Genomic DNA, 72,089 nt, shown 5'->3' on the forward strand with positions numbered 1-72,089 from the left:
GAAAAAGGATTAACATTCCTAAGGCAAGAAGAAAAAAGACCTACAGTCTCGACGACGAAGAGTAATAGTTGACCTGGGGAACCTGGAAGTATGCTACTCCAGTCGAGACCAGCCTTTTGGTCAACTGTGTCCCCCTCAACCCCCCCCCCCTTTTTCCCCTTTTCTTACCCCCTTTAATCTCCTCTATTTTTTTATTTCCTCCTCTTTCTCTCTCTTTTGCTTTCATTATTTCTCACTGTTAACCTGCTCACTTTGTTGCTCCACTTTCCATGTAATCATTCTTATTCTCATTTTATAATACAAGATGTTATCCCTACCACTTTCTATCACACTTCACTCTTGGGAGCACTTATTCTAAATAAAAACAAATTGAAAAAAAAATTGAATGCCTGAGGATGAATGTGTGTACATGTGTGTGAATGTTGAGTGAAAATGTAATTCTCCTTTCTTTGTTAGCCTTATAATTGTACATCCAATATAATTGCATAGAATCTGTATGTCTCTATGTCCAATGTCATTCTTTGTCTAAATGTTTTTCTGTAATCTGATATACCCTCTCACATTGAAAATTGCAATAATAAGAACCTATACTTTAAAGTTATTGAAAAGTCATTCATGACACCTGCACCACCTGAAGAAAAGGGGGAGAGGTAGAAAAGATAAAGGAGACCGTATAGCAGGGCTGAACCAGGTTTAGCCAAGACTCCATTCTGGCTGCTGCTGAGATTCAGGAGCAGGATGTGTTAATATGTCTATGGAATATGGCTCTGAATTTAGCTGCCCATATCAATGGACTACGATTTTGATTCTCCAATTGAATCTCACATTTCCTGTTGTAATAGTTGATTCAAATGTTTAAAAAGTCTCTAATAATTTCTTGATATCAGGGTTGCAATAAATGGCAACACTTGAAATATTTAGAATTATGAGATTACCAGGTCCGGAACTTTGTAAAAGATCGGTTACCATATCCCATGTGCAGTATGTACAAACTGCTTCTTTCCTTATCTTGCATTGCAACTTCTTATCTGGAAGAAGTAACATTGAAAGAAGGAGAATTAAAGGAGAGATTGAGGTAAAGTGGGAAAAGGAGGTGTAGCTGGAACACTGAATTGCCTCTGCTACAGAATCTCCATTCCCAGCTGCTGTTATTACAAATCTTGGCTATATTTCAGATGAAAATTAAATAGAACTGAAAGATTTTATATTGCTCAAATGCTATCTGCCCAAAACAAAGAGTTATAATCCTTTCAATTTTAAAAAAATAAAGGTTTTGCTGCTGGCATAAGAATATGGAACATACGCTCCAATTAACAGTTTATATCCTACCTTTATGTTTCTGCACATGACATGGTTTACAGTCAAATTACTAGCAAATGCATTTAATGGTGTCTTATGACTGAGAAATTGCATACCAGGCTGATAGATAGATAGATAGATAGATAGATAGATAGATAGATAGACAGAGATAGATAGATAGATAGATAGATAGATAGATAGATAGATAGATAGATAGTAGGCTTGGGCAATCCATGTTTCTAAATGGTTCTAAAGTACTTACAAAACTAAAGTTCTGGTGGTGAAAATTTCAAAACTCTAACAAAACTCTCAAAATTTCATTATAAATGGCAGTTCCTAATTGGTTCTGTCATAAAAATCGCCAATAATGAAATAATAATTACATTTTGAAAGTTTTGTTAGAGTTCTGAAATTTTCACCACCAGAACTTTAGTTTTGTAAGTACTTTAGAACCATTTAGAACCATGGATTGCCCAAGCCTAATAGATAGATAGATAGATAGATAGAGAGATACTCTACCTCTTGGATCCCCTGTCTAGACACATTACATTGCTGTCTCACCAGTGTTTTTAAATTTTTAATCTATTCAAATCGGCTTGCCCAATGTGATCAATTTATATGTTTTAAATGTTGTGATTTTATATTGTCGGTGTGTTTAAAATGGGTTGTATTTTTTTCCTGTGTTTTGTTGTATATTGTTTTACTGTATTGCTGGGCTTGGCCTCATGTAAGCTACCCCAAGTCCCCTTGGGGAGATGGTGGTGGGGTAGAAATAAAGATTATTATTATTATTATTATTATTATTATTATTATTATCTTCCATAGCTGCCATTGTCATATGTCTCCATATGTCTCCCTATTTAACCTTATGCATGGCTTTGAATATGTGAGGTAAGAAGGAACACACACAAAAATTACTCATTTCAAAGTGAATAACTCTAACAGTTGATAAGCGATAAAATATAGAGTCTAATTTAGTTGCAGTTAAAAAACATTCTGGACAGTGTTCATAACTGACGTGTGTATGCCGGTTTAGCTACACTATATTGTGATATCTTGCAAGCACAACCTTTTCTTATTGTGCCCCTGAATTTGTGTATTTTGTTGTTGTTAGTCCCAAACCAAGACCATAAAGTCAAGTTGAAATTTCACATTGGCCAATATTTCAATGTTGTTCATTCGTTCAGTCGCTTCTGACTCTTCGTGACCTCATGAACCAGCCCACGCCAGAGCTCCCTGTCAACCATCACCACCCTCAGCTCCTTCAAGGTCAATCCGGTCACTTCAAGGATGCCATCCATCCATCTTGCCCTTGGTTGGCCCCTCTTCCTTTTTCCTTTTATTTTCCCCAGCATCATTGTCTTCTATAAGCTTTCCTGTCTCCTCATGATGTGGCCAAAATACTTCAACTTTGCCTCTAATATCCTTCCCTCCAATGAGCAGTCGGACGTTATTTCCTGAAGTATGGACTGGTTGGATCTTCTCACAGTCCAAGGCACTCTCAGAACTTTCCTCCAACACCACAGTTCAAAAGCATCTATCTTCCTTCGCTCAGCCTTGCCTTTCAATAGCAGCTCCAATAACCTCAACCAAAGATGGTGGTTTCATTTCATATGTTCACCATGGCAGTAATGTGGAAAGAAAAATATATTGAGACTAAGGTCGCATAAACTATTCTTGGAATGTATCAAACTAGAGGGAGAGGGAATAAGGTTGCAAGGTTGATTGGTCATACCAGGTCAGAGAATAAAGTCACATGAAAAGCAGGATGTGAAAAAAAAATCCTGAATCTTTGGGTTTCACACAAGCAGCTGGTGGGACATTGTGGGAAACAGGAAGTTACACTAAACAGACATTTGGTCTGATGAAGCAGGGTACCTCTTATCATCTCATTTTCTTTGCTTTGTAATTTTAAAACCAGTATCCTATGTGAAAGATGGGCAATAATTTTTACTCTGTGAATACAGATATTAAGATTTATGGGAAAAAATCAACCTCTAATCATTTTTTGAGAATATAACATATATCTTTTCTAATGGCATCATAGAATAATAGAATCATAAGAGTTGGAAGAGACCTCATGGGCCATCCAGTCTAACCCCCTGCCAAGAAGCAGGAATATTGCATTCAAATCACCCCTGACAGATGGCCATCCAGCCTCTGTTTAAAAGCTTCCAAAGAAGGAGCCTCCACCACACTCCGGGGCAGAGAGTTCCACTGCTGAATGGCTCTCACACTCAGGAAGTTCTTCCTCATGTTCAGATGGAATCTCCTCTCTTGTAGTTTGAAGCCATTGTTCTGCGTCCTAGTCTCCAAGGAAGCAGAAAACAAGCTTGCTCCCTCCTCCCTGTGGCTTCCTCTCACATATTTATACATGGCTATCATATCTCCTCTCAGCCTTCTCTTCTTCAGGCTAAACATGCACAGCTCCTTAAGCCGCTCCTCATAAATCGGCTTGAATAAATTTTAATACAGTCATTCACTAATACTAATTTCATTTTACCTTAATAAGATGGATATTAATATATACATGAGTATGCTTGATAAAGGGTGTATCTACATTGTAGAATTAATACAGTTTGACACCACTTACACTGCCATAGCTCAATGCTGTGGAATTGTGTGAGTCCAGCATTCTCTGCCAAAGAGTTCTGGTGCCTCTCCAAACTATGAATCCTAGGATTCCAAAGCATTGAGCCTTGGTAGTTATAGTTAAGGATGTGTCAAACCTTTAAAAATTATTCATTTAATTCATTCAAGCACTTTTCATTCAAGCACCAGGATTGTGGCACAGCTGGCTGAGTGTCAGCTGCATTAAGATCACTCTGACCAAAAGGTCATGAGTTCGAAGCCAACCCGGGTTGGAGTGGGTTTCCAACCAATTGTGTGTAGCCTGTTGTCGATCTTTGCAACCCGAATGACAGTTGCATCTGTCAAGTAGGAAAATTAGGTACCGCCTTAAAAAGTGTGGGGAGGCTAAATTAACTAATTTATGAGACCATAAAGAAGACTCCAGCAGAGCATTCCAGTGGGGAAGCATGCGGGGAATGCGGAAGTACTTCATCAGCATCGCAGATGGACGATGAAAGCGACAGCTCCCCTGGCGGCCAGAAAACGTTAAATAGCCTCTGTGTATGTCTGTATATGTTTGTATGTCAAAAATTGGCATTGAATGTTTGCCATATATGTGTACACTGTAATCCAACCTGAGTCCCCTACGGGGTGAGAAGGGCGGAATATAAAAGCTGTAAATAAATAATAATTTTTCTTCCATTAAAGGATCACAGGGAGTTTCCTGTATGGATTAAAACAAAATATGGTTTTAAAAATCAGCCATGAAACAACCAGTATTGTTAGAACCTTAATTCTGGTTTTATACTGAGTGTTAGAGGGACCCAAGAACGACATTTATGATGAACCTATTGATTTAGAGATTGAAATAACCAGAATCTATTTTTACAATAAAAGGAAATCATATGAGCTCTATAACTAGATGAGAACTATAGCCATTAGGATGTAAGATGGTTTTTTTTGGTTTGGTTGTTTTTACCTCCAATTTTCATGAATTGTAGTTGAACTGCAGTTGCCAAATATCAGGAAACACGAAGTGGTAGCTGCTATGCAGCTTTGAAAATGTCAACTAGAAATCAACACATATTTTTACAAATATTTTTAGTAGTCCACTTGGGATTGCAAACCAATTAGATTCAAGTACCAAAACCGGTGTGTTTTCATGTGTGTACATAAACACATAGAGCTCTAACCTATATAGAAGTAGCAACTGCTGATTTCATTATCTAAATCTATGTGTATCATTTAAATTACTATTACATAAAGAAACCACCATACCTTACTGGTCAGGATTGATGTAGATTAATAATGAGTTATGTGTGAAGCGATCAGACAGAACTTCAATGATTGCAAAATCCTCATTAAAATTACCAATTTCACCGTTTACTAAACTTGTTGCAAGCCATGTTTCACAGAGCATGAAATTATATGTTTTTTGAAGTCAATAGCTAAATAGAACACACAAATGAATTTTCTTCAATTGGGAGTATGACCTAGATCGAATTGCGATACTTCAAATGAAGGACACCTCTTCTGCTACAGTCCATGATTCTCCCTCCTATAATGATGATGATGATGATGATACTTTATTTATACCCCACTACCATCTACCATTTGGGGCAGCTCACAAAGCCCTCAAAGGTGCAATCACGCAAAATACAAGACCATAATACAAAAGCAATAACAACCAATATAAACATTAGAACACACATTCCCACCCCTGGGTTAAGATCAGTAAAATGCAACAACAGCTGGTGGAATAAAACAACTGCAATCAATATCAGTCTCATAAAGTGCACAGTGAAATAGTCTCTAAGTCTTCAAATATGTTCATTAAGGAATCCTAAACATGGTCAAAGGCTTGTCAAAATAGCCATGTCTTTAATTGCATACAGGGGGCTTGGAGAGTGGGGGCTAGCCCAATCTCCTTTGGGAAAGCATTCCAAAGTTGGGGGGCTACCACTGCAGGCCTGCAGCCAGGATTTTGATTCGGGGGGGGGGGGGGCTGAGTTTGATTCAGGGGGGGGGGGCTGAGTCTGAGTGAAAGAGGGTCTACCCTAGCAAACATTCAATCGCAAATCGTTACCCCAATACCCCCATGCATATGAGATATATTGAGCATGGTGATCAGATCATGATATGAATAAACATAACAGTTTAAATAATGTACCAGTAAGGCCTTTTCGCAGACCATCATGAGAATTTGGGGGGGGGGGGGCTGAAGCCCTCAAGCCCCCCCCCCCCGGCTACATGCCTGTACCACCGAGAAGGCCATTTCTCTCATCCCCACCAATCACACTTGAGACGGAGGTGAGACCAAGAGGAAGGCCTCCCCAGTAGATCTTAGTGCCCTTACCAGTTCATAGAAGGAGATGCAGTCTCAAAGCTAGGTTGGACCTGAAGCATATAGGACTTTATAGATAATAACCTGCACTTTGAATTGTGTCCAGAAATTTATCAGCAGCCAGTGGAGATGCTTTAATAGTTTTCTCCCTATAACCAGCTCCAGTTAGTTAATCTGACTGCCGACTTTTGCACTAACTGCAGCTTCCGAGCCATCTTCAAAAGTAGCCCCACGTAGAGTGCATTGCAGTAGTCCATTCTAGATGTAACTAAGACATGGACCACTATGGCCAAGTCAGGATTTCCTACATCTCCCATGGACTCTAATAATCTACTCTAAGTTTTCCAGTGTTGGAGCGGGTTTTGGTTTATTTCAGGAATTATAGGACTATCGCCAGTTTTGGCAGAACTAGTGAAATCCAGCTTAAGTACCCAATTTGATCATTACCTGTGTTCAAAAATGTATACATTAGTAAAAATGTGCATGCATATTTTACACTTGCCGTCTCCTGCCATGCGTTGCTGTGGCTCAGTCTGCTGATCTGGAAAATAAAATAATGAGAAAGTTTTGGTTTCTAATATATGTAATGTCTTTCTGCTTGTAGGTAAACAGTATTTCTTGTTGTTTCTTTGTCAGTGTTGATGTGGAGAGTGTCCGGTTTGCCTACTCTGGAACATGCAACATATAATTGTCCTTCTTTAGGGGTCCATTTCAAATCTATGATACTATCTCTATCTCTCTGTGTTATTCATATCTATCTATCTATCTCTATGGCTGGATGACTCTTTGTCAGGAGGGCTTTGATTACGTTTTCTTTCCCTGGTGAAGGGAGTTGGATTAGGTGGCCTTAAATATTTTCTGTTGGTCATGGGGGTTCTATGTGGGAAGTTTGCCCCAATTTTGTCATTTGTAGGGTTCAGAATGCTCTTTGATTGTAGGTGAACTATAAATAAACTATAAACTACAACTCCCAAATGTCAACGTCTATTTTCCCCAAACTCAATTTCTGTTCATATTTGGGCTTATGGAATATTCGTGCCAAGTTTGGTCCAGATCTATCATTGTTTGAGTCCACAGTGCTCTCTGGATGTGGGTGAACTACAACTCCCTAACTCAAGGCCAATGTCCACCAAGCCTTTCTAGTATTTTCTGTTGGTCATGGGAATCCTGTATGCCACGTTTGGTTCAATTCCATCATTGGTGGAGTTCAGAATGCTCTTTGATTATAGGCGAAATATAATTCCCAGCAAGTACAACTCCCAAATGACAAAATCATTTTTTTGAGTGGAAGACATATATTGGGTTGTTAGGTGTATTGTGTCCAAATTTGGTGTCAATTCGTCCAGTGGTTTTTGTGTTATGTTAATCCCACAAACGGACATTACATTTTTATTTATATAGATTAAAAGTCTATGAATTTCCATGAAGAGGGAAAGGACAAACTCATACAAACTGAATTGAGACTGAGGTTGAGATCCATTGCATGAATTGTTGAGTCAACATGCAGATACACTGAACTGACTTGGTGGATCTACTCTTCTTTGTGTGAAATGGGAACACTTGTGAAACTCTGCTTCTGCAACCATGAAGTTCAACCTGCTGAAAAAGCTCCACACAAACATACTTTTTCACATTAATTTCATCCTAAGGCTATAGGGGCTTAAAAGCATTCTTACTTAGATGTTAAATCTCATTAAACTCAATCAGCTTTGCTCTTAAGTAAACATTTTCAGGAGCAAGATATAAATCTGTCATAACCATCATCAACTTCAAAGTCATCCTTAAAATTAAATGGGAAAGATAAATCATGTTAATCTTAACATTTGATCAAGGCAAAGTCCAAATATATTGAAATGCATTGAATTGCAGTACACCTTTTCTATGTATCTCCATCACTTGATATGTGTGTGTATGTGCCTTCAAGTTGACTTGAAGTTGGCTTCTGTATTCTCATGAAATTCATTGTTGTTGTTTATTCGTTCAGTCGACTTCGACTCTTTGTGACCTCATGGACCAGTCCATGCCAGAGCTTCCTGTTGGCCGTCACCACTCCCAGCTCCTTCAGAGTCAAGCTAGTCACTTCAAGGATACTATCCAGAATTTTTTGCTTCAGTTTTAAAACCCACATTTTGGTACTGTCTGGAAGCACTCAAAGTGTGGATGAATGACTGCAAACTTTTCTGACATTAGGGTAAAGGTAAAGGTAATCCCCTGACATTAAGTCCAGTCATGTCTGACTCTGGGGTGTGGTGCTCATCTCCATTTCTAAGCCGAAGAGCCAGCGTTGTCCGTAAACACCTCCAAGGTCATGTGGCCGGCATGACTGCATGGAGCGCCGTTACCTTCCCGCTGGAGCGGTACCTATTGATCTACTCACATTTGCATGTTTTTGAACTACTAAGTTGGCAGAAGCTAGGGCTGACAGCGGAAGCTCATGCCGCTCCCCGGGATCGAACCTGCGACCTTTTGATCAACAAGCTCAGCAGCTCAGTGCTTTAACCCACTGCGCCATTGGGGGGGGGGGGGGGCTCTGACTTTACATCAGCTTAAATGGCCTCTGTAGGAACATCCTTTGTTAACTACAAGTCAGGAAGCTTGAATGTGTATTTAGAATGCATAGTGAGAAGTAGTAAATGAACTTTTTCAAGTATATTATTTAAATACTTACCTCTTGCTGTTTTTCACTAAAGTTAGTCTCAGTGGGACATGCAAGAAATTCAGGGCATTTCTCTGCAAGGAGTTTTTCAAAGTCTCTATTCTTTCCTAAAATGGGATAACACCCTAGAGAAATAATCCCTCTGTGCATTATTTTTTTTTTTAGGCTGCTGTTGCATGCCTTCAAATTGTTTCCAATTTATGACATCTCTAATCCGACCAATACACCATTTCCCAAATATTATTATCATGCTCTAATCTTATTTAGTCTTGGCTCTCCTGGTATGGTTGGCTTGCTGGCTTTACTGGCCTTTTAATATTTTAATAACTATTTTAATTATCATTATGTGTGTTTATACAATTGATGCTTAATGTTTTTATACAAGATGTAAGGTAATTGGTAGGTTATGATCATCTGATTTTTGTTCAATTTCATTGAAGCTGTTGTTTCCTTTTGTTATTTGATTGGTTTGTTTTGCATTTTTTATTTATGAATGTGTTTGGGGACAGTTCCAACTTATCTCCTGTGCTATGCTAATATATAATATAATATAATATAATATAATATAATATAATATAATATAATATAATATAATATAATATAATTTGTCTTCTCTAAGCTTTCCTTTCTGCTCATGATGTGACCAAGTACTTCATCTTTGCCTCTACTATCCTTCCCTCCAATGAGCAGTCGGGCTTTATTTCTTGAAGTATGGACTGGTTGGATCTTCTCATTGTCCAAGGCACTCTCAGAACTTTCCTCCAACACCACAGTTCAAAAGCATCTATCTTCCTTTGCTCAACCTTCCTTATAATGCATAATAATAATAATAATAATAATAATAATAATAATGATATTATAATTAAATATTTTACATTACTTGAAATATTACTAAGGTCCATTTTGTTGTAGACACTAGTAGTTCGCATGCATACCGCAACGAGCATGTGTGTCGTATACCGGCATGCCTTGGGAACAACTGTTCCCAGTTTCCGCTCTGTGGCTAACCTGTACAGTTCTGTTCTGTGCTTTAAAAATGTTTAAGACTATAAACTCACCCTCCGCATGTGAAGTTCACTCAGTGATACGGTTTTTGTCAGCAAGGAACCTGCCTGCTGCAGAAATTCATCGACAGATTTGTGAAGTGAAAGCAAAGTTTGTAAGTGGGTACAATAATTCAAAGATGGCTGTGACAACATCCATGATGAGGACCGCTCCGGTCGCTCTTCTTTGATTACAGACGATTTGGTGGCTTCAGTTGAAGTGAGGATTTATGAACAGGGTATTTTAAAATTGGTTCAGAGGTATGATAAGTGTTTGAACAAACTTGGCAACTATGTCAAAAATAGAGTGAAGTATGTACTTTCTGAAAATAAATTTACTTTTTAGAAATAAACTTTCGTTGTGTACTTATGTTCCAATGGACCTTACTTAAAAAATACCCCTCGTATTTTGTAAGCCGCTCTGAGTCCCCTTCGGGGTGAGAAGGATGGCATATAAATGTCGCAAATAAATAAATAAAAATTTTGTTGGAATCCACCCTGAGTCCTCCTGAGGAGAGACTGCAGAATATAAATAAAGATTACTACTACTACTACTACTACTACTACTACTACTACTATCATCCTGTCACTAGGTTCTCTCAGCAAGATTTGGTAAGAGAGGCTTGCCATTGCCTTCCTCTGAGAGAGTGACTTGCTCAGAGTTAACCAATGCATGACCTCTCAGCAATTCAAGCCTAGGTTTCATCCTTTTGCCTTTAAGCTTGCCCATTTCTGGAATGCAGTCCCCAATCTGCGTTTCTTCAAATAGGATTCCATCCTTAAATTGGAGAAGAGTCTACCCGTTTTACTCTGTGTCTATAATTATACAGGTATTGCTGCGGTCCTGTCTCCCATTCATATCAAAGACATGTTTCATGAACCTAAGCTTGAAGTACTACCACATTTGGTTATAACTCGATTTCAAAGAAAGGAGAACTACAGAACCAATGAGCTCTTACAGTAGGCTTTTACTCTAAAGGAAGCACTTCAAAGGAAACCCACTTGGCATGCAGTTCAAGCATGTGTATTATAAATATTTGTTTTTGTTCTTTTTTTTTACATAAAAGTAGAGACATATGCTCTGGACATCAAAAGTCCCTTCTTATCTTGAGTGCCCATTTTCCCTTTTGCCTTTCCAATTGCCTCCTAAAACTAATTTTTTGGGGGGTTCACATTAAATTTGATATGATATAATATTAGACTTCTGTTTATCTTATAAATTGCAATTATAATTTTGGCAGCAGAAACCAGGATGGAGAGAAAAAAACAACTTCTTCCTTTCCTCTTGTTTAGTCCTGGCTCCTTCCTTCCTCTGCCAACAATCACAATTCCCTCTTCAAAGGAGGAACATGTAGGGAGGCCAACCGCCTGACTTTCGGTGTGCCGTTTATGCTGTGTAGGCTGAATCCTCTTCAGTTATTTGACTCTAGGTTCTTTGTCCTAAGGCAGCTGACATCTCAGTGAAATGTCCCTAAATGGCTTTTCCTTCATTGCATTGCTGTTGGTTTAAAGAAAGACAAAATGCAGACTGAATTCACAGTCATATTTGTATCAATTATAACAAAAGTCTTCTCACTGTTTATTGGCTGCCTGACACATTAGAGAATGGAGACACTGACTCCAAACCACAGGAGGAATATTGCTATCTATATGAATAAAAATGTGATGTTTAGGTTCTTGTGGGTTTTTTTCGGGCTATAGAGCCATGTTCTAGAGGCATTTCTCCTGACGTTTCGCCTGCATCTATGGCAAGCATCCTCAAAGGTAGTGAGTATGCTTGCCATAGATGCAGACGAAACGTCAGGAGAAATGCCTCTAGAACATGGCTCTATAGCCCGAAAAAACCCACAAGAACCTAGTAATTCCAGCCATGAAAGCCTTCGACCAATACAATGTAATGTTTGTTTGTGGGATTAACAGAACTCAAAAACCACTGGGGGGATTGACACCAAATTTGGACACAAGACACCTAACAGCCCAATGTATGTCCTTCACTCATAAAAACACTGGAAAACACAGCAGAAGGGACTTTAAAAGCCCTCAAAAGGTAAATGACAAAAAGCTAAATGACAATACAGAAAAAAGGGAAGGGGAGAAAAGAAAGAAAGAAAAGAAAAGAAAAGAAAGAGGGAGGGAGGGAAAGAAAGAAGGAAGGAAAGGGAGAAGGAAGCATGGAAGCAAAGAAAGAAGGAAAGAAGGAAGGAAGGAAGGAAGGAGGTAGAGAAGGCAGAAAGGAGAGAAAGAGGGAGGGAAAGAAAAAGGGGGAAGGAAGGAAAGTAAGAGAAGGAAGAAAGGCGAGAAGGAAAGAAAAAAGGGAAAGAAGGAAGGAAAGAGGGAGCGAAAGAAAGGGGGAAGATGTAGAGAAAGAGGAAGAAAAGAGAGAAGGAAGAAAAGAGAGACAGCAGAAGAGAAAGAAAAAGGGGGAAGGAAGGAAGAAAAGAGATAGAGAAGGAAGGAAGAAGAGAAGGAAAGATGGGAAGGAAGGAAGGAAGGAAAGAGGGAGTGAAGAAAGGAGGGAAAGAAGGAGAGAAAGAGGGAGTGGCTGGTACAGCTAGTCTATATAAATAAAAATGTAATGTTTGTTTGTGGGATTAACAGAACTCAAAAACCACTGGGGGAATTGACACCAAATTTGGACAGCATACACTTAACAACCCACTTAACAGCAACTACAACTCCCAAATGATTTTGTCATTTGGGAGTTGTAGTTGCTGGGATTGATAGTTCACCTACAATCAAAGAGCATTCTGAACTTCACCAATGATGGAATTGAACCAAACGTGGCACACAGGACTCCCATGACCAACAGAAAGTACTAGAAGGGTTTGGTGGGCATTGACCTTGAGTTTGGGAGTTGTAGTTCACCTACATCCAGAGGGCACTTTGGACTCAAACAACGATGGATCTGGACCAAACTTGGCACGAATCCTCAATTTACCTAAATGTGAATACTGGTGGAGTTGGGGAAAATAGACCCTGACATTTGGGAGTTGTAGGTTTTGGGATATATAGTTCACCTGCAATCAAAGAGCATGCTGAACCCCACCAACAACAGAATTGGGGCAAACTTCCCACACAGAACCACCATACTTAAGGCCATCCAGTCCAACTCCCTTCACCAGGGCAAGAAAACGTAATCAAAGCCTTCCTGACGAAGAGCCATCCAGCCATAGATATATATAGATATATATGATTCACACACAGAGAGATATAGTATAATCGATTTGAAAGGGACCCCTAAAGAACTGGAATAGGATAGGACTGGATAGGATTATTTATTTATTTATGGCATTTATATGCTGTCCTCCTCACCCCAAAGGGGACTCAGAGCGGCTTACAATATATATTTTCATGCACTATATTATATTATTAGCATAGTACAATATCAGTATGTATTACTATATTGCACTGTACCATTTTATTGTAATATTATTAGTAATAATAATATTAGTAATTAGTAATTATGACAATGCGGAATGAACTTACGGATTTTGAGCTTGGCGAACGTTGATCACTAGATTGGTTTTTATTAGTTGTACTGTATAACTGGATTGTTTTAATTGTTTTATAATTGTTGCCACTATGTATTTTATTTTACTATGTGTATTGCTGGCATTCAGTTGTGCCTTTTGTAAGCCACCCTGAGTCCCCCTTCGGGGGTTGAGAAGGGCGGGGTAGAAATGCTCGAAATAAATAAATAAAGAAGGACAATTATATGTTGCATGTTCCAGACAATCCAGACAATGTCCACATCAACACTGACAAAGAAACAACAAGAAATACTGTTTACCCACAAGCATAAAGGAATTACATATATTAGAAACCATTACTTTATTTTCCAGATCACCAGACTGGGCCACAGCAATGTGTGGCAGGGGATGGCTAGTTAGATATAGATAGAGTTGCCTCCTTGTTCCACCGAATTCTATCTTTCTATATGTTGCCTGTAAACTTCTGGTGACTCCATGTATTTCAGAGGATTTTATTAGACAAGGAATCTTCAAAGGCGGTTTTATTAATTCCTTCCTCTGAAATATGACTTTAGGCACCTACTGTTTCTTGGCTGTCCCCCAGCCAAATACTAACCATACCCTGCTTAGCTTTCAAGATCAGATGGTTTCTAAAACAGGCCTCCTTGGAGGTGCCCATATATCCTACTTTATACAGAATAGCCCTGCATTATAAGGGCAATGAGAGGACAGTTCTGTCTTTGAACACATTCCTTGTTGCAAAACACGAGAGCCACTGTGGTGTATTTACAGTGCTGAATAATATGGTGCCCTTGGGTCAGTTACTCCCTCTTAACTTGTTGTGAGGATACAGTGGGGAAAAAGACAGCTTTGTATACCATCATGAGTGCATTGGAGGAAAGGCAAGGTACAAGGGTTGAATGAAAACTAATGCCTCCATCTTAATAACTCCTCAACAGATGGCAGTACTGGTATGCAGCAGGTACCGGCTTGTTCAATAGACTCTCCTCTACAGTTCCATTTTGGCAGGAAGCCTTAGCATTGAATGTTTTGTGAACAATAAATCTTGAACTGCAAAGACTCAGGTCAGTCTGACCAAGGTTTCTTGACACTTGGGAAACCTGACAAACAATTTTTATGTATCACATTCAGATTTTTTAAAAATATTCTTTACATTCCTAATCAGGGACAATACATGTATGTGCATGTGCATGTGTGGACTATGAATCCCAGAATGTCTTATGATACCAGTCCATTTGGGAGCTCCTAGTTGGAAATTAACTTTGTCAAGGTCTGGATGAAAAAATAGAGGCAACTGCTTAGTGTTTGCAAACATGTCAACAGACAGCAGCTAAATATGCCAATTATATTTACTGTTAGGGAAATTAAATGACTTTGAACCACTAGAACATAGCTACAGATGATGCTGGAAGGTAGAAGCCATTTTAATGAAGGTGACTCATATACAAACCAGCTTAGGGGTATCTGTGTGGGAGGAACAACAGGCATATTTGTGTTGGAGGAAAATACACAAGTAAGCTGAAGGTAAGAGCTTTGACCTTTAGAAAGCACCTTTCTGGGACTGCTTCTCCAAGGATATTTAATATGTGACAGTGGCATTTCTGTTGTTAGGAAATTTCCATTGTTCAACATCATGTTTCTAAATGAGACCAAATATATTACAAGCTTCCATGGATCTTTGCTTCCTCTGTCACACCTAGGAAGAAATGCAAAACCAGATAAATATTGCCCTTGAACCTTTTCATTATGTAGAAAAGGTGAAACAAAAGAATATGCCAGAAGGCAAACCCAGGAGTATGTATTCCACGAACATACACACCGGATTTATATTACAGTCTGATTTAAAAGGAACATTGCAGGTGCTCAAATGGCATGTGTAACATACCATACAGTTACCATACAGATGCCATCTTCTATATAAATAAAATATATTGTTTGTTTGTGGGATTAACATAATGCAAAAACCATTGGACGAATTGACACCAAATTTGGACACAATACACCTCTCAGGCCAACGAGTGACCATCACTCATAAAAACACTGAAAAACACAGCAGAAGAGATGTAAAAAGGCAAAAAACTACATTACAACGCATGCTCAAAACCACATATATACACAAACACATATATGCACATATACACAAATATATACACACATATATGCATATATACACACACAAAACGCATATACACAGAAAGGGGGAAGGAAGGAAGGAAGGAAGGAGGGAGAGAAAGAGGGAAAGAAGAAAGAAAGGAGAGAAGGAAAGTAAGAGAGAGGGAAGGAAGGAGAGAAGAAAGGAAAGAGAGAGGGAAGGAAAGAGACAAGGAAGGATGGAACCAAAGAGCAAAGGAAGGGAGGAAAGAAACAGGTAGAGAATGAAGAAAGAAGGGAAATAAAAAGAGGGAAGGAAGGAGAGAAAGAGGGAAGGAAGGTTGGGCATAGCAACATGTGACGGGTACAGCTAGTCTATATAAATAAAAATGTAATGTTCGTTTGTGAAATTAACATAACTCAAAAACCACTGGATGAATTGATACCAAATTTGGGCACAATACACCTGTCAGTCCAACGAGTGACTATCACTCATAAAAACACTGAAAAACTTAGCAGAAGAGACTTAAAAAGCCCAAAAATAAAAAAATACATTACAACGCATGTGCAAAGCCACACATATATACGCAAACACACATATATACACACACAAAGAACATACAGACTGGGCCACAACAACGTTTGGCAAGGGACGGCTAGTATTTAATAAAATTGTTTATCTTAGCTATGTATAATAAAGTAGTAGATCAGGGATCCATCGGCCAAGGAAGCACCATACCTCTATTGGAATACAGCCGTGGAAAATTCAGGAAAACAGATTTTAATTCAAGTTATATTGCCTGATATTAAGAATTATTTGACAGTGACGGAGGTTGCATAAAAAGGTGGCAGGGTCTCCTTCATAGAAAACACTAGGAAGTGTCTTTCACGGATGCTGTAGCTGTATATTGTATTTCATTTTATGCCGTGAAATAATTGGATAGATGACCTCCAAAATCTCTTCCAAAGTCATGATGCTATGGCAATAGACTGTTAAGAGTTAGCAACCTTTACATACCCATAATCACTAATTGTTACTTGCCACATTACTGTATAGGAGTTTAGGAACTGCATGTATTTATAATGATTTCCTGTTTATTGACATTTTCCCCGTATCCCTTTCCCTGCAACAATCTACCCTACAGCTATTTTTCTAACCCCTCTTTCCTTCTTTACACCATGTATTTTCACATTTTCTATAAAGAAGATGACGCTTGTTTTCTTTCTCTTGGATGTGGTTCAGTGTGGGACAGGTTGTTTTCAGTTTTTGTCTTGCCAATTACTATTCTGATATCCACTGCTTTTTTTCACCTTTCCTCACAGAAGCTGACTAGGTATCTTCTATGCTATCGCATGAAGCAAATTCCATAGACTAGATTGCATAGAGTGGTCTGCCCAAGGAAAATGCTTTCCAGATACCAGTAATTTTTTAAAAAAATATATAACTCCCAGCACAGGCAGTGATTGGAATGATAACCCTGCTATACACCTGCGAGACGTGACCTGTCTACAGATGTCACATGCAACTCCTAGAACGATTTCATCAGCGTTGCCTCTGAAAAATCCTGCAAATCTCTTGGGAAGACAAGCGGACAAATGTCAACATGCTGGAAGAAGCAAACACCACCAACATTGAGGCAATGGTCCTCTGCCATCAACTCCACTGGACCGGCTATGTTGTCTGGATGCCCTACCACAGTCTCCCAAAGCAATTGCTCTACTCTGAATTAAAGAACAGAAAACAGAATGTTAGTGGGCAGGAAAAGAGATTTAAAGATGGACTGAAAACCAACCTTAAAAAACTGGCATAGATACTGATAACTGGGAAGCCCTGGCCCTTGAGTGCTCCAGCTGGAGGTTAGCTTTGACCAGCAGTGCTGCATAATTTGAAGAAGCATGAATGGAGGGAGAAAGAAAGAAAGATGCCAAGAGGAAGGCGCATCAAGCCAACCCCAACCTGGACCGCTTTCCACCTGGAAACCAATGCCCTCACTGCGGGAGAACATGAAGATCAAGAATATGGCTCCACACTCACAGCCAGTACACCAATCTTGGAAGACAATCCTACTCAGACAATGAGGGATTGCCTAAGTTGGTAAGTACTTAGCCATGTATATTTTCCTCACTTCACTCCACTACCCAGCACTTCCAACCTGGGAACGAGTAGGTGCCATGCCATGGGAGCTGCCATCCTGTGTCCCCAGGATGCCTGAACCTGAAGAATAGCACGATAGCAGTGGGGACAGTCCCATTTGGGAATCAGCATAACTGTCCCCATTGGACCTAAGTTGGGGAGAGCTTATTCTTAGCCAGAATGTAGGTTTTTTTCCCTTACTTTCAGTAACATGCAGCTTAAGATCACCTTAACCCATTTTACAGTGGACCAACCTAAGTGCTCAGCATAGATGGGACCTTAGATATTCCTTACCAAATCCATGCCATGTGGTGTAAGTGGAAAGCCCAAAGGCAGATACACATATAATTTTGTGATGGTCTCAATTTGTCTGTACATCCCTTGAAAAGATGTTTTACTTTGTTTTCTGTCTTCTTATTTTTCAAGTTGAGCCCTATAGCTCACCAGTGGCAGATTTCTGAACTATACACAAATGCAAACAGCCACTCACTCACACACAGATTGAGAGGTTCCTATTGACATTACTAGAGAAAGCCCGAGTAGTTTTCTAATGCTGATATAAAATCCAAGAATTCTGCTGAGCTGTAATTCCTAGCCACTGATTTACACCAATCTGCAAAAATAGTGACAATATGGATAATCTATGTATAAAATGTTTGGCATGCCTCGGAGGGACCGTTCCTGAACTGAGCATCATTAGTATTTTTCCACAGCGGTCTTCTTCCTTCATGTTGTTCTTAAGGGAGTTGGGCTACTTTGTTTAAAATAGGTGATTTAGTGATCCTTGACAATCATTCCCCCCGGTCTTGCTTTTCAGAGGTGTAAACTTCAGAGAACTATACCACACAGTCCTCATGAGAATGTAAGTATTTGGGTCATATTCCTGGCAACATTGCATGCATGCCTGCTCTCATGCTGTCTATAATCTCATACACACATATAATGGAATGTTTGGAAGGAAATTAGGATGTTTGGGATTTTTCTTCAAAATGGCAATGTTGACGTAATTGATTACTTTGGCCACATCATGAGAAGAAAGGAAAGCTTAGAGAAGACAATTATGCTGGGGGAAATGGAAGGAAAAAGGAAGAGGGGCCGACCAAGGGCAAGATGGATGGATGGCATCCTTGAAGTGACTGGATTGACCTTGAAGGAGCTGGGGGTGGTGACGGCCGACAGGGAGCTCTGGCATGGGCTGGTCCATGAAGTCACGACAAGTCGGAAATGACTGAACAAATGAACAACAACAACATGACAACTGAGCTAGAAGAATTTATCCCCCAGAACCCATTAAACTGTGCACAAATAGCACAGTTTTCACGTGGCAACATGGAGCCCCCGGTGGCATAGTGGGTTAAACCCCTGTGCTGGCAGGACTGAAGACCAACAGGTCACAGGTTCGAATCCGGGGAGAGGCTGATGAGCTCCCTCTACCAGCTCCAGCTCCTCATGCAGGGCCATGAGAGAAGCCTCCCACAACGATGATAAAACATCAAATCATCCGGGCATCTCCTGGGCAATGTCCTTGCAGACAGACAATTTTCTCACATCAGAAGTGACTTGCAGATTCTCAAGTTTCTCCTGACACGACAAAAAACAAACAAACTTTGCAACATTGGCCCACATCCAAATCTGATTGGCCATGTGACAACTCCATGATGATATCATCTGACTCCCAGCATGTTCTCTGATTGGTTCCAATACTTTTGTTTCCAGGATCAATTGCATCCTTTAAAAAAACAAAACAATAGTTGATTTGAAAGTGACTAGGCAGTTACAAAAAAGGAGAGACATTTGACGCACCACATACCACACAAGTGACCCTTTTCCACTAAAATTGTTTTTATTTATTTATTTATCTGCCATATTTATATACCACCTTTCTCAACCCGAGGACGACTCAGGGCGGTTTACAAATGGCACAATTCATTGCCCCCAATAACATAAAAAGAATTAAAAACATTTAGCATATATAACATCAAATAGTAAAAGCCAATAAAAACATAAATCCTCAGTGTCTCATTACTAAAATCATTACCCAATTACATTGTTCAGTTGTTTCATAGATCATAGTTTGTGCTGCTGAACTTGCTGATCAAAAAGTCACAGGTACGAATCCGGGGAGTGGCATGAGCTCCCATTGTTAACCCCAGCTTCTGCCAACCTAGTAGTTCAAAAACATGCGAATGTAAAAAGATCAATAGGTACCGCTCCGGTGGGGAGGTAATGCTGCTCCATGCAGTCATGCCAGCCACATGGCCTTGGAGGTGTCTATGGACAATGCCAGCTCTTCAGCTTAGAAATGGAGATGAGCACCAACCCCCAGAGTCGGACATGACTGGACTACTAGGCTTGGGTAACCACAGAAAAATTTGGTTCTAAGCTCGTTTTGTTTTTAGGGGGCCCTTGCGTTTCGTTTTTTTAAATAATTCCGAAATTTTCCTTTAAAATCTTTTGAAATTTATGAAATTTTGTAAAATTACGAATCGATTCGTTAATGGTGGATGAGATTGTGCAATATGCTAAAAAAAACCCTCCAAATGGGACAGGAGGAACTTCTGAAGCTTCCCTCTCCCTCTGTTGTTGACTGTTGGTGTGATAAAACAAACAACAACTATAAAACTTGCACCAGACATGTGAAAATAATTACGAAATAATTTTGAAATAATTACGAAATAAATAATTACTCCTCACACAATTCCTGCATGGCTCAATATTGGATCATAAGCTAATTTAAATACGAATTAATAATGAATTACGAAATTAACGAACGAAACCGCCCAAGCCTAGTAAATACATTGCCTACCAATATGATGACAGAGGGCTGTGGTGAAAAGAAAAAAACACCCAATCTATGCTCAGGTTATACTCAGAGGAGTTAGAAAGACTCAAATTAGCCAAAACCATTTTGTGACTTGGCTTGTTTAGTAACTATTTGTTTGTTCCCACTTTGCATATTTTGTACCCTCTGTTTCTTGCTGGTAAGCAGGGTTTTGTCGAGACTCACTTACTCAAGTCTGCCTAGAATGCTTATTCCGGCTCTAATTTGACAGTAAAGATGTTGCTTACTTGCTCTCACCTCCCACTCCCTCCCTTTCCCCCCATTCCCTTGGTCTTTATATTCATGAATTCCACATTCTCTCAGTAAGGGACGCTTTCTTCTAGTTAATATTTATTGTGCCCTTTGTGCTGAGAGCAGAAAAAATGCCCGAAATGATTAAAAGTTACATTGGCGAAAAGAGCTAAATAGAACACAGCACAATCATATGATGACCAGTTGAATCAATTTATTGTGGGGGGATTTCCCCCCTCTTTTCTTATAAAAAAAGGAAAAATAGAACAGCCCACAGCAAGAGCATAAGAGCCAGCTGCACAGTAATATTGGCAAGCAAGACTGTGAATTTCAAATGTGAACCTGAAACACTGAATGTGCTGTATTTTTTTAAAAGGAAAAAAAATCCCCTTTTGTATGAGATATGTAATGTCCCTTTGTGCCAGGGTGGTTTGCATGATAATGGCTCTCTTTTGTTGCTTGTTGTCACATGATGGTGCGACTAAACTGAGCAATGGAAGAAACCGTATAAAAGATAATCTTCCATTTTTCTAAAGTCTCTCCCCCACACTTTCCATATTTTTGTTGATTTGTTTTTTTTAAAAAATCTTTTAGAATGTAAATACTTTCAGGAATTTAAAAGTGGTGTTTGCTATAATTGGCACTTTCCCTTATATGCACCTTCTCAGTTGTTTTCCTTCATTCCATTGTTTTCCTACTGAGGAAGGAATACCTCCAGACCAAACTTCATGACTGTTTCTGCCCTTACATAAATATTAGGCCTGGGTAACAACGGAAAAATTTGTTTCTAAAATCGATTCGTTTTTTGGGGGTTTTTGCGTTTCGTTATTTAAAATAATTACAAAATTTTCCTTTTAAAAAGTTTGATATTTACGAAATTTCGTAAATGTGAAAAAAAATACAAAACATTAATGAATCGATTTCCGAAACAATAACGAATCGATTCGTTAATGGCGGACGCGACCGCAAAATATGCTAAAAAACCTCCAAAAACTTCTGAAGCTTCCCTCTCCCTCTGTTGTTGACTGTTGGTGTGATATTATAATTTTTTTTCACGAATTAAACAAAAAACAACCATAAAACTTGCCCCAGACATGCGGAAATAATAACGAAACGACCTCAAAACAATAACGAAACGAATACAATAACGAAATACGAAGCATTTACAAAACTATTTAAAAATTCGTTTTTTAAAATAATTGCTCCAGAATGGTTTGTTATCGTTTTGTAATTTAAAAAATTAACGAATTATTAACGAATTACGAATTAACGAAACGAAACCGCCCAGCCCTAATAAATATATTTGTAATCAGTGGAAATAATCCAGCTTCTGTTAATCTATATAAATAAAAATGTAATGTTCGTTTGTGGTATTCACAGAACTCAAAAACCAGTGGGCGAACTGGCACCAAATTTGGACAGCATACACCTCACAAACCAGTGTATGTCCTTCACTCAAAAAAATTTGATTTTGTCATTTGGGAGTTGTTGTTAATAAATAAATAATAGTTAAATGAACTCCTTAAAATGGTGACTATTTCAAACAAATGCCACAGAGAGTCTTGAGAAAATGTTTTCTGAATGTTTTCCAGCTATGGTTGGTTGAAACTGTGGATACAGAATTGGTGGATAGAGAGGGTCAACTGTATTCTTTTCTAATTGCTTGCCAGTTTGATGTTTTAATGTGCCATAAGGTATTTCTTCCTCATTTTGGACAACTTTTTTTCATTGGTCCCATCAAATCCTTCCTTTCTTTCCCCTCATTTTTGTGACTTTTGAAGATGTCAGAATGAGATATCAATAAAATAAGCAAGAGTAGCAACAAAAAGACAGGTTCAAAGCAAAAGTGATTTTTTTTCTTTTAATTAATACTGGCTAACAGTCTTTTAGCCCAGCCCTGCTCATTTCTGAGTATGACCCCAGGAAGCACTCACTGGAAAGAAAATTCCACAAGTTGAGCAATAGGAGAAGAAGCTTGGTTTTTGTGAGCAAGCAATTACACCTTAAAGGACCTGCCATTTCTTTAAACAAGATCACTGACGTTTCTGTAAAATACCTGTCTAATAAGCTGCCAGAAGAAGCCGCAAAACAACCCAGCAATATATCTAGATCTATCTATCTCCAGGTCAGTCTCATCCTGGCACAGCCCTGACAATATCCATCAAGTGTTGCTTTCATTCTCTCACTATAGCTAAGTGAAAGCATAGAGGTGGAAATCTGTTCTTCCATTTCACTTCTCCACTTTCTCTTCTTCCTTCAAAGCGAACACTTGAGTCAATACCAAGTACGAGGCAGCTGGACTTGAACACAAACTGACTATTATTAATGGTGAAGAGGGCATTTAGAGCGACAAAGGGAGACATCTTGACATCCTCACTTCTGTTGTAAAGACATAGCATGTAGCTGGCTGTTCAGATTTTTTTTATTTCACGGTGGACAATAGCAGGGAAGACCTCGCTGTTCTCTTCAGTCATCTTGCTAGCTTATATAAAGGCACCAAAAGCATGACCTATATAGCCCATTGCCATTTCAGTGCCTCGTATTAAATTAGGGAAATGGATGCTGAGTACTACTAAAAGTAGAACCAAGACAGAAAAGGAGCATATGCTCACAAATGTTACATGAAATAGCATTTAACATGGCTTCATTATATACAAATTAAATAATATTACAAACAAGATATAAAAATAGGAATTGTCTGGGAAGAAAATGCATGGGACAAAATTTTAAGAATGGAAAAGAAAATTATAACAACAATCTATATAAATAAAAATGTAATGTTAGTTCGTGCTACCATCAGAACTCAAAAACCACTGGGGGAATTGACACCAAATTTGGACACAAGACACCTAACAGTCCAATTTATGTCATTCACTCAAAAATATTGATTTTGTCTTTTGGGAATTGTTGTTGCTGGGATTAATAGTTTATTTATTTATTTATTTATTTATTTACTTTGCTTGTATACCGCAGTTTCTCAGCCCGCAGGCGACTCAACGCGGTTCACAACATAGCAAAAGACAGTTTACCTACAATCAAAGAGCATTCTGAACTCCACCAATGATGGAATTGGGCCAAACTTAGCACACAGGGCTCCCATGACTAACAGAAAAACTGGAAGGGTTTGGTGGACATTGACCTTGAGTTTGGGAATTATAGTTCACCCACATCCAGAGAGCACTGTGGACTCAAACAATGATGGATCTGGACCAAACTTGGCACGAATATTCCATATGCCCAAATATGAACACAGATGGAGTTTAAGGGAAATAGACCTTGACATTTGGGAGTTGTAGCCGCTGGGATTTATAGTTCACCTACAATCAAAGAGCATTCTGAACTCCACCAATGATGGAATTCAACCAAACATGGCATACAGGACTTCCATGACCAACAGAACACACTGGAAGGGTTTGGTGGGCATTGACCTTGAGTTTGGGAGTTGTAGTTCACCTACATCCAGAGAGCACTGTGGACTCAAACAATTATGGATCTGGACCAAACTTGACACGAATATTCCGTATGCCTAAATATGAACACAGATGGAGTTTGGAGGAAATAGACCTTGACATTTGGGATTTGTAGTTACTGGGATTTATAGTTCACTACAATTAAAGAGCATTCTGAAACCCACAAATGACAGAAATGGGGCAAACTTCCCACACAGAACCCCCATGACCAACAGAAAATACTTAAGGCCATCCAGTCCAACTCTTTTCACCAGGGCAAGAAAATGTAATCAGAGCCCTCCTGACAAAGAGCCATCCAGTCATAAATATAGATAGATATGATTCTCTCTCACACACACAGATATAGTATCATAGATTTGAAAGAGTCTCTTAAAGAAGGACTATGATATGTTGAATATTCCAGAGTAGGCAAACCAGACACTCTCCACATCAACACTGACAAAGAAACAACAAGAAATACTGTTTACTCATAAGCATAAAAGAATTACATATATTAGAAACCAACACTTTCTAATTACTTTATTTTCCAGATCACCAGACTGGGCCACAGCAACGCGTGGCAGGGGACAGCTAGTTTATAATAAATTATTAGTCTAGTAAACACGTCAAATCATGTATGATTAAATGTGCTGAAAATTGAAGAAGACGAATTCAATTTAGAGAATGGGAACAAATGTGGAACAAAAAGTTGAAATACACTTATGCGATGGATTTGAAGGAAAATTGGATTAAAATGTTCCACAGATGGTATACTACTCCAAAAAAATTAAGCCATATGCAGGGGTGGCTCGTCCATTACGCGAAGTAAGCGGTCGCAGAACACTTTTTTTTGCCAGGGGCACAGAGGTGCCTCTGTAAATGTTCCTCTACTGCCACTTGAGGAGCGCCCATTCAGCTCACAACAGCCCTAGCAGTCCGGGGGGAGCCTTGGCTTTCTTGCCTTGCTGCCGGGTGATCCTCTTCCCAAAGGGGCTGGGCCCTTGAGCCTCACCTAGCCCCTCTCATTCCTGCTCCACCCAGCCACCGGGTGCACAAGCAGAGCCAGAGCTCAATTGTTCTCCGTGTTCGATCCCCTCCCCATGACAGGCTCCCTTTCCCGACCCCCCGGTGCTCCACCCGCCTCCTCTCCTCTCCCTAATCCGTGGGTGGGCCAAGGGCAGAGCCACTGCGCCTGGCCCGCTTCGGGTCTGGAGGCGTGTTTGAAGACCCCAGCATGCGCACCAAAAGTCACCTCTTCTCCTGACTTTCTCTTCAGCCATTGGGACCAAGAGAGAGAAGAAACTGGAATACTACTTGTTAGGCTTCACAAACCTGGAATTAAAACTTGAAGAGAATGAAGATAAATTATTAACTTAATTACAACAGCAGCTAGAATTAGCTTTGCAAGACACTGGAAAAAAGAACAAATTCCCATTATTGATGAATGGGTAGATAAGCTTAAAGAAATAAGAGACATGGATAAATTTACTTTTTTGTTAAAAAAAATACTGGGAAACCTATAAAAAGGACAGATTGGACCCTTTTTTATGACTATGAAAAAAATAGAAATATAATATAGACTAAGAAGATATAAAAGAGATGAAGGTTTCTGAAGAAGATCCTGGGACTTGAGTGGAGGTCATTTTAGTTTTAGGTTTTGTTTTTGTTTTGTGTGTGTGTGTATTTTTTATATTTTTTGTACCTTTTTTGCATTTTTTATCATTTTTATCAAAAAAATCTTTCTTTCTCTTTTTTTTCCCTTTTTCCTTTTTTCTTGTTTGTTGATTGTTTTTTTAGTTTTAGTTTTTAGTTTTAGGTTTAGGTCATTTTAGTTTTAGGTTTTTTTTGTTTTGTGTGTGTGTATATTTTTTGTATTTTTTGCACCTTTTTTGCATTTTTTATCATTTTTATCAAAAAAATCTTTCTTTTTTTCCCTTTTCCCTTTTTCCTTGTTTGTTGATTGTTTTTTCGGCTTTACTGTTTTTGTTTTTTTCTTTTCTCTCTCTCTCTCTCTTTTTTTTCTCCTCTTGGTGGTGGATATGTTTCCTACTTTCCTATCTTCTTTTCAATTTTTCTCTTTTCAATTGTGGTGGACCTGTCCAGAAACTACTAAGTACTGGTGGGCCATACAGGAAGAAACCCAAAAAATCCTAAAAAGAAAGGTGCCACAAAACCCAAAATATTTCTTACTGGGGCTCACAGACAAAGAATTAAATCTAAATAACAATGAAGAGGTGCTCTTCACATACATAACCACCACCGCACGAATAACTTTTGCAAAACATTGGAAAGAAGAGTTCATCCCTACTTGTGAGCAATGGTTAGACAAACTGTTGGACATAAGGGACATGGACAAACTGACTTTCCTCCTGAGGAACAGTTCGGGAAGACAAATGAGTCAGACGGATTGGTCCTGTTTGGAGGAATATGAAAAGGGAAAAACAGTGGGAATATAAGAAAATAACAAAAAATAAACTTATTTAACGAGGAGAGAGGAAGAGAGTATTAGATATGAAGAAGTTAGGGTCAAAAACTTAATTTAGCTTTCCCGGTGGTAAAGGGAGAACAGGGGATACAGATTAATGGCCTGGCTGGAAATAGAATGGAGGTCACTTTTAACATGTTGTGTTTTGTTTGGGTATGTGTTGAATGTTAGTGTGTAGGGGTGATAATGGACAGATGTACCAGGATGTCACCAAGTCGTCAGACAGATATATTTGCATACCTGTTTAGGAAACTCTGGAAATACAGTTGGACCTAATATCCCTCACTCCCCACCCCCTATCCCCCCCATAACCCCTTCCATCTCCTTCTGTCTCGATAGTATATTAAATGTTTTGTCTGTTTTATATTTGAAAATTCAATAAAGATAATTTTTTAAAAAATGTTCTCCCTCTTTCCATATGTTTGTGTTTAAAATATTCAATAAAATTCATTTAAAAAAAAGAAATAGCATTTCGTGTAAAATAAGTAAGAACACACCAACAGACTGACACTTTTCTCCTTGTTACTATATAATTTTTAGAAGGAAGGAACTATGTTTTTGTAAACTGAGTTTTCTGTTCTCTGTCCTATGCATTAAAATCAACTTAAACAGAATTCCAACGAATTTTCAAAAGGGGAGATTATTGAAAGAGAGGGGAAAACCCAGTACTGAAATAATGTTCCTAAACAACCAATGTTGTAATCTCATTGAATTAAAATAAACATGTGACAAAGTCTTGATTTCAACTTGTTCAAGAACAAAACGTTTATTCTTGTTTGCTGGTGTGTCTTTCCCCATTCCTCCTGCCCTGCTATTTACTTTTTATGGCACTAAGAGCAAGACTATACTTTAATGTTCCTGTGCATTTGATTGCAAGTGACCAGTGCTTTAAAATGTATAGGGGGTGCCTTGTTGTTCGTGCATAAAATCCAAATCCCAGTGCAATGTTTACTTAGCTCCCTGCTAGACTTTGGCAACAGGCATCTTTGGGAGAACCTTACAGAACTTTTCCTAATGATGCCAGTGAGAACGTTGCCAAGCTTATAAAAATGTGTGTACTGCTACATACAGACAGATGTAGGATTGTGTCAAAATTAACCAAATAAAAATAAACACCTCTCCTCCTGCACCCCCAGCTAAAATTAATGGGCAAACAGTTGACTAACTGTGGAATATACCAAATGATGAGGAAGGAGACCTTCTCCCAGGCTGATTTCTTGTGCAGAACTTTGACTATAGATAATTCTATTAAAGTTTAGAAAATTATGTTGCACTTTAGAATAGGATATATGGAATAACTCAGCACAGAGGAAACAGAGGGGAAGCATCTGTGGAATTTGGTAAGACATTATGGTATAGTGATTAAAAGGGCTGAACGGAGATTTAGGCGATCCATTTATTTGTCCCACTGAGCTGTGAAGTTCACTGGATGATCTTGGGCTGGTGATGGTTTCTCAGCCTCACCTATCTCCCAAAGTCATTGAGAGTGAAGTGGAAGGAGAGCCACCTTGTGATCACTGCAGGAAAAGTAGGATATAAATTGAACTAAACATTTTTAATGGGTTGTTGTAGGTTTTTCCGGGCTATACGGCCATGTTCTGGAGGCAATTTTTCTCCTGAAGTTTCGCCTGCATCTATGGCAAGCATCCTCAGAGGTAGTGAGGTCTGTTGGAAGTAGGAAAAATGGGTTTATATATCTGTGGAATGACCAGGGTGAGACAAAGGACTTTTGTCTGCTGGGGCTAGGTGTGAATGTTTCAGCTGTTCACCTTGATTAGCATTCAATGGCTTGGAAGTGCCTGGGGGGAATCTTTTGCATAAAATCCAAATCCCAGTGCAATGTTTACTTAGCTCCCTGCTAGACCTTGCAACAGATTCCCCCGCCAGCTGTACCCATACCTTGGGAAGTCTGACTTGGCCACGGTAGTCCACGCTCTGGTTACATCCCATATAGACTACTGCAACGCTCTCTACGTGGGGTTGCCTTTGAAGACTGCTCGGAAGCTTCAAATGGTCCAGCGTTCGGCAGCCAGGTTGCTAACAGGAGTGGCACTCAGGGAGCATACTACTCCTCTGTCGCAGCAGCTCCACTGGCTGCCAGTTTGCTACCGGGCACAATTCAAAGTGCTGGCATTAGCCTATAAAGCCCTAAACGGTTCTGGCCCTACTTACCTCTCCGAACGCATCTCCTCCTATGAACCGAATAGGACACTAAGATCATCTGGGGAGGTCCTGCTCTCTGTCTCGCCGGCATCACAGATGTGTTTGGCAGGGACGAGAGACAGGGCCTTCTCAGTGGTGGCCCCTCGGCTGTGGAATGCCCTGCCTGCAGATATCAGATCGGCCCCCTCCCTGCTGGCGTTTCAGAGGAAAGTGAAGACCTGGCTGTTCAAACAAGCATTTGATTAAACAGTGTAATTGAACATAGGAATATGGAATAATGGATGACGAGACTGGATTCTGATTTTACTGTTGAGGCGCTAATGATTGTTATTCTGATGTTTAATGATTTATGTTACAATTGTTTTTAATTGCCCTATACTTGTCTCGTAATGATTTGTATCGATGTTGTTCACCGCTTTGAGTCGCCTGAGGGCTGAGAAAAGCGGTATATAAATAAAGTAAATAAATAAATAAATAAATAAATAATAGTGTGTTACTACAGAATCATATAGGAGAACCCAGTCAATTCCTAAAGGGGATACCTCCTGCAAACTTTATAGCAGGGGTCCCCAAATGAAGGCCCATGGGCCAGATGTGTCCTTCCAAGATAATTTACCAGGCCCCAGCCCTAAACTTTAGACTTAGAGTTGCCTTAAGTCTGAAATGTCTTGAAATCACAAACAACAAAAATCCTAATGAACTTGACTATCCCATCAGCCAAAATCAGGCCCACACTTCCCATTGAAATACTGGTGAGTTTATGTTGATAAAATTGTTCTCCATTTTAACTATTGTATTTCAGGAGCCCCCAGAGGTGCAGTGGGTTAAAGCGCTGAGCTGCTGAACTTGTTGACCGAAAGGTTGCAGGTTCAAATCCAGGGAGCAGTGTGAGCACCCGCTGTCAGCCCCAGCTTCTGCGAACCTAGCAGTTCAAAAACATACAAATGTGAGTAGATCAATAGGTACCTCTCAAGCGGGAATATAATGGTACTCCTTGCAGTCATGCTGATCACGTGACCTAGGAGGTGTCTACAGACAACGCCGGCTCTTCAGCTTAGAAATAGAGATGAGCACCACACCTCAGAGTCGGACACGACTGGACTTAATGGGGAAAACCTTTACCTTTAACCATTGCTCTTTCATGAGTTTTTTTTTGCACTACATATAAGATATGTGCAGTATGCGTAAGAATTATATCATGTTTTTTTTTCAAACTACAGTCGTTCCCCCCCCCCCCCCCAACAGTCTCAGGGACCGTGATCTGGCCCTCTATTTAAAAAGTTTGAGGACCCCTACTTCATAGTAACTGCCAGCAAAAGTAGTTTATTTTAATAAGGTTCTGTATTGTCCATAGTTTCCAGTTTCCATGGTAATTTTGGGACTGTATTTCCTAAGGATATGTGGATTATACTTCATACTCCACTGTCCTTAATTTCTGTATGTGTGTCAATTAAACATTTACTGTCCATGTAACTGCTTCTAAAAGTGATCATTCCTTTTATTATCTTCTCTACAACGTTGTTAGTTTTTATCACACTTGTTTTCATACCTAATGAGTTCCGGGTGCTTTACTTGATCATGCAAATGAATTCTGGAGCTCCTAATTTCTACATTAATTACAGTATTTAGACAGAACTAAAAATAAAGCCGACCTAAGGAAACACTTTAGGGAAAGGTGAAATATAGTTTGTAAGTCCAGTTATGATTTTCAGATCTGGGAATTTCTGCCTTTTGTTCACAACAAAAATCAAGATTCCACCTTAGGCAAAACATCTGCAGAACTTTGACAGCAGCTAAAAGATATTTTCATACATACCTGAATCATTTCCCATGAGCATTTTTTTTGGCATTCCAGAACTGTCTGGGCTGGATTGTGGGCAGTAGTCTGAGGTAAGCTAGGACAAAATGACAAATCAGGAGATAGGATTAAGAAAGAAGCCTGGAGCCAGGGCCAAAGGACAAATCAAGACAGCAGGATCTCTGCAAAAAGCAGAAAGTACAAAAAAATCAATTGCACAGTAGTGCATCAAAGCTCTGGAGGAACCTGACATTCAAACAAGACACAGCTGAAATAAGAATCCTTTTATACACTTTCCTGCCAAGAAGGATTCAGTGTCAAGCATGATGGTCATGGCCCACCTAGGACCTGACTGGTAAAAATGCCAGTAATTCAGAACATGAAATCCCAGAAGCCAACAAAAATATATCTGTACACGGGGTAAACTTTTCCCAAGATTGTTAACAATGCATATGTGGAATCTCTCTAACCCAATCCCACTTTGTCACATACCATTTTGTCACATACCTAATGTGCGGCTAACAGAAAATGGCTTTCAATTTTCTTTTATTTTCAGCTGGCTGTTTTGAGAGGGAGCAAAAGATCCCATTCAAAAGGATCCCATGTCAGTCCCAGCAAATCATAGAATCCAAGACCAAATACCGCACCCGGAACAGAAAGACAGATGGGAAGATGTGACTGCATTCTGTGTAGTCCTCCTTCCCAGCTCCTGTTGCAGAAAGTCCTTGGCTATTAAAGATGCCTCCTAGACACTGGCCTCCTGAACAAGCCAGTTCTACCTTTCCTTTTCTTCACTTCCTCACCCCAGGAAGAAGAGGGACATGACCCCTTGTGGATCTGTTCCAAATCTCTGAGTGGACCAAGTAAGGGACCCACAATGGCCTGTATTTTTCTCCTGCTCTCCTATCATTGAAGTACCAGCAGTGTGAGAATCATGGTGTCATGATTCGTACCTTTGTAGGGCGAAGCCGAAGCCTAGAAGTCAGTAAGCCGGCCTCCATGTTGGTTAATACAGTGTGGCAGACATCTTAGGAGAGGCAGATCAGCAGAGGGGAGGAGCTCAGCTATCCCAGGATTGGCTAGGACAGATGGGAGGAGCTGGAGCTGTGAGTGTAAAAAAGTCAGGCAGCTTCTGACAGAGAGAGAGATTGGATTTTTGATCTGAAGGGTAGTGGGTGGATTTCGAGTGAGCTGAAGTTTTCCTGAGGGAGAGTGTTTGAAGGCAGGTGTGTCTATAGAGAGTGGCTGGGAGGGCCGATAGCCACCTGTGAACTGGTGTGGGGGTTAACACACAAGTTGTTACGGGGCAGGGTATTCTAGGGAAGCTAGATACTCTGGGGGGACAGACAGGATTGGTCTGTCAGAGGGAATTTGCTCACGTTGAAGAAAAGATACCCCGTTGGGGAGTCCAGGAAGCTGGCTAGGACCCAGAAACCGTTTGAGAAGATTGTGCTGTGATAATCAAATACGCTCGTGTAACTCAAAGAAGAATTTAGTTGTTTGTTCCAGTATATAAATAAACTTTGTTGTAGTTCAACTTTCAATAGAGCCTCCACGTTGATTCATTCCATTAGATCTGTTCCAGTAAATTCTAACATCTTTTTACCTCAGACATTTTAAAGGGAGTTAAAGGAAGGGCTGGGGAACAACAAGCTTTACCTCAGGCCTAACATTAAGATAATTTTCTCAAATCCATTTGAGTGGTGGCAGTAATTCTACTAATGCACATTCACGTTTCCTCAACACACATTGAGCCTTGTGATAGGATTGTGTTGGTGTCCAGTTGGAGCCTTAGTAAATAAAATCCTTTACTCTGATCCTTCAAATTGGTGGCCAGCTATGGGCAATATAACAGCTGAAGGAACGTGTGGGTGTGTATGCTAGGGAATATATTAGTTAAGTATTATTCCCCTGGGTCCTGGCTTCATTACACATGGCTTCTTCAATGCTGGCCGGTAAGGAATATCTCTTGCCACTCTCAAGGAGAGAAGGAAGAAGGATCTAGCTACACTCCAAGTGAATCCCCCTGCCAGCCCATTGTGGATGCCTTGGAAATGTTGGTAAACACTTATTGACCTAGGCCACAACAGTGGGTTCTGTAGAGAATGTCTTTCAAGACTACATTTGATCAGGATTAGGAGATCTAGAGGAGCCAGGGTATTTGTTCTGCCTTTCAACTATTTGCTACTTCTTCCATCAGCAAATGTATAAGAACTTTTGCATGACTTGAAATTTGAATTGCCAAAATGTTCCTTCACTTTAAGTCACCAGAATCTCCATAAAGATAATCTTTAAATTTCTTGCTGAAAAAAAGATCCCATGTCTCAACAAAAAGATCCAATTTGTCATCAAATTATCTTCTGATAAATTACAGCTATATTAAAACTGAAATGCACTGTGTCACTGCTTCTTCTGAGTTATTTAATGTAATGATGGTCTACAGGGACTAGAAGAAATTAGGGCCACTCTTGTGGCTTTTTTAGAAAAATAAACAAATAATCTCAGCAGACATTTATTTTCGATGCAGCCTAAACACACAAGGACTGGGATTCTGTTAGGGTCATACGTACAAGCAAGCTTCCCTTATTTCCTTTTGGGTGGGAGGGACCTATAGGGATTGGTATTCACTGTCCAAAGCCAGAGACTAAATGATGACATCAGTCCACTAGAAATCTCAGCGCTGTGCCAATAATTTCACATCTCACTATCAGAAATAATCAGGTGCTTCTGCAATCCAGTCTACTTTCTATGAAACATAGACTGTTTTAGTGTGGGTGTTAAAAGGCTGTTCAATAAGTCAAGATAGATGGCTCAGACTAACATGTGGACCTGCTACACCATGTTAAACCTCGTAGGATTGAAGACAAGGAGTTGGAGGACACGATACTTCCACCCTTCTTCCATTTTTCCATCATTCTTCTCATGCAGACTATGTCTTGCTGAGCAGGAGATCTTGTTTGATCCATGAGGTCTTACCATAAGGTCTGGTACTTTATTTTACAATTATTCATCCTGATTGTGGAAGCTCTACAGTACCTATTCTCAGTGGGCAATGTGGTCATTTTTTTGTTTGGCTACAAGGACAGAAATCAGAAGACGCTTACTTCTTGGGAGGAGAGCAATGTCCAATCTCGATAAAATAGTAAAGAGTAGAGACATCACACTTGCAAAAAAGATCCGCATAGTCAAAGCCATGGTATTCCCTGTAGTCACCTACGGATATGAGAGCTGGACCTTAGGGAAGGCTGAGCGAAGGAAGATAGATGCTTTTGAGCTGTGGTGTTGGAGGAAAGTGCTGAGAGTGCCTTGGACTGCGAGAAGATCCAACCAGTCCATCCTCCAGGAAATAAAGCCTGACTGCTCATTGGAGGGAAGGATACTAGAGACAAAGTTGAAGTACTTTGGCCACATCATGAGGAGACAGCAAAGCCTAGAGAAGACAATTATGCTGGGGAAAGTGGAAGGGAAAAGGAAGAGGGGCTGACCAAGGGCAAGATGGATGGATGGCATCCTTGAATTGACTGGACTCACCTTGAAGGAGCTGGGGGTGGTGACAGCCGACAGGGAACTCTGGCGTGGGCTGGTCCATGAGGTCACGAAGAGTCGGAGACGACTGAACGAATGAACAACAACAAACAGGGACAGAGCCAGATGCTTCTGCACTCCCACTTCCTTGGCTCTCCTCCAAGAACAAACGTCTCTGTGTTGGGGACTTCCACAGCCCTTCTATAGGTGCAGTGGGTAGTAAATGCACTACAGCATAATTTTGCATGTAGAGCTACTATGTTTTGCTGAGTTATGAAGACTGCACCCCCCTGTGTGTTTATACTCTGTTCAATACAAATGGGCTTCCTTCTTTGGAGACCAGCAAGCTTCTTTCATTATTCATTTGGTTTTAACATGTACGAAAATAAAATTAGGACATTTGGATTTAGTCCAGTATACTATATTCTATCTTCATTGACATTCATTTATCTTAAATATCTTTCCCATATATTGAGATATTTTTCCATATGTTGAATTGTTTTATATATCCTCTGGAGCTGTTACCCATTGACAGCCTCTATTAGCACCCGAACTATGTCCTTGAAAAATTCCAAAATAGGATCCATAACACTTTCAGTGTTAATGAATCCCCTCGTACATTTCTGTCATTTGCTGCAAAAACAAAAGTGCTGTTATGTGATTTTATGCCAGTGTTGTGCAAAGGCTGCACTGGTTCCCTCTGCTTTGACAATAGATCTGATTGTCCATTATCCTCTCTCAGATCAGCAATTCTCTGAGATGCACTCTCAACCAAAGTAGTTTGCCTTTTGTTACATTTTCTTAATAGCACTATTTGATGAGCAATGCTATCAACACAAAAAACAGCTATAGGGGATCCAAGTTAGGGGTCTAATTACAAAAATTTTCTAAAGAATTACACTCAAATTTTGATTAGGTTATAAGATGGGTTGAAGTTAGTCCTGAACTAGTTCTGTGGTTAATAGGGATTCCTCATTTGAGATGTATTTTCTACTGAAGCCACTTCTGATATGTTGAGTCATAGAATCATATAATCATAGGCCATACAGCTCAAAAAAAAAGGCAGAAAAAGCACAATGAAAGCATTCCCAACAGATGGTCATCCCGCTTTTGTTTATAAGCCTCCAAAGAAGTGGCCTCTACCACACTCTGACACAGAGAGTTCCACTGTTATTGTCAGGAAGTTCTTCCAAACCTTCAGGTGAAAATTATTTTCCTGTAATCTAAATCCACTGCTCCATGTCTTAATCTCCAGGGCAGCAGAAAACAAGCCTGCTTCCTCTTCCTTATGATATCCTTTCAAATATCTAAACATGGTTACCATGTCTCCTCTCATCCTTCTCTTCTGCAGGCCAAACATAAGTTGCTGATCATACGGCATGGTCTCAAGAACTTTGATCATTTTAGTCACTCTCCTCTGGACACATTCTAGTTTGTCAATATCCCTCTTGAACCGTGGTGCCCAGAATTGGACACAGTACTCCAGGTGAGATCTGACCAAAGCTGAATAGAGGGGCACCATGGCTTCCCTTGATCTAGACAAGTACTTCTTTTGGTGCAACACAAAATTCCATTGCTTTTTGGGCTGCTGCATCACACTGTTGACTCTCAACTTCCCTCCCTCTGTGCAGCTGTGTTTGGGAAGTGCTTTGCCTCCTCCACCAAAGAGGAGACCAAAAGAAAGTAGTTCTGACCAAAACTACTTTCCGGGGCGGAACTACATAAGTAGCAGTCTGCACCTCAAGCTCATTCTTCATTGAAATTTGTTTTGTTTAGTTTTGACCCAGCTTTCTAATCTGTTAAGATAATTTTGAATTATGACCCTGTCCTCTGGAGTATTAGGTATACCTACCAATTTGGTGTCATCTGCAAACTTGAAAAGCATGGAAATCTTGGTTTTGAATTTGTCTAGATTTTAATTGTATGTGCATTCCTGTCAGGGCTTCTGTGTCAGATATGAATATATTTTCCAAATTAAAAAAATAACATTCCAATTTCTTATAAGGAGAATGAGCTCTTAGCAAAGTCCTGAGTGTAAACATTAGTTCAACTTCAATCACAAGTTGGCTCCTGAAAAGAAGGGAGCAATAAACTGACATAATTTAAATAAAAATACTAATTATGATGTACAATTATAAACTGTTTTTTCATTCTCTCCCACTATTCCCCAGTGTAAGTATACAGATTCTGTGACAAGCTGAGGAAAACAAAGGGATAGAAGTATATATTTTAAAAGAAATTAAACAAACAATGCACAGGGGTGAAGAAAAAATGAGACGAATTAATAAAGGATGGGAGAAAGAGAAAGAGAAAAGTAGAAGTGTAAGAGAAGAAAAAAGGATCATATGTTACATCTCTCAAATGACATTAAAAACAGCAGCCTATTAACTAGGATACATATATATATATATATATATATATATATATATATATATATCCCAGTATGTGTATATATATATATATATATATATATATATATATATATATCTCCCAGTATATATATATATATATATATATATATATATATATATATATATATCCCAGTATATATATATATAAAACAACTAGAACACACAACCATAGAAACTGATGGAATATTGAAGCCGCCAGTCTGAATTTTAAAGCCTGTGATGATATGGCTATGTTTGTGGACTCTTTCCATCCTTATCTCCAAGGATGGAAAGAGTATTTGAAAATATTTTGAAAGTGGAAAAAAGGTCTCCCTAGTGACCTGGTAAGGAGAATTCAAGTTGGGCATGAATTGTCATAGTTAGGTACTTGTCCCAAGAGTGACATAGAGAGAAAACAACATTTCTTGTGCAGAAAAGAACAAGGTTCTTACACAGAATAAAACATGTTTCCTGTACAACAGTAATCACTGTAGTTGTTTTCAGGGACCTTATTTTCTGATTAGTAATGGAGAAATTAACATTCATATGCAGAAAAAAAGTTGTGCATTTTTTCTGCACAGAACCATCCCAAAATATAAATAGTCTTGAAAAAATGTTCAGCTTTTGACAACTTTCTTGCAATAAGAAGAAAAATAATCATATTGTTTTTCTTGTTTTTCCTTGTTTTTTATTTATTTATTGCGCATATATATATATATATATATATATATATATGCAAAGTCTCTTGGTTGAAGCAGAAAGTTGCTCTGACACTGAGGCATATTCAAACAGCCTGTTTAATACTCTTTGGATAACATGAAGGCATTCCTATGGTCCCGAGCCTCCTTCTCTCGCCTGCTAGCGATCCTGACACTCCTTCGAACCTTAAATTCCAACCGATCCACTCGATCTAAACCTCCAGTTTCATCAAGGACAATTCCCTCATTAGTGCTTTTCCCCTCATTATCAGGCTGAGAACTATCTGCTGAGAACCATCCTCCCTTCCTGAATCATGCACCTGGCTCTCAGTAGATCACTTTCCCCAGGGTCATCCCTTGCTGTGCTGGTACGGTTGTACCAGGAGCTCCAACTTCCTTTTCTTTCTTTGAGTATTTGCATGTATTCCAAAGTTCCATGCATTTTGCAATAAGGTGGCTTCCCTTGGTTTGTAGCCACCTGCCTATCATTGTTGGGTTTTTTAGTTCTGCCCCTTTCCCCAGGGTTCAGGAAGGAAAGGGAGCCATTTTATCTCAGTCTTACAGTAGCTGCAGGACGTGAATCAGCTCCACCTATAGAGAAGCTTTGTTTCTTACAAAATTCCGGGGGGAAACAGTTCCAAAGGACTCCAGCTGGAGAATCTACAAAGCCTTGACTGGTAGGTCTACTCGGGACCCAAGAAGCAGTTTGGAGCCGGGAATAGAGCCCACACCAGCAAAGTTTAGAAAGTAGATTGCCCAAGGAGGGGTTAAAAAGGGTTTTCCTTGTTAAAGAAAAGAAACAGTTCATGAAGCCAGTTGCCTGTCCCTTGTGGACAAGATTAAGAAAGCCACCAGTTGACTCAAAGCTTTGAAGTATTTGTTTGACCTGTTGAAGATCTGAGAAGCATTTGTTTAATTTGTTGAAGACCTAAGCAATAATAAAGGACTTTGTTAAACTTTTCAAGCTTTTAAAGACTCTGTATAGGAAAATCCTTAGGGCCTCTCACTCGAGGCACCCCAGCTTCCCGCTGGGCACAAAGAGCACGTCCTGTTCAAAAGACAATTGCTATAGGCCCAGCGCATGACAGCACATTTGCTGTAGGAAACAACTGAACTTCTGCCCCCTGTTCCTGGTCTTCTTCGTCTAACACAGGGTCATCATTACTTTGCACCTGACTTTGAATCTGAATTCCATCATCCCCATCAGAATCATTGACACTATCATTCTAAGATTCCAGCTTTTTTTTTTTTTTTGGTCGTGTCAGGAGTGACTCCTGGTGTGAGAGAATTGGCCGTCTGCAAGGACGTTGCCCAGGGGACGCCCGGATGTTTTTGATGTTTTATCATCCTTGTGGGAGGCTTCTCTCATGTCCCTGCATGAGGAACTGGAGCTGATAGAGGGAGCTCATCCGCCTCTCCCTGGATTCGAACCTGCGACCTGTTGGTCTTCAGTCCTGCCGGCACAGGGCTTTAACCCACTGCGCCACCGGGGGCTCCCAGATTCCAGCTGAGTCATAACAGATGCCATTCCCTTGTACCCCACTCCATTATTTTCATTTGCTCCTTGAATCTTTTTATTTTGTCTTTTGCGCATTCCATGGCATTCAGAGAACCCCTCTCCACCACCGCATTTCAGATGTATTAGTCTTCTTTTTGTATCATTTCTTACCTTTCTTGATATCTAAGGGGAAGTGTTAGATTTAAATCAACGGACTAAAGATTCAGCCAGAAAGGCTTAATGTTTAATGCTCTGCTGCGAAATGCCTTAACAACCCCAATTGAGAACCCCAGTCCTATTACAGTAAATAAAAGTTTCATTTTTACATAACTGGTATGCCTCTTTATCACATTATCTGTTAGTATACATGGTGGTGTTTCATTATCAAGGGTAAGAACCTGATTAGATCCTCCGCATGTTGGGCTAGATATAGGTGCAGAGGGAATAAGCACACCAATCATTTCTCTCTTAGCTCTAGTTATTTTCAAAGCGACTTTAATGCTATCATCATTTAATGTTCCACATTAAATTCTGTGCATGTACTTAGCTTTCAGATTTGGATTATAAAGTCTGGAATGAATGAAATTAAATGTTTCTTTTAGACAGCCAACTGACAAGGCAAAGGAAATCCCTTGCTAAAGAATATTACAGTTCTGGGTCATGAACATTGAAGTTGGAGTTACTGCCATCCAGAGGCAGAAAGCCATAAACTGTCATCTTCTATTATGTTATGAATCCAAAAGTTAAACCCAAATAAGTGTATTGGTTAGTAATGCCCATTGCACTAAACATCTCAGGACATGTAACCAAGGTTTTTTCAAGTCTTATTTCATTGTAATGTTGACATTTTAAGTCAGCAACTGCGTGGTGATGAAAAGGAATTCACAAAAATTCTCTAGTTAGAAGCAAACCCCAAAAGCTCAGTCAGTCTTATATACAGGGTGAGGCAGCATAACTTCCTTTTTTAAAATGCGTGCCATTCAGTTGGTTGAAGACGTAGTGGAGTACTAGTGGTCTTGTTCGAGAGGTGGGAGTACAAAGTTTTGTCCTGACACAGTTCAGTCGCCATCATGTGTTGGAACAGTGAGGAGCATGCTTTTGCCACTGAGGCCTACTTTTCAAGTGGATTTGGAGTGGCCGGCTCACTCTCCAGATTTGGCCACTTGTGTTTTTTTTTCTATGGGATTTTTGAAATCCCGTGTTTATGTGAACCGTCCAAGAACCCTACAAGATTTGAAGACCAACTTCCAATATAATGTCGGCTATGCTGGCATCCTTGAAGTGACTGGACTGACCTTGAAGGAGCTGGGGGTGGTGACAGCTGACAGGGAGCTCTGGCGTGGGCTGGTCCATGAGGTCACGAAGAGTCGGAGACGACTGAACGAATGAACAACAACATGCTGGCAAGAGTCATGGCAAATGCCAGAAATCGGTTTACTCAGTGTATGGAGAATGGAGAATGGGGGACGTCACCTACCTAATTTGATCTTCAAAACTACGTAAATCAAAACTTTAGGTATGCGCCTACATTATTAAAAAATAAAAAAATCTGATTTATACAATGGGGTTTATTAAGTTTTGAAAAAAGGAAGTTATGCTGCCTTACCCTGTACTAATTACTGCCCAACAACATTTGTTATCTAAGGACAGAGGGCTCCAAACTAAGGTTTGCAGGCCAAATCTGGCCTCCCAATGCAACAATGAATGGTTTGGGACCAGCCTACCTGCGTGACCACATCTCCATCTACGAACCCACGTGTTCATTACGCTCATCTGGAGAGACCCTGCTCATGGTCCCGCCTGCATCGCAAGCACGTTTGGTGGGGACATGAGACAGGGCCTTTTCCGTGGTGGCCCCCTGTCTCTGGAACACTCTCCCCAAAGATCTTAGACAGACCCCTACATTGGCAGTCTTCAGAAAGAATTTGAAGACCTGGCTGTTCCGAGGTGCCTTCCCCGATTAGGAAATCTCCAATACCAAGTCCCAGAAGCACTTTATTAGAATTTAAGACTGCCTCACACTGCACACTGCACTTGCCCTATAATATCACCTGTCACATCAGCACTTTTTAATCCTGTACCCTCTACTCTGGCCTGTCCCAGTTTTATCTTGTTGCGTTTCAATATTCTTTATTGAATTTCTTAAATATGTGACATCGAAAGAGGGGGAACAATACATGAATAGAAAAGTTTGGAAATTGGGGGCCTTAGAGTCCCTAGGGTCTTTAGATGGGTAAAACAATAGGAAGGGGGGGTGGGGGAGAGAATAGGTAGGAGAGGTGTGGGGTAGAGGTATTGGGTAGGGGATGAGAGGGAAGAAAAATACTGGACACTTCCGTTTGGTCCACAGATGGATTACGTATTATTAAATATTTACATGGTCCTTCATTCATTCATCATTTTTTGATATCTGTAATCTGTTATTTATTCGGCTTAGTTATTATTGGTCAATTATTTCTGGATATTCTTTAGGTATTCTTTGCAAAAGTCCCAGTTGATCCGTCTCTCCTTGTTCTGGTTTTCCATTAAGCTCGATAGTCTTTCCAGATCCATAAATTCTATAATCTTTTTAGTCCATTCCTCCGCGGATGGGATTTCTTTTGTTTTCCACTTTTGAGCTATTAATGTCCTTGCCGCTGATGCGAGGTAGAAAAAGATTTTTTCCTCATTTTTCTTCCAAACTAAGTCTGTCATATTTAGTAAGTAGTATTCTGGCTTCATTTCCAATTTTGTTTTGGTTATTTTTTGTACATGTTTATGGACAGTGGACCAAAATTGTTGTATTCCCTTACATTTCCAAAACATATGATAGTAAGTTCCTGTTTCCTTCCTGCACTTCCAGCATAGATTGTTGTGATTTTTATTAATTCTAGATAGTAAGGCTGGCGTTAGATGCCATCTGTAGAACATCTTATGGCAGTTTTCTAGGATGGATATGGCTTTTGTAAGTTTCGTTTTCTTTTTCCAAATTTGCTCCCATTCTCTGAGCCATATGGTCCTACCTATGTCTCTTGCCCATTTGTTCATACTTTCTTTTATCAATTCCTTTTCATTGTTCCATTCTAGTAAGCTTTTATATAGTGTTGCGATAACTTTCTTTTCTTTCTTCATTATCTTGTCCCAGATGGTCTCAGTCTCGGAAAATCCTTTCTTACTATCTTCTTTAAAACAGTCTCTTGCTTGTAGATACTGGAACCAGCCCAGTTCTTCTTCTGTGTCCCTAAGTTCATCCATAGATTTAAGACGCCATTGGGTATTTTCTTTTGTTAGCAGGTGGTTATAATTGAGCCATTTTTTTCTGGGCAGTTCTTTCTTATGGAAGGCCTCTGAAGGCGATACCCATCTGGGCGTTTTGGTGTAAAAATAACCTTTATACTTTTTCCACACTTTTAAGAGGGCAGATCTTATATAATGATTGTTAAATGATCTTTCTATTTGGTCTTTCTCATACCAAAGGTATGCATGCCATCCTCTTCTTACATTCCATCCTTCTATAATTAGAATCCTTTTAGGTTCAAGGTTGGCCCACGCTACCGCCCAAGATAGTGCACATGCCTCAAAATAGAGTTGAAGGTCTGGCATTGCCAGGCCTCCTCTATCTTTCGCATCCGTTAGGGCTTTGAATTTGACCCTGGGTTTCTTCCCATCCCAAACAAACCTCAAGATGTCCTTATTCCATTTTTTAAAACATGTGTCGTTCTTTATAATTGGTATTGTTTGGAATAAAAATATCATCTTGGGTAATATGCTCATCTTAATCGCAGAGATTCTCCCTAGCCAAGATAGGTTGAGATGTTTCCAGTCTTTAAGTTTCTTCTGGATTTGTTCCCATGTCCGTTCGTAGTTATCTTTAAACAAATTTGCGTTTGAACCCGAAATGGTAATGCCCAGATATTTTACTTTTTTGACTATTTCCAATCCTGTTTCCTCGGTGATCCTAGTTTTCTTCTCTGCGTTGACATTTTTGGTAAGTATTTTAGATTTATTTCTATTTATCTTTAGGCCAGCTAGCCTCCCAAACTTTTCAATCTTTGTTAGCCATTTTATGGCTAGTTCCGCCGGGTTTTCTACAATGCAAACGACATCATCTGCGAAGGCCTGAACTTTGTATTCTTCCGAGGCGATCTTTGTTCCTTTTAAAGTGTCATCCGTCCTTAGATCTTCTAGGAGGATCTCCAAAATCATTATAAACAATAGTGGAGACAGAGGACATCCCTGTCTGACTCCCTTCTGTATATTAATTTTCTCAGTAAGTTGGTCGTTTACCATTATTTTCGCAGATTGTCTGGAGTAGATAGATTGTATTACATTTATTATTTGATATCCTGCATCTATTTCTTTAAGTGTAGATATTAAGAAGTCCCAGCTCGCGTTGTCGAAGGCCTTCTCAGCGTCCACAAAGAGAAGGCCGACTTCTTTTTGTCTATTTTGTTCGTAGTATTCGATTACATTTAAGATGCATCTTATGTTGTCCTTCATTTGCCTTTTCGGTAGAAACCCTCTTTGGTCCTCCTTTATCCTTGTTTTAAGCACTTCTTTGAGTCTGGTGGCGATGACTGCTGCGAAGATCTTATAATCGCAGTTCAACAACGAAATAGGACGGTAATTTTGTACTTTCTCTGGGTCGGTGTTTTCTTTGTGGAGCAGCGTTATGTATGCTTCTTTCCATGATTCCGGCATATCTCTTCCTTCTCTTATGTTGTTCATAATTTCATTTAGATAGGTTACCAGTTCTTCTTTGTGGATTTTGTAATATTGTGCCGGGAAACCATCAGGCCCTGGTGCTTTATTAGCTGGTGTATCATTTATGGCTTTGTTTATTTCCTCCTCTTTAATCGGGGCATTTAGCAGTTCTCTCTCATCGTCGTTAATTCGTGAAATTTTTTGATCTGATATGTACGCTGTTATATCTTCTTTCTTGGTCTGATCTTTTTTGTAGAGTTTTTTTGTAAAATTCACTAAATTGCCCGGCAATATCTCTTTCCGTGGTATAGTTTTTTCCTTCTTGTATTATCTGTGTTATTATTCTTCGCTGCTTCTTCTTGGCCAGTTTTCTTGCGAGGAATTTCCCTGGTTTGTTTGCTTCTGCGAAGTAGTGTGCTTTTAAATATTTCAGGTTGCGGGCCATTAACTCTATCTGTGCTGCGTTCACTTCTTTTCTTAATAAGTCTACTTCCAGGAGGATTCTTTTATTTTTTGGCTGCATCTTTAGTTGGTTCTCTTTTTCTTGGAGTTTAGCTTCCAGTTTTGTCCTTTCTTCTCTTCTTTTCTTGTTTTTGATAGCTCCTTGTTGGATGTAGTGGCCTCGCATGACTGCCTTGCTGGCGTCCCATACTATCTCCAGCTTGGTGCCTTTATCTTTGTTCTCTTCAAAGAAAGTTTTTATTGCTTTTTTGCTGAGCTCTATATCCTCTTTTTGCCTAATCAAAGCTTCGTTCAGTTTCCACCTCCTATTTCGTGAACCGATTTTTATTTCTATTTTCAATGGACAGTGGTCTGTGATAGTCCTTGCAAGTATCTTTACTTTTCTGACTTTGGTTGATAGCAAGTTGGTTACCCAGCACATGTCAATGCGTGTCCACGTTTGATGTCTTGCTGAGTAATAAGTGAAGTCTTTGGACTCTGGGTTTTTAAGACGCCAGATGTCGTGCAGTCCCAGCTGTTTTTTTAACTGTAGGAAGTTTTGCGGGAGTCTCCCGCACTTTACTTTCCCCCCAGATTTATCTATCCTGCCATCCAGCACCCCATTAAAGTCACCAAGTATCACCAAGTTATTTCACATGTGTTCAGCTATTTTCCCTTTCAATTGTTTGATGAAGGCACTTTTTGCTCCATTAGGGGCGTAGATGTTACATAAAAGTATGTTCAGATTGTTGGCTTTAATTTTGACTCCTATCATCCGCCCCTCATTATCTTTAAATACTAATTCGGGATTCAAGTTCTCCTTTATATATAATGCTACTCCTCTCTTTTTTTCAATGGAGGAGGAGTAGTATAATTTCCCTAAGTATTTGTTTTCTAAATAAGAGCTGTGTTTTTGTGCTATGTGCGTCTCTTGGATCGCAATAACATCACACTTAAGGCTTTTAAATTGATTGAAATGGATTTTCTTTTATTGGGTGTGTTCAATCCGTTTACATTGTTAGACACAATCTTCAGCTCCATCTTTGCGGTTTAAATCTATCAAGTCCTTCGTGGTTTGGTTTCTATGGTATTACTTGGTGTATTCCTCTGGGGATGTTTGTCTGGCTCTTTTTTCCCCCTTTTTCATCCCAAACTCCTCTGGGGGCAGTGAGGTTTCCATGTCTTTCTCTTCTGTCTCGGCACCATCCCTCGTAGTTGGGTCTCTTCTTTGTGTTTTCGCCTGTCGTTCTTTTTCTTTTGTGATTCTCTGGTAGAGGTCTTTCGCTTTGTCCACCGATGTTATCCATACTTTTTCACCTTTCACAGTTGCCATTATCCCCTCCTTTTTTTCCCACCGGAATTTAATTTGTTGTTTCTTGAGCTCGTCGGTCAGAAAATAGTATGGTTTTCTCTTGCTCATAGTGATGGCTGGTACTTCTCTTATGATGGCAATTATTCTGTCTTTATAGTATGTCGGCTGCTTAGCGTTAATTTTCAGTATCTGGTCTCTAAGGTGTTTTCTTGTTAGATGTACTACTATGTCTTGTGATGTTCCATTTTTCTTGGCGTAATTGGTTTGTACACGATATACTCTATCTATGTTTGAGTCCATCACCTCTATTGGCATGTTCAGGATTTTGGAGGTTATCTCAGATATTATGCTTCTTAGGTTTTCCTGCTTGTCCTCTGCGATGTTCCTAATTCTTAGTTGGTATTCAGTCTCCTTTAATTCCATCGTCTCTTGTTGTCTAGTAAGTCTTGTTGATATTTCTTCTAAGGTGTCCAACCTCTTCTTAGTTTTCTCCTGTGTTTTTTTCTGTACTTGACTCTCTTTTTTCATTACACTGATTTCGCTTTGTATTCCTTCTATTTCTTTTTTAAAGGTGGACAACTCCTCCTTAATCTCCTCTTTCACTTTCCCCATTTCTTCTTGAATCATTTTTTCCAACCTGGCCTGTTGCTTTTCCTGTGTGGATCTTATTTTCTCTTGGGATTCTTGTAATTTAGTTTGCAACTCCTGCATCTTCACTTGGGTCCCTTGTATTTTAGTTAGTTCCGCCATTAAGTCTTTTAGGGTAGGTTCATTCTCTTTTGGGGGAGGGGGTGGGTCCCCTTGTATCGAATGCCGTCTTGTTGTCAAAATTTTACTTTGTTTTAATGTGTTAGGTTTTTCCATGTTTGAGTCGCTTCCTTCGTTCTTTGGCTGCGATTGATGTGGTTCTGGTGAGTTTAAGTTGGATCAGTTTGGCTCCTTGCAGCCTTAAGTTATTTCTGTTAATGGCTGATTTTTCTTGGTTCTGCTTTTCCTGTACCTTCCAATTCTAGAAGTTTCCCCGCTTTGCTTGTGTTAGTTAGATCACAATTATTTTCCTAGTATATTAATACAACTTGTGTGCAACAAAATTATATTATTATTTACTTCTATTTTGCTTAGTTGGACACTTATATTATATTGTAATCCATTTTATGTACATTACCATATAAAGTTTACTTTACAATTACAACCAAAATTCATTGCTCTATTATATTTCTATTTATTGCAGTGAAAGTGTTCTACAATTATTTCTAGTTTATTACATTAATTTTCAATATCTTTTTATTATTATTCTCACGCAGTTTATTCTACAATACTTATATTAGCTTTACTATTTGAGTTCCAGTTGTAGTCCACAATTAAAGTTTGGTTTACTCACATTGTAGTATGGGGTAGGTCTTTGATTCCTCTCTTTCACCAGCAGGGGGTCCTGTTCTTCTTCTTAGGCCGGAGTTTAGAGTTCTTTTTCTTTTTCTTGCTTATTTTCTAATTCTTGCTTATTCCTTTATTTAGATAGTCCCTTTTAATCAAATTGAGTAGTCCTGTTTGGTATAGTTTATTTTGAGGTCCTGGCCTTCTCTTAAAATCCTGGTGTAGGAATGGGAGAGTGGAGAGGAGAGAAGAGAGTAAAGGAGAGAAAGAGAGAAAGAGAAAGAAAGAGGAGAGAAAAAAGAAGAGAGAGAGAGAGAGAGAAAGAAGGAAAGGAGGAATAGGGAGGGGGGGAAGAGGAGGGAGGGGGAGAGGGAGAGGAATGAAAAAAGGGATAAAGAAGAGAGAGAGAGGAAAAAAAAAAAACCAAAAAAACACCGGAGATACTTCTTAAAGCAATCTTCGTCCCGCGTTCTCCTCTGGCCCAGGGCCTCGGGGTCTCTGAGTCTAGAGCTACTCTCTCTTTTTTTTTTCTTTTCCCCCTCTTTGCAAGCTTTCTTCGTAGTTGTTTCTTTGCTTTGATGGGGAGGGGAGAGGGTGTAAACCTCTTCGTAAGGTAGCGGAGGGCAATGCGGGACCGGGAGGGGGGGGTTAGGAGGGTTAGAGGAATCTTACCATCCTCCCACTTCTTGCCTTAGTCCTTTGTCCTTTTTCCTTGGCCCTTCCTCTCGCAATCGTCCTCCCCTCAGTATTCCGGCTCTTCTGCTTTACTCCATTATTTTACTACCTTTTACTACATTTCTCTTGCCTTTTCGGCTTTCTGTTTCCTTTTCGGCTTTCCTTTCGGCTTTTCGGCGGCGTTCGGCAATTCGCGCTCCGCGTTGACTCAGCCAGTGCCGGCTCTCCAGTCCCTCCGCGCTCCGCGCTCCACGTTCCCGCAAATAGGACTTTCTGGGCTTCTGAGAAGTAAAGTTAAGTAATGTTTATGCAATGTTTTAGCCGTTGTTTCTTGTCCTCTGTGGCCTTTATCCTGTTAGTATATTGTTAGTTGTTGTTTGATCTCGTTGTCTCGTTGACTGAATGAGGCGGTAGGCTGCTTGCCGTCCTTGTTGTCCGGCGTCTCCTTCCTGGGTCGTCCCTAAGGGCTTGCAGGGGTGTTCGGAGGGGTTCTTTGTCCCTTCTCGCACCCCCCGAATTGCCACCAAGGGTAGGCTTCCAACTCGACTCCTCCAGTCGCTGTTGGGGAGATTGCTTCGCTCTCCCGACCCCTTTTTGGAGAAGATTCAGCCCGAGCTCTAGGAGCTCAAAAAGGCTGCTGCTGCCTCCATCTTGCCTCACCGGAAGTCCTTTCCCAGTTTTATCTTGTTGATGTATTGTTTTATCTTGTTGATGTATTGTTTATTGCTTGTGGTTTTGTTGTTTTAATACTGCTTTAATTGTTTTTAATTTGCTTTGAGTGTATTGTTGTGTTGTGTATTGAGGCCTTGGCCTTTGTAAGCCGCATCGAGTCCTTCAGGAGATGCTAGCGGGGTACAAATAAAGTCTAATAATAATAATAATAATAATAATAATAATAACTTTCCAGGTCCCTTTCAACTTCAATCACAGCTACCAGGACCCTCACCACCTCTTCTCCTGAGGACTCCCAGTCGTCTCTGGGATATGTTCAACCCTATTAGGACTGGGTGAGAAGGTCCCTTCACTGTATTCTCCACTGCTGCTGCTGCCCAGACTTCATTTCATCCCAGGTCTGGAACCCATGCTCTCACTCCTGCATTTGGATTTTTTTCCTCTCCATATTGTGTCAGTAAGGGAGGAAATACATCAGTTTCTCGCTGGTTTACGAGAGGGAGATAACATGCTGGACTGAGGAAGGCTGGGTAGAAAAAGAAGGAAAATAAAGGAAAGGACAGGGGAGGGGGAAGAGAGAAAGGGAAGAAAGGAGGGAAAGAGGCGAAATGAAAGAAGGAAAAATATAAGAAGAGGGAAATAAGAAAGAGAAGAGAAAGAGAGAGAGAAAGGGAGGGAGGGAAAACATAGGGATATATATGAGCAGAGGGAAGGAAAGAAAGAAGAAAGAGAAGAAGAATGAAAAGGAAAGGAGAAGAGAGGGAGCAGATAGAAAAGGGAGGGAAGGAAGGAGGAGAAAGGAAGGAAGGAAGAAAGGAAGGAAGGAAAAGAAATAGTCATATATATGAGAAGAGGGGAGGAAATAAAGAGAAGAATGGGAAAAAGAATGAAAGGAAAGGAGAAGGGAGGAGGAAGAAAGAAAAGGGAGGGAAGGAAGGAGGAGAAAGGAAAGAGGAAAGGATATGAGAAGAGGGAAAGGAAGAGAAGTGAAAGAGAAAAGAGAAAAAGAAAGGAAAGAAGGGAGAGGAAAATAAAGAAAAAGAAGGGAAGTAAGGAAAGCATGTGCTCTTAATTTAAAATATTGTATTGTTCTTTCATGGTTTTTGCACTATAAATACGATATGTGCACTGTGCATAGGAATTCATCTATTTAAAAAAAACCTAGAGTCTGGCCCCGAAATAGTCTGAGGGACCATGAATTGACCCTCTGCTTAAAAAACTTGAGGACCCTCATCTAAGGGAATAAAAGTATATTCTAATACATATATGTGCATAATGTTATTCTTATGAATTTCCTGCAGTGGAGAATGCAGTGAAGAGACCTTCTCACCCAGTGCTAATAGGGTTGACCATATCCCAGAGACAGCTGGACATATTCTAGATGTCAAGGAGGGGGGACGTCAGTTCATTGTAGTTTTTCATTCATTTGACTATTCTGAACATTTGGTGGTTTGGGTTAAATTTTTCAAAAGCTACATGGGCCTGAAAATCCAGAAGGAAGTGGGGTAAAAGGGAGGGAAATGTCCAGAAAATGCACACCCCCTAATGTGTGCTGAGGTATGTATTTAGGTCAATCTGCAGATTCTGGTGTGTTTGTAAAAAAATGACGTAACTGTTCAAATGAAATTTTCACCCATTGCCAAATGGAAACTTTTTATGACTTGCTTCAAGAAAAACCTGCAAACCAGGCCTTTGGGGAGTAACCATTTATCCCATATCTGTTTGTTTCCTCTATAGCGTTGCCCCCATGATGCAATTTCACCCTTTCTAAACTGAAAGCCTTACTCCACTGTTTATCCTTTTTGGGCTCCCCTCAATTACATTTTTTCTATTCCTACCTCACCCAGAGTTTTATCATTTTACCTCATCCATTTGGCCTGCCCATTCTGTTCGATTTTATATTGCGTTAATTTGCTTCATTTATTTTATTTTGCTACTGTATGTACGAGGGGTATTTTTTAAGTAAGGTCCATTTTGTTGTAGACAAATAGTAGTTCATGCACATACTGCAATGAGCGCGTGCGTCATGTACCGGCATGCCTCGGGAACAACTGTGCTCAGTTTCTGCTCTGTAGCTAACCTGTACAGTTCTGTTCTGTGCTTTAAAAATGTTTAAGACTATCTACTCACCCGCCGCATGTGAGGTTCGCTCAGTGATACGGTTTTTGTCAGCAAGGAACTTGCCTGCTGCAGAAATTCATCGACAGATTTGTGAAGTGTACGGTGATACTGTTATGAGTGAAAGCAAAGTGCGTAAGTGGGTACGACAATTCAAAGATGACCGTGACAACGTCAATGATGACTACGACGTGAAAACGGCAGTGAACTCTTGGTTATCGGAGCAGGCGGCAAGTTTTTATGAAGAGGGTATTGTAAAATTGGTTCAGAGGTATGATAACTGTATGAACAAACTTGGCAACTATGTCAAACAATAGAGTGAAGTATGTACTTTCTGAAAATAAATTTACTTTTTTGAAATAAACTTTCGTTGTGTACTTATGTTCAAACGGACCTTACTTTAAAAATTCCCCTCGTATTTTATTCTGATGTAATTTTTGTTGTCTGCATTATGTATTTTATTTTGCTGTATTGTATCTTTGGGCTTGACCTCATGTTAGCCGCCCCGAGTCCCCTTCGAGGAGATGGTGACAGGATATAAATAAAGTTGTTGTTGTTGTTGCTTAAATACTGCAGCCTGAATCCAGTTGCTAGTTTCATTTACAAAAAAAATCCACTGATTTGATATACTTGCTGTAATTATGTTGTTTTTACTTTGTATGTTTTGTGATGTTACTTGGAAACCACTCTGAGTCCCCTCGGGGAGATGAAGCAGTATATAATTAAATAAATAAATAATTAATAATAATAATAATAATAATAAGGTTCTTGTGGGTTTTTTCGGGCTATAGGCCCATGTTCTAGAGGCATTTCTCCTGACGTTTCGCCTGCATCTATGGCAAGCATCCTCAGAGGTAGTGAGGTCTGTTGGAAATAGGACAATGGGTTTATATATCTGTGGAATGACTGGGGTGGGGCAAAGAGCTCTTCTCTGCTAGAGCTAGGTGTGAATGTTTCAACTGACCACCTTCATTAGCATTTGAAGGCCTGCCTGAGCCTGGGAAAATCTTTTGTTGAGAGGTGTTAAGATGTGCCTGGTTGTTTCCTCTCTGCTGTTTTGCTGTTGTTATTATTATTATTATTATTATTATTATTATTAGGACCAGTAATTGTACGAGGGGTATTTTTTAAGTAAGGTCCGTTGGAACATAAGTACACAATGGAAGTTTATTTCAAAAAAGTAAATTTATTTTCAGAAAGTACATACTTCACTCTATTTTTCGACATAGTTGCCAAGTTTGTTCAAACACTTATCATACCTCTGAACCAATTTTAAAATACCATCTTCATAAAAACTTGCCGTCTGCTCTGATAACCAAATCGTCTGTAATCAAAGAAGGGCGACCGGAGCGGTCCTCTTCATGGACGTTGTCACGGCTATCTTTAAGTTGCCGTACCCACTTACGCACTTTGCTTTCACTCAAAACAGTATCACCGTACACTTCACAAATCTGTCGATGAATTTCTGCAGCAGGCATGTTCCTTGCTGACAAAAACCGTATCACTGAGCGAACCTCACATGCGGCAGGTGAGTTGATAGTCTTAAACACTTTTAAAGCACAGAACAGAACCGTACAGGTTAGCTACAGAGCGGAAAGTGAGCACAGTTGTTCCCGAGGCATGCCGGTACACGACGCACGCGCTCGTTGCTGTATGTGCACGAACTACTACTGTCTACAACAAAACGGACCTTACTTAAAAAATATTTTAAATATTTTTAAATATTTAAATATTTTAAAATATTTAGTTGTTTTAAAATATTAATTTATATCCTACTTGTCTCCTGATATGGTACCCAGGATTGTTTACAACAGAGTTAAAACAAGAATGAGCTAAAAACCTGCTTATAAAAACATTAAAACATATTTAAATGACATCCATCATAAAAGCATAAAATTATTTTAAAACATAACAGTTTTTTAAAGCACGATAGCACATACTTCCCATGAAATGAAATTAAATTCATTTTAAACACTAGATTACTTGGCATGAACAGCTAATGTCTGTGGGTCAGGAGTACTACAGAGATTAAACAATTTTTTAAGGTATGTCCCCATAGGTTAATCCCTTTGTACTTTCAATTTCCATTAAATTCAGAGATCAGGATGGCATCTCTTTGGGAAATAAATTGTATTGAACTCTATACTCAAGTGATTACTTTACCCTGCCGTTTTTTGTACGATTTGTGAAAACAGGTTTAAGTGTGCCCTCTACTGGTTTCATAGCGACCTTGCCAACCATTTCAGCATTTTGTTCTTCTTTACTAAAAATGGATATGCCACATTTGAAAATACTTGTCTACATACAAAAAAGCCATTTTAAAATTTATTTCTCATGTGTTTTGAAGCCTAATCAAGGTGCAGAAAGCCCTGGTATTCCCATTCTAATTGTTTACTTCCTGGGGAAATCAACATCTTTTTTTCAGTAAGGAGACAGGTAACATTTATTTTGTGTTAAAAGCAAATTGTGTCAACTGATCACAAATTATTGGGATTGTATTACATCTATTGGGGAGAAAATACTGAAAAGACTGTTTTTTTAAAAAAAACACACACAACTATTTTAATTGACTAATTTCTGGTGGGGACAGAGGAACGTATCATGGTTGAAATTAGATTTTCTTATTTTGGTGTGCTTAGAAATACAAAACTTCCCTAACTTCTAAACCCATGAAGAAAAAATGTGGGTTGTTGTAGGTTTTTTTCGGGCTATATAGCCATGGTCTAGAGGCATTCTCTCCTGACGTTTCGCCTGCATCTATGGCAAGTATCCTCAGAGGTACCTACAACAACCAAGTGATTCCGGCCATCAAAGCCTTCAACAATACAAGAAAAAATGTGTTTATCCCAGAAAAAAAATTTTCAGAAAAAATTAAAAATGTGTTATTACAGATTGGAAATTTGTTTTTTTTATTTTAGAAATTTAGCCAGAATCCTCAATAGCAATTGCAAATTTCTAAAGCTGCAACCAGAGGGGAGGGGTTAAAGGTTCTAACCCCCCCCCCCCCAAAAAAAACCTGGTTTACTCATGAATTTTAACTGGTTATCCAATTAATGAGTAAACCAGGTTTCTTTTTTAACCAGACACATTGTTAACCGCTACGGCCCTGCAAATGCCTAATCTAGGTTACTTCTACACAGTCAAATAATCAGAATGTGAATTAAAGAATTCCAGTTCTAGCCCAGGGAGTCTCCACACACACTTTACAAACCATGAAAAAGGTCCTTCAACATCCACTGAGCTCCCTTGGTGCCAAATCAATCCAGCAGAATGGCATACTTTCTTACCCCCTTTGAGGAAGTGTGTTGAACTACAGGAGCCCATTAGATGAGAATCAGGAATTGAGTTCACCTTCCACCTCAAAAACCAAAAGGGGAAAGTGGTTTCTTCTTGGGGAGGGGAGAAAAAAAGTGTTTGTTTACCTTTCCTGAAGGCACCATATCCTGTTCCTTTATCCAGATTTTCCAGAGGTAGTGCTGTGCATGTTCCTCCCCAATTTCTGCTGTTCAGCGTCAGTGATCCACTGCAATGCATTTTATTGCCAATTTTGGACTTTCTCGTGACCTTTTAAGCAAGTGTTTTCCATGTGGACGAGTTTTGCAGTGTGCATCAGGGATGCGCATTTTCTAGCCATCCCCTCATGTAGATGGGGTCCTAGAGTTGTATGCTGTGATGAATTCCCTACCTGTAAGGTCCGAGTAAGCTCAGAAAAGTAGGCCCAGGAAGTTCAGCAGCCATTTAGAAGTCTGCCTGGGGGATCTCATTTCCTGGAGGGGGTGTGCTTAGGAGCAGCTTGGAGGGAAATGAGGGGAGTTTGTGATTGGCTGGGAGAGAGTGGGCAGAGCTTAACTTGCGAAAATAAAAAAAATGACTTTCAGGGGACGTTTTAAAACCTGACAGCTCAGATTGAGTCTGGGTATCAGAGAAGAAGTAGATTGAGTCTGGGTGTCAAAGAGGAAAGAGTTAGAGTTTGGTGTGAAGAAGAGAAAAGTTAGGGAAGCCTAAAGTTGGTCAGTTAGCCAGCAGAGATAGTTAGTGAGAAGCTTTTCAGCTATTGGGAAGGATGGTTGGTGAAGTGGAGAGACAGAGACAGATCCAGGAAAGTATTGTCTGCGAGGAGTTTTGGGATTGCTGGGCAGAGAGGAACCCTGTCAGTAATTTCTGTAGGGAGAGAGGAGTGTTATGTGCAACTAAGTTTTGAACTGTTTAAAGAAACCACATGCTTTATAGGCCTGGGTAACAACGCAAAAATTTGTTTCTAAAATCGATTAGTTTTTTGGGGTTTTTTGCATTTCGATATTTAAAATAATTACAATTTTTTTCTTTTTAAAAGTTCGGTATTTACGAAATTTCGTTATTATTAACGAATCAATTCGTTAAAATGGCGGACGCGGTTGTGCAACATGAAAATATTAGTTTTAAATAATAGTTTTAATAATAATAGTTTAATAATAGTTTTAGTCCGCCCCCTCTCTATCCCTCCCTCCCTCCCTCTCCCTCCCTCCCACCCGCGCGGTCGCCTCCGTCTCGTGCACGCAGCGCGCGCACAGCCAGAGATAGAGGCGGCACATACACACTTTAGAGCAGGGGTCGGGAACCTTCGGCCCTCCAGGTGTGGTGGACTTCAACTCCCACAATTCCTTGAGGCTCGGCATTCGCCCCAAAGGCTTACCTTGGCCCAACGAGGTTTGTTTGGCTCTTTTTCATGGAGGACGGGCAGCAAAGGGGGAGAGACGAGCGTAACGTAGCTGTGCAGATGGCGAGGAAGGATGCGGAGCCCACAGACTGGCCTCGGAGGGAGAGAGCGGGCGGAAACCCCTGCGGGCAATGCGCCTCCTCGCCGCTTCGGCCCTTAGCAACCGCCCCGCATGGACCCCCTCCCTAGCTACATCCCCCCCCCATTTTGTCCAAGAGGACAAAAACATTCCCTGTCTCTGTAAACAGCGCAGAGCCCTTTCCCTCCAGCCTTCGCCTTCCCTTTTCCCCGACAAGCTCTGCACGACGTCACTCAGCCGGCGTCGTTGCTAGGGAGGGGGTCTATGCGGGGCGGTTGCTAAGGGCCGAAGCGGCGAGGAGGCGCGTTGCCCGTAGGGGTTTCCGCCCGCTCTCTCCCTCCGAGGCCAGTCTGTGGGCTCCGCATCCTTCCTCGCCATCTGCACAGCTACGTTACGCTCGTCTCTCCCCCTTTGCTGCCCGTCCTCCATGAAAAAGAGCCAAACAAACCTCGTTGGGCCAAGGTAAGCCTTTGGGGCGAATGCCGAGCCTCAAGGAATTGTGGGAGTTGAAGTCCACCACACCTGGAATGCCTGCTTTAGAGAGAGGGAGAGAGAAGAATCGGGTGGTTGCTCCGCTGCTGTTGCTGCGCCTCCTCCTGCGTTTCCTTTTCCCGGCGGGGGAGGCGATCGGGGGAGTCAGCAGCCTTGCCGCTGCTGCTGGGTGGGGGTCTTTCTCTTTCCCAGGGCGGCGGATGCCAGGGCCCCGCCGAGCGGGCACGCCGGACCACCCCTGCGCCGGGCTGGGCATGTGTGGGGTGTGCATGCCCAGGTGAGCCGGGAAAAGGGGGAAGAAGGGGGCGGGGGGAGCCAGGGGAGCGAGGGGAGGAAGCCAGGCCGGGAAGGGAGCTTGCTCGCTCAGTCTCTCTCTCTCGCCTGCCTTCCCTTCTCCTTGCCCCTGCTCGGGCCCCTTTGCAGCCAGGAGCTGAAATAATAACAAAACAATTACAAAACAATTACAAAATAGCTTTAAAAATTCGTTTTTTTATAAAATTGCTCCAGACTGATTCGTTATCGTTTTGTAATTAAAAAATTAACGAATTTTTTAGCGAATTACGAATTAACGAAACGAATTGCCCAGCCCTAATGCTTTACTCAACATTAAAACAGCTAAGCTTAGTGCCTGTTTTATTCAAGTTCTCTCAAATAAACAACATTGTTCTTTGTTCACAATAACTGCCTCAGTTCTGTGCCTCTGTGCATGAAGATCTAGGTAGTTTATAGAAGAAATCAAAGGTTAAATGGTGGCAGCTTATATTTTAAAAAAGTAATCTCTTCATTGTTATCTCAGAGCACAAGCCTGAGTGCGAATCCAGTGCATTCTAGCCTAAAGATACCTCAAGTAAGCCAAGTGCTTAACATTTCTTTTAAGTGTGGTGATAGCCACTGTTCTTTCAAAAGATTTTCCAGCCAAAAGATAGTTTCAGCTTATTCAGCATTTGATTTTAATTAAAGAAGCCACATTCTATTACAAGTGGTGTACAGCTTGTGAGATTTTTTTCCCTATCTTTTACACATGCTTGTGACTATTATCTGTTCATGATCCCTATGTAGCCCCTAGTTTAGGGACTGGGCCAGTATAATGTAATGGCTTGAGCATGGGACTAGGACTCTGGAGATTAGGCTTCAAATCTCATTTCAGCCATGAAAACCACTAGGTGACCTTAGCCAGTAACACTCTTTAATGGTCTTTCTACATTGACCCTTCAAGTGATCCTGATACATTGTCTTCTTTGTGACCACTTTGGAATCCCCACTGCACAGCCACACCAAACATGGTTCAGCACTGCTGGAAAAGGACTTTAACTACCACCTCCTCCTCCTGAGTTGTAGCTGATAACAACCACAACATGAACATCTACTATACTTTCAGTCTTTTGGTTGGTCTTGTGAAGGAGACTGGAGGGGGGGGGGGGAGAGAGAGAGAACCTGCCAGAAGGTTGTTGGACCCCAAAGAGTATGTTAGGTGTCCATGTCATGACTGTCACCAGCCATGTTGTGCCATGTCTCAAGCCATGAGGAGAGGTGAGTAAGAAATAAAATTATTATTTTTATTATTATTTTCCTCCAAGTTGGCTGAACTGGGTCTGAAAGTTGCATTAAGCAGCTTTCTCTGGGTTAAAATGGATCACACTGTATTGCCTTGTTCTAGCAGCATTTTCTCCTGATGTTTCATGCGCATCTATGTCAGAGTATCCTCTGAAGATGCCAGCCACATATGCAGGTGAAACATCAGAGAAAATGCTGTTAGAACATGTCCATACAGCCCGGAAACTACACAACACCCCAGCTATTCCAGCTGTGAAAGCCTTCAACAATACTAAATATCAGTTTTTCCCATTTTTCTGGAAAATAAAGACATTGAAATAATAAGTAAAAAAATCTGGTTTCTCCCCAAAATCTTTCCAATGTTTTTACTTCACTTCTCTATGTATGTTTCATTTTCAAATCATATTCTCGGATACATTTCCACTACAAAATCTACATATGATGCAATATGTTTATAACATGTTTATTATACTGTGGCAGGAACCCCTGGGCTTTCTTGAATCCTGCAAATTGCTCGGCAACCCCTTTTGAAAATTCCAGTATTTTACTTAATCCCTGACATCTAAAACTGGAATGCCAGCTTTTACACCATTCAGGTTCATTGTGGGAAATTAAAATGATACCTGTGAGAATACCATTTTACTCACACTCTCGCAGTGGTTTCAGTATTTGTTCTTGCTTACCAAGATGTTCATGCTCCGAAAAACTTCCTTCAATAAAGATAACTGTGAGAGGGTGTGTATATACCATGGGAAGCCATTTCAATATTTAAATCAATTCCAAGTCACTCTAAATAAACAAATACTCATATGTTCAGGGAAACATAATTTTCCAGTGTAACTACTATTTGGTTTTTATGGCACAAATTCACAAATGGAAAGTCCAAGTGCTGGGAGACACCTGCTCGGACCCCTGGCCTTTGACCTGTGGGGCCCTGTAAGGTTCAATTCTGTCCCCCCCCCTTCTGTCCCCCATGCTTTTCAACATCTACATGAAACCGCTGGGAGAGGTCATCCGGAGTTTTGGAGTTGGGTGCCATCTCTTCGCAGATGACACACAACTCTACTACTCTTTCCCACCTAACTCCAAGGAAGCCTCTCGGGTGCTGGATGAGTGCCTGGCCACTGTGGCTGTCTGGATGAGGAGGAACAAGTTGAAATCAATCCCAACAAGACAGAGGGCCTCCTGGTCGATCGTAAACTGGATCGGGGTATAGGGTGGCAACCTGTGTTGGACAGGGTTACACTCCCCCTGAAATCGCAGATCAGCAGTCTGAGGGTCCTCCTGGACTCATCACTTACGCTTGAAGCTCAGACGTCGGTGGTGGCCAGGAGGGCCTTTGCACAATTAAGACTCATGCGCCAGCTGCGACCGTACCTCGTGAAGGCGGATCTGGCCAGGCTGGTCCATGCCTTAGTTACCTCCAGATTGGACTACTGTAATGCACTCTACATGGGGCTGCCCTTGAAAATGGCCTGGAAATTTCAATTAGTCCAATGGGAGGCGGCCAGGTTGTTAATTGGTGCTCCTTACAGGGAGCGGTCAACCCTCCTGTTTAAGGAGCTCCACTGGCTGCCGTTCATTTTCCGGTCCCAATTCAAGGTGCAGGTTCTTACCTACAAAGCCCTGAACGGTTTGGGACCTGCCTACCTACATGACCACATCTCTATGTACGAACCCACATGATCTCTTCAATCATCTGGAGAGGCCCTGCTCACACTCCAACCTCCATCGCAGGCACGATTGGGGGGGAGGAGGGACAGGGCCTTCTTGGTGGTGACCCCTCAATTCTGGAACTTGCTTCCCAAACACATTCGGGATGCCCCAACTCTGGCAATTTTTAGGAGGAGCCTGAAAATGTGGTTGTTCCAGTGTGCCTTTCCAGAAAAATGAATTTATCAGCAATATGCCTTCAAAATGCATTTTATTATTGATTTAGAATTGATTGATATGCACGCCCTATCCCCTCCGAAAAATTTCCATACCAGTTATATCCTACCTTGCTCATGCCCAGCATTGTTTTTTAAATTTTACATTTGGCTCAGTCTTCATGTCAATTTTCCCCTCTCATAGTCACAACTTTACAGGGGGAAAAAAACAGTGAGTTAGGGCATAAAAATAATCAGTTAAGGCATAGTGCTCTGTTGATCCTAAGAAGCCAACTTGCACAATGGTTCAAAGGATGAGACTATCCACGATACAGGATGCTCCATAATGAAGAAATATCTAGAGCAGCAATAATATTCCATTTAATGTTTTAACCCAGTGGTATGCCTGCCCAGTTTTGAGATTTATTGACTAAGGTAACAGAGAGGTCAAAGGCAATGAGCCTTCGACTCTGGTAAGTTATGTGCCTGATGACCTACTCCATGAATAGTAATCGATCTCTTCTTGTAACTTCTGTACCAGGTTAAATATGAACCTCCTTGCCTTAAACAAAGCCCCCAAGGATTAAAGAGACTGCACTGCCTTTTAAAAACAACTGGTAATTGATAATCTGTTAGACTGTGTCCAACAAAAATCTTTACATTGTTCACATACTTTCTTTAAAAAGGTATGGATTTTGTTTTAATGAAAACATGATAACATTTAAGCATCTAGTTGTCATTTGAAATGTCACTGTGTGTTTTAAGACCTCGTGAAATGATACTTTACAGCCATCATAGAATCATAGAATCAAAGAGTTGGAAGAGACCTCATGGGCCATCCAGTCCAACCCCCTGCCAAGAAGTAGGAATATTGCATTCAAATCACCCCTGACAGATGGCCATCCAGCCTCTGTTTAAAAGCTTCCAAAGAAGGAGCCTCCACCACCCTCCGGGGTAGAGAGTTCCACTGCTGAATGGCTCTCACAGTCAGGAAGTTCTTCCTCATGTTCAGATGGAATCTCCTCTCTTGTAGTTTGAAGCCATTGTTCCGTGTCCTAGTCTCCAAGGAAGCAGAAAACAAGCTTGCTCCCTCCTCCTTGTGGCTTCCTCTCACATATTTATACATGGCTATCATATCTCTCAGCCTTCTCTTCTTCAGGCTAAGCATGCCCAGCTCCTTAAGCCACTCCTCATAAGGCTTATTCTCCAGACCTTTTATCATTTTAGTCGCTCTCCTCTGGACACATTCCAGCTTGTCAATATCTCTCTTGAATTGTGGTGCCCAGAACTGGACACAATATTCCAGATGTGGTCTAACCAAAACAGAATAGAGGGGTAGCATTACTTCCCTAGATCTAGACACTATGCTCCTATTGATGCAGGCCAAAATCCCATTGGCTTTTTTTGCCACCACATCGCATTGTTGGCTCATGTTTAACTTGTTGTCCACGAGGACTCCAAGATCTTTTTCACACGTACTGATCTTGAGCCAGGCATCCCCCATTCTGTATCTTTGCATTTCGTTTTTCCTGCCAAAGTGGAGTATCTTGCATTTGTCACTGTTGAACTTCATTTTGTTAGTTTTGGCCCATCTCTCTAATCTGTCAAGATCGTTTTGAATCCTGCTCCTGTCCTCTGGAGTATTGGCTATTCCTCCCAATTTGGTGTTGTCTGCAAACTTGATGATCCTGCCTTCTAATCCTTCATCTAAGTCATTCATAAAGATGTTGAACAGGACCGGGCCCAGGACGGAACCCTGTGGCACTCCACTCGTCACTTCTTTCCAAGATGAAGAGGAAGCATTGGTGAGAACCCTCTAGGTTCGTCTATTTAACCAATTGCAGATCCACCTCACCGTAGTTTTGCCTCTAGGGGAGTGTACTTTTCACAGATTCTTTTCACTAGTTCTAACATGGATAAAAAGTACTATATGAACTGAAAAATTCCATTATTTTAGAAACCATGAGTTTTATCTTCACACAAACACATGTTCATGCACACACAGAGAGACATGAACAGCGGCTGTTTATCTTGCACTATCAACCAACTAATCAATAAAAGAAACCCTAAGTTGACACAGGGTGCATCTACACTGTAGAATTAATGCAGTTTGACACTACTTTAATTGTCATGCCTCAAGGCTACAGAATTGTGGGAGTTATAGTTTTACCTGTTCTTTAGCTTTCTCTGCCTAAGAGTGCTGGTCTTCACCAAACTACAAATCCAAGAATTCCCTCAGTGCCTTTTCCCCGCAATGGGGGAAAAAATCAAAACCAAGGAAGCAGGTCCTAAAAAAATTAATCAAAGTCCTGAGGTCAGAGTATAATCTACCCAGGTCTTAATATTCAACTGAACAGCATTGAAAGTAGCAAGTAAGTGTGTAAGGGAAATACTAAAATGGGAGGGACAAAGGGCAACTTAAGTCCTTCTGGCGTCAAATTCACAAAGAAATAGTTTTATCTCATTTTGAGACTCGAAGGACCCATGTGTCATTATTTATTTATTTATTTGTTTGTTTGTTTATTTATTTATTTACTATATTTATATACCGGCCCTCTCAGCCCGAAAGGCAATTCAGAGAGGTTTACAAATGGCAACAATTTGATGCCTCAACAGTCATGACAATTAAAAAGTATAACAATCATAAAATACTATAAAAACATTAACATATAATATAAAAATATAAAACCGTACAAGCCTTAAAACAGTGTCGTGAGTGTCTCATATCAAGTCATTATTCAATTGCGTCATCAAGTAATTCCATTATTTCGTATAACTATGCTGTGTTTGGGAAGGCCTGCTCAAAAAGCCAGGTTTTCACCTTTCTTCGAAAAATCAAGAGGGAGGGAGCTGATCTTATACAGGGAGAGGCAGCAAAACTTCCTTTCTTAAAATGTGTGCCATTCAGTCAGTGGACGACGTAGCGGAGACGCAGGAGTATAAACTTTCGAGAGGCAGGAGTATAAAGTTTTGTCCTGACACAGTTCAGTCACCATCATGTGATTTTTTTCTATGCGGTTTTTTGAAATCCCGTGTTTATATGAACCATCCAAGGACCCTACAAGATTTGAAGACCAACATCCAGGAAGAAATTGCCAACATAATGCCTGCTATGCTGGCAAGAGTAATGACAAACGCCAGAAATTGGTTTACTCGGTGTATGGAGAATGGGGGACATCACCTACCTAATTTTATCTTCAAAACTACGTAAAACAAAACTTTAGGTATGTGCCTACATTATAAAAAAAATTCTGATTCATACAATGGGTTTTATTAAGTTTTGAAAAAAGGAATTTATGCTGCCTCACCCTGTATTTTTAGGCCGGGCGTTCCACAATTGAGGGGCCACTGTTGAGAAGACCCTGTCTCTCGTCCCCGCCAAATGCATCTGCGAGGCAGGAATGAGTGCAGGGCCTCCCCAGAAGATCTTAACTTCCTAGATGGTTCATAAAGAGAGATACATTTGGATAGCTGATTCTCACCCATGTAGATATGCCCATAGTTTCCTGATTCTGGTCAGGAGTCATAGAAATTAGATTTTGTCCTGGAAGTATTCAATTCAGGCACTCTTCATATATTCCACAATCGAGGGGCCACCGCTGAGAAGTCCCTGTCTCTCATCCCCGCCAAATGCATTTGCAAGGAAGGCGGGAATGAGAGCAGGGCCTCCCCAGAAGATCTTAACTTCCTAGATGGTTCATAAAGAGAGATACATTTGGATAGCTGATTCTCATCCATGTAGATATGCCCATAGTTTCCTGATTCTGGTCAGGAGTAATAGAAATTAGATTTTGTCCTGGAAGTATTCAATTCAGGCACTCTTCATATATTCAGAAGCAAGTTATAATGGGAAAATAACAGTACAGGGTGGAGATAAATTATTAGCCCATAATAAATTCCTAGAAAAGAAAGAATCTTCAACAGACAATAAAGAGCAAAAAAAAAAAATGAAGCTTAAATTGCTTCTTCAAAGAGAAAATACTTCAACCCCTTGCGAAAATGGGTGAGACATTCCTCCCTGAAAGGCTGACCACTCAACAGAACTGTATGTTGAAGCAAACAATCTTCCTTTTTCTATAGATCTAAAATTCTTAGATGGCACATACCATACTAGCCATGGCACCAGGTAGCACTGCAAACCATTAGAGCATATTTATTTATTTATTTATTTATTTATTTACGACATTTATATGCCGCCCTTCTCACCCCGAAGGGGACTCAAGAGCGGCTTACAAGGTATATATACATACATACATTCAACCATTAGAGTCCTAAACACAAGGATCAAAAGTTGGAAATGGACTCTGGCTCAAAATAATAGCCAGGGAAGGGATCTTTGATGGGAAGATATATATGAATATTTAGGGAGATTTAAAACAACTCAGAATCAATTCAACTTGACCATCCATTATAAGGAAGTTGGTAGTCTGTCCAGTCAAGCCTGTCGTATGTGTTCTTCTCTCCTTCCTCACCACACACACATTTTTAAAACAGCTTCCTCTATCTTTCCACTAGAATACTATGTCAGCTCCATCATGCTATGATCTATTTCAACAGGCATGAAAAGTCATTGATCTTTGGAGTAACAGATCACTCCACATAAACTGAGAACAGCACAGAAACAACCATGTGAGCATCAGGGAGCAAAGCCAATATTTCCCCCTCCTCTGTGTGTTATTGAACCCAAACTAAATAGGCTCCAGAAAATGCAGAGGGGTGGCAGTGTTTACCACTGGATGGGATTTTCCAGCATATCAGATTGGTTTGACACAGATCTGCTCCCAAAGCTTTAGCAGCAAGAAGGATGTTTTATTTCGCTGGCAAAACATAGAACGAGAAGCTCTCTGAGAGGATGAAATCATCATTCCAAAGCTAGCGCGTGTATTTTAAGACAATCAGAAGCCAAGACAATGCTTTGAAAGCAATTTATGGCAGTAAAAGTCTGCTTCCCCTAGTATTGAAAGCATGATGCTACCCTGACCTGGCTTCCTATGTGGATTATTGCCAGAAAATGGAGTTGTCATTCAGTGCTGGCCTGTTCCATCTGGCACCTCCTTCTAGACAAATAAACTGATGGATTGACTGTGAGCTCAGGATGAGACAGTGAAAGGCAATCCTCCAGTTTATACCCCTATTTATATAGCACTGGAGGTCTAGTCAGGGTGGCTGGAGTCCAGAACACATGGAGATTTGCAACCCAGTGGCAAAGGACATGTTTTGAATGCAGAAAGTCCTTGGTTCATCATTTTGCATTTCCAGGTGAAGCTGAAAAAGTCCCATGACATCAATGTGAAATCGTGTTGCTCCTAGGGGTGTGTATAATGCCCCAAAACCTTACTGTTTTCAGATATGTTTTGGCTGCCCCCCTGTTCTGTTTTCTGAGTTGTTGCCGAAATAGGGAGGGTTGTGCCGTACCTTTCTGGTGTGCTCCAGCACTGTCTCCATGATTTTATATCTGAGCAAGGTAGTCTCCTATGTTCAGAAGTCTCCCTTATAGATCACTTTGCCCATGCAGCTGGCATGGAGTCCTGCCAGAAGTACCTGTGCATCATGTGATGAGATCCAGCAGACTCAGTACTGGCTGTCTGAGCAAAGTGTTCTATGACAGGGAATTTTCCCCATGTAATTACTGTATATTCTGGCGTATAAGACTACTTTTTAACCCAAGAAAATCATCTCAAAAGTCAGGGGTCGTCTTACATGTGGGGTCGTCTTATACAGAGGAGTAGTCTTATACATGGGAGTAGTCTTATACACGGGAGTAGTCTTATATGCTGGAGTAGTCTTATGCACGGGAGTAGTCTTATAGAGTGGGTGCTGAAACTTCCAATCAGATTGGAGAATCTGTGGTTGCTGCATATGGTGGGGGGAGCTCCAAAAATGGCAATGGCCATGTCCCTGCCATATGCAGCCAGATTCAATGCCCTCAAATCAGCCATACTAGAGGGTAGATACAAAGGGACTGATTACGAACACAGAGTTTGCCCATGCGGGGAGGGTAAAATTGAAACTGCAACACATGTACTTTTTATTTGCACAATTTACAAGGATGATAGACTAAGGTTAATATCCCCTCTACTCACCAAGTGGCCAGGAAGATCCCTTAGTTGGTACTGCACTTATTTACTGTCTGATCTTGATAAAAGGATAATGGAACAGGTGGCCAAATTTCTGTTTGCAGCGGCAAAAAGCCGCAAGTGCTTCATGAATAACCTGTAAAGGCTGAGTGTAACAAAGAGTACTCGGGAGACTTATTATTAACTTGCAATCAGTTCCTGTTTTAGATTATATAGACAGCCATTCATCCGATAGCGAATGGTGATACCTGTTTTTATTAATTATAAGCCAAATGTGATGTTATTAATTGTTTATTGCTGTATTTCATCATTCTACTTTCACTTGACTTAGCCGATGGTTTGTTGACCAAAATAAAGGCTACTGACTGACTGAAAGCATTAAAGGTAATGCTGCACAAGTACAGTAGAAGAAAATCCATTCATCGGGATTCATGGACTTAATGCAGTCCCGATGGTGAGGTGAAGGGGCACCTCACCAGGAAGGTGTAAGTGAAGGGCGGAGCAAGCTGCAGGCATCTGGGGCACCTGGGGTATGGAAAAAAGAGATAGTATGGCTCTGGGCCCAGACAAACACACCTCTTTTACCTGCCTGACCTCCTCCTCTGCCTCTCAGATCCCACTCCTGAAGACTGCAATAAAGCGGTGAAGGTGCACATGTGCGAGATCTGACAGGCAGAGAAGGAGGTACAGTAATAGGAAAATTACCATATTGAAATCAAATCTGATGCTTTTAAAAAAAATCTGGTGTGTGTTGGAAGAAGGGTAGTCTTATATGGCGAATATATCCCAAACTCTATATTTTAACTGGAAAAGTTGGGGGCCGTCTTATACGCCCAGTCGTCTTATATGCTGGAATATACAGTAAATCCTATGTAATACAAAGATTGGGGAGAGCAAGGGAAAGCTCCCCTATGCAAATGCATGTCAGCTCATATAATAGATGTTGCCTTATGTTTTTAACAAGCATTCTGTTTAGGAACTAGAGATAAAGTCATATTCTTGTGGGTACTCACTTGTTTAGCTGAACTTGTCTGATGCCAAATAAGGAATATTACACAAGCATAAACAAGCCACATGTCTTGCCTGTCTAAGATTAGTGAAAAACCTCAAATAGTGTATTAACAGATGAAGAAAATCTTGCGGGCATAGACATTCTTGTGCATAGTATCAATTTCACACTATTCCAGACTTGTTGCAATTCAAATCATGCCTTGCCTCAGAAACTGGCACATCTGCAAAGTCTGTGATCCATTTCAGAGAAATACAATATGCACAAAAATGTGAATGACGATAAATGTGTAGAATTGAAAAAATACGTTTTACTCAATGGGCAAAAATCTATACAAAAATTTGGAAAGTTAGAAAATGCATATCAGTTTCCATAGAGGAATTAAAAACATATTTACAAATACATATGAACAGTTATGGCAATGGTACTCAACCTTCCTTAGGCTGCGACCCTTTAATGCAGTTCCTCATGTTGTGGTGACCCCCAACCACATTATTTTTGTTGTGACTTCATAACTATAATTTTGCTAATGTTATGAATCATAATGTAAAGATCTGATATGTAGGATGTATTTTCATTCACTGGACCAAATTTGGCACAAATACCCATTACGCCCAAATTTGAATACTGGTGGGGTTGGGGGGATTGATTTTGTCATTTGGGAGTTGTAGTTGCTGGGATTTATGGTTCATTTAAATTCAAAGAGCATTCTGAACTCCACCAACGATACAATTGAACCGGACGTGGCACACATAACTCTCATGACCAACAGAAAATACTGGAAGGGTTTGGTGGGCATTGACCTTGAGTTTGGGAGCTGTAGTTCACCTACATCCAGAGAGCACTGTGAACTCAAATGGTGATGTATCTGGACCAAACTTGGCACGAATACTCAATATGCCCAAATGTGATCACTGGTTGAGTTTGGGGAAAATAGACCTTGACATTTGGGAGTTGTAGTTGCTGGAATTTATGGTTCATTTAAATTCAAAGAGCATTCTGAACTCCACCAACGATGCAATTGAACCAGACGTGGCACACATAACTCTCATGACCAACAGAAAATACTGGAAGGGTTTGGTGGGCATTGACCTTGAGTTTGGGAGCTGTAGTTCACCTACATCCAGAGAGCACTGTGAACTCAAACAGTGATGTATCTGGACCAAATTTGGCATGAATATGCCCAAATGTGGTCACTAGTGGAGTCTGGGGAAAATAGACCTTGACATTTGGGAGTTGTAGTTGCTGGAATTTATAGTTCACCTGCAATCAAAGAGCATTCTAAAGTCCAGCAATGATACAATTCGGCCAAACTTCCCACACAGAACCCCCATGGCCAATAGAATATACTGTGTTTTCTGATGATCTTTGGCAACCCCTCTGACACTCCCTCACAACCCCCCCCCCCCAGGGGTCCCCACCCCCAGGTTGAGAAACACTGAGTTACGGGATGAGAAAGCAGGTGGTACTGGAAGAAATGAAACAGAGAAGGCATCTACCTCCTGCTTCCTTTCATTTGCAACCAGTTTCTGACCAGTTTGGAGTACTCATTGTTGATATCTATAATAAAGGAGCAGAAAAGGAGCAAATAATCATGTAATTTATGTCATAAAACAAAACAATTGTTTTCAATACCTTTCTGGAATGTTGGAAAATATCATTAAAGCTCAAAGACAACTATAACATTTTAGCTGTATTACAAGAGGTACACTGACTTCCAACTGAGAATAATTTTTAATTTCCTTCTAGATTAGTTTCCTTAATAGTCAAGAGACAGAGAACTCTTGTCTGTTGGAGCTAGGTGTGAATGTTTCAACTGACCACCTTGATTAGCATTTGATGGCCTGGCAGTGCCTGGGGCAATCTTTTGTTGAGAGATGATTAGATGTACCTAATTGTTTCCTCTCTGTTGTTTAGCTGTTGTAATTTTAGAGTTTTTTAATACTGATAGCCACCCTTTGTCTCACCCTGGTCATTCCACCGATATATAAACCCATTTTCCTAGTTCCAACAGACCTCACTACCTCTGAGGGTGCTTGCCATAGATGCAGGTGAAACATCGGGAGAGAATGCCTCTAGAACATGGCCATATAGCCCGAAAATCCTACAACAACCGGCCATGAAAAGAGTAGAACTATACTGCTCTTTTAAAATTTCTACATTTTTATCTTCAAAATAAGAATAAAAATGAAATTATGGTGGGAGGAGATTTCACTAAAAAAAATTCTAATTTACATCATTTTAAAAATAAAAATCAGTTTTAAAACGGTAGCCCTTATTATTATTACTATTACTAATATTATCATTTCATATATATTAATCTGTGTACATTGTGCAATAAGTACAAGTTGAACTTCCCTCATCTAGAATTCCAAAATACTCCAAAATCCAAAATTGTCCACTTTGCTTTCTTTTATGTACACAAAACTTGTTTTGTGCACAAATTATTTTGTAACATTTTATAATGTCGCCTTCAGGCTATGTATATAAGATGTATATGAAACATTTCTAAATTTGCATTTAGACCTGTCTCCAAGATATTCTGTTATGGACATATATGCAAATATGGATATTTCAAAATCTGGGAAAAATCTATATCCAAAGAATTTCTGGTCCCAAGCATTTTGGATAAGCGCAATTGTATTAGTCATTGTTAGTCAAATTCTATCATCTGTAGTTTTTAACTTTGAATATGTTTTGATGGATTTTAACTGTGAATTTTATAGTTCTGTTTGTGTTTAATTCTGTTTTAATGTTTGCATATTTGTATATTTTATATTGTATGCGAATGCTTTTATGTTAAGCTGCTTTGAGAGAGATAAAGCAGGATATAAATAAATATAATGATAACAATAAATAATAATATGCATGCTGTACCAGGGTCTCTCTCTCATACACATCCTACACTCAATAAGATATGCTTTCAAATTTTAGTCTGAAACTGGGAAGGCGTCAGAGGAAGAACTGTTTGACTGCACAGTGCCAAAACATAAAATAGCTGTTTTCTGGGTTGTTGTAGGTTTTTCCGGGCTATATGGCCATCTTCTAGAGGCATTTTCTCCTGACGTTTTACCTGCATCTATGGCAAGCATCCTCAGAGGTAGTGAGGTCTGTTGGAAGTAGAAAAATGGGTTTATATATCTGTGGAATGACCAGGGTGGGACAAAGGACTTTTGTCTGCTGGAGCTAGGTGTGAATGTTTCAATTGACCACCTTGATTAGCATTTAATGGCTTGGAAGTGCCTGGGGGGAATCTTTGTGATTTGATGTGCCTGATTGTTTACTCTCTGTTGTTTTGCTGTTGTAATTTTTGAGTTTTTTCATACTGGTAGCCAGATTTTGTTCATTTTCATGGTTTCTTCCTTTCTGTTGAAATTGTCCACATGCTTGTGGATTTCAATGGCTTCTCTGTGTAGTCTGGCATGGTGGTTGTGAGAGTGATCCAGCATTTCTGTGTTCTCAAATAATATGCTGTGTCCAGGTTGGTTCATCAGGTGCTCTGCTATGGCTGACTTCTCTGGTTGGAGTAGTCTGCAGTGCCTTTTGTGTTCCTTGATTCGTGTTTGGGCAATGCTGTGTTTGGTGGTCCCTATGTAGACTTGTCCACAGCTGCATGGAATACAATAGACTCCTGCAGAGGTGAGAGGATCCCTCTTGTCCTTTGCTGAACGTAGCATTTGTTGGATTTTCTTGGTGAACAAGAAATGAATCAAGGAACATGAAAGGCACTGCAGACTACTTCAACCAGAGAAATCAGCCATAGCAGAGCACCTGATGAACCAATCTGGACACAGCATATTATTCGAGAACATAGAAATGCTGGACCACTCCAACAACCACCATGTCAGACTACACAGAGAAGCCATTGAAATCCACAAGCATGTGGACAATTTCAACAGAAAGGAGGAAACCATGAAAATGAACAAAATGTGGCTACCAGTATTTTAAAAAAGTCTAAAATTATAACAGCAAAACAACACTCAAGCACAGGGAAACTCCAGAGAGGAAACAATCGGGGACAGCTAATCACCTCTCAACAAAAGATTCCCCCAGACACTAACAAGCCACACCTAAAAACTGCCAGGCCATCAAATGCTAATCAAGATGGCCAGTTGAAACATTCACACCTACCTCCAACAGACAAGAGTTCTTTGTCCCACTCTGGACATTCCACAGATATATAAACCCAACAGACCTCACAACCTCTGAGGATGCTTGCCATAAATGCAGGTGAAATGTCAGGAGAGAAGGCTTCCAGAACATGGTCATATAGCCCAAAAAAACCTACAGCAACCCAGTGATTCCAGCCATGAAAACCTTTGACAATACATTAAACCCCCTCCTTGGTGATCACCTGGCTGGGTCAACCATTCTGACTTTTGCAATTGTGGCAAGCAATGGTAAGGCTCCCCTAAAGGTTCCAGCTATCAAAAAGTGATGACAGTAAAATAAGGATTACGTATTGCCTTCCCTGTTCTGATAAGCATAGCAAAAGTGTGGCGGTGGTATGGTTTGCATGTGGACAATGCATAGTGCTGAAACAGACCCAATCTAGTTGTTCACAAGGCCACAAATCTCAAAACATCTCAGAATACCTCTCAACTTTGCTTATTTTGGAATAAGTTTGGGTTGAGAGGTAAAAGCCTCCAGATTCTTGGAAGTCACCATGTATCACGAAGATTGCTGGCATCAGCTTGTCATGTATACTCATCCTCTGTAAAGCATAAATTGACATCCCTGCATACTGATTTCTTAAATCCTTTTTTTACAAATATGAAGGGCTTTACAAATTTTGTTGAAGCTGTCAGAAATGACTGACATGAACTCACACTCCCATTGAAAGGATCCACGTACAAGAAGTACAGCTATTGCCAGGACTTTGTTGCTTGTGCCTACCTGCCATATAGATCTTAAAAATGAGATGCCATTCTTTCTCAAAAAAGGCAATGCTAACATAACTCGAATGCAATAAAATACAATAGAATTAAAATAGTGACATTTAAGAATAAAGCACTGTGATTGCTCAGCCTAGAAGAAACTATTTGTCATTTTTCCGTTTTCCAAATTTGAATTATTTGAATTATTTTCCATCCTAGATATCAAAATGCAAAGACCAATTTTAGACATTTTCTTCTTGCTACGCAAAACTTTTCAGCTGTGCAGTATTTTGAAGACTTTTCACATATAAAGACCATAAAATTAGCATGTGATTGTTTTGAATAGAAACATTTGAAGTTAAAAGCAGAATATAGTTCCAAAGATCTTCAGGTTAAAGCAGGAGACACAATCCTATTGGCAAAGTTCAAACCAGAGTCCCAGGTACAAGCAATGAAACAATTGCCCCATGAATCACAATGCAAGAAATCCCAAGCGTACTGCTTTCCAGGCTAAGGTTATTCCATAAAGCTTTCAGGCTAGTAAGCTATGCTGAACTGATGCTTTCTCAGGGTTTGCAAGAGGCCTAAATACCTTTCTAACAAGAAAACATTAGGCTCTCATCATCATAAAAGCATTGCGATGACCTTTCACTGAGCTGGCTTCTCGTCTGCTGGCCAGACGAGAACTCCGCCTGACCCGCAGATCAAGATGGGCTTGCCAGGTCAAGTCACTATCTACACTTTCGGTATCAGCGTGAGAAGGCACCTGCTCACTATCTCCTTTGTTAAAATTCCTTTCTGCTGGGAACGACTGTGTTGACACTGCACTGTCTGTGGGAGCCTCAGAATCAGGCCCAGAGATTTGAGGAAGGAAGCTGAATCCCAGCAGGAATCTGAATCCCATCATCCTTATCATCAGAAAATAGCTCAGCAACAAAACAGTGGCACAGTGGGTTAAAGCGCAGAGCTGCTGAGCTTGTTGACCGAAAGGTTGCAGTTCGAATCCGGGGAGCAGCATGAGCTTTTGCTGTCAGCCCAAGTTTCTGCCAACCTAGCAGTTCGAAAACATGCAAATGTGAGTAGATCAATAGGTACCACTCCGGCGGGAAGGTAACGGTGCTCCATGCAGTCATGCTGGCCACATGACTTGGAGGTGTCTATGGACAACACGAGCTCTTCAGCTTAGAATTGGAGATGAACACCACACCCCAAAGTCAGCCACGACTGCACTTCATGTCAGGGGAAAACCTTTACCTACCCACCTGCAGCCAAGTGCCTCTCCTCCAGAGTAGAAACAGGTAGGAAGCCTCCTTAAAGCTCACGCCGGCCTCTCCTCTAGAGTAAGAAGCAGCTTTAAGAACTTGCTTCCTTTAATTGCCCTGGAAAAGTGTATATGGCATGCAGCCCTGGAGAGAAAGTGCACACCTGCCTACAGCAAAGTGCCTCTCCTGTAG

This window comes from Anolis sagrei, chromosome 4 (assembly GCF_037176765.1).
Source record: "Anolis sagrei isolate rAnoSag1 chromosome 4, rAnoSag1.mat, whole genome shotgun sequence".
NCBI classification, from domain to species: Eukaryota; Metazoa; Chordata; class Lepidosauria; order Squamata; family Dactyloidae; genus Anolis; species Anolis sagrei.